The sequence below is a fragment of the Pongo pygmaeus genome, chromosome 7, assembly GCF_028885625.2.
Source record: "Pongo pygmaeus isolate AG05252 chromosome 7, NHGRI_mPonPyg2-v2.0_pri, whole genome shotgun sequence".
Taxonomy (NCBI): domain Eukaryota; kingdom Metazoa; phylum Chordata; class Mammalia; order Primates; family Hominidae; genus Pongo; species Pongo pygmaeus.
In genome coordinates, this window is record NC_072380.2 from 38,412,874 (window position 1) to 38,482,011 (window position 69,138).

General features: G+C 42.8%; 2 protein-coding genes and 1 non-coding gene across 4 annotated transcripts; 1 reads left to right on the forward strand and 2 right to left on the reverse strand.

Moving 5' to 3' along the window:
* Window positions 1-3,900: 3,900 nt before the first annotated feature.
* Window positions 3,901-16,983, reverse strand: LSM1 (LSM1 homolog, mRNA degradation associated). The gene is made up of 4 exons (XM_054498603.2): window positions 16,771-16,983; window positions 12,470-12,538; window positions 10,288-10,403; window positions 3,901-4,408 (listed from the first exon to the last, which is right to left on the reverse strand). The coding sequence occupies exons 1-4, from the start codon at window positions 16,814-16,816 to the stop codon at window positions 4,238-4,240; spliced, it is 402 nt and encodes a 133-aa protein (XP_054354578.1). The 5' UTR covers window positions 16,817-16,983; the 3' UTR covers window positions 3,901-4,237.
* LOC129043238 (U6 spliceosomal RNA) lies at window positions 6,575-6,680 on the reverse strand. The gene has a single exon (XR_008504344.1). It is a non-coding gene; the product is annotated as a U6 spliceosomal RNA (small nuclear RNA).
* A 71-nt stretch (window positions 16,984-17,054) lies between the features above and the next one.
* BAG4 (BAG cochaperone 4) lies at window positions 17,055-56,114 on the forward strand. 2 transcript variants are annotated; one of them, XM_054498600.2, is made up of 5 exons: window positions 17,055-17,634; window positions 33,138-33,245; window positions 50,322-50,576; window positions 51,841-52,095; window positions 52,835-56,114. In XM_054498600.2, exons 1-5 carry the CDS (start codon window positions 17,110-17,112, stop codon window positions 53,318-53,320), a joined length of 1,629 nt encoding a protein of 542 aa, XP_054354575.1. In that variant the 5' UTR covers window positions 17,055-17,109; the 3' UTR covers window positions 53,321-56,114. The 2 variants fall into 2 exon arrangements, with proteins under 2 accessions (XP_054354575.1, XP_054354577.2); XM_054498602.2 differs by lacking the exon at window positions 33,138-33,245 and having other exon boundaries at window positions 17,110-17,634.
* Window positions 56,115-69,138: the final 13,024 nt, after the last annotated feature.

Sequence of the window (69,138 nt, forward strand, 5' to 3'; positions counted from 1 at the left end):
GCACAGGTGATTTTCAGGAGTTGAGAAGAAAGATAGGAAAATGAACGTGGACTTAAAAATTTTTTTTCTGTACCTCAATGGATGCAAATACTCTTTTCCTTCCTAGTTGAAATAAGCACATACAAATTTACTATAAGTTAAGGTAGTATTTTTCAAATGTTTCTGACAGCCAGCCACAGTAACAAATTTATTTTACATCTCCAATATCTGCATACATGCAGATAACAAATTTCACACATGGCCTAACTTTATTATATGTGATGCGCTTTGATTTCTTTCTTTCTTTTTTTTTTTTTTGACGGAGTTTCACTCTTGTTGCCCAGGCTGGAGTGCAATGGCGTGATCTTGGCTCACTGCAACCTCCACCTCCCAGATTCAAGCGATTCTCCTGCCTCAGCCTCCCGAGTAGCTGGGATTACAGGCATGTGCCACCATGCCCTGCTAACTTTGTATTTTTAGTAGAGATGCAATTTCTCCATGTTGGTCAGGCTGGTCTTGAACTCCTGACCTCAGGTGATCCACCCACCTCGGCCTCCCAAAGTGCTGGGATTACAGGTGTGAGCCACTGCGCCCGGCCTTTTTTTTTTTTTTTTTTTTGAGACGGAGTCTCACTGTCACCCAGTATGCTCCTGAGTGGGAGGGTCGTCCTAGGTGGGACGACAGGCGCATGCCACCACACCTGGCTAATTTTTTGTATTTTTGGTAGAGATGATATTTCGCCATGTTGCCAAGGCTGGTCTCGAACTCCTGAGCTCAAGTGATTCACCCACCTTGGCCTCCCCAACTGCTGGGATTACAGGCGTGAGCCACCTGCACTCTATTTTCTCTTCTAGTCCACTCAAAAAAGAAATTCTGGGCCACGTGCAGTCAGTCATCTTGGGCAGGTGTGCCTACTCTGCCTCCTGGCCTACCCCTTCTGCTGTCTGCACTGTGCTTGGCCTCCCTGTCCTGGCCCACTCACACTCCTGTGAGGAAAATGATACTTTCCAGCCTTCTTCACCTGTGATATCACTGGGATTCATCCTGACCCGGCTTCCCTGAGCATCCATAATGGACAGTATGAGGGTACTTGGCTCCACTAAGTATCCAGAGCCTGTTTGGATTTTACCAGAGCAGGGAGGGGAGCAGATACTGCGGTTTAAACTTAGCTAAGAGCATGCAGTCTAAGAAGGTCACGGGCTAAGGGTGAAAAAAGAAGAGATATGCTGCTGTACTCAATTATTTCAGAAAAAAGATGGCCAGAAAGGGGGCTTTGGTAGATCTTCCTTATTTATTTTTCTACCCTGAAAGCAGTCTCAAGGAAAGCCCCAATTGGAAGAACTTTATTTTTCTACCCTGAAAGCAGTCTCAAGGGAAGCCGGGTGTGGTGGGGCATGCCCGTAATCCCAGCTACGCGGGAGGCCGAGACAGGAGAATTGCTTGAACCCGGGAGGTGGAGGTTGCAGTGAGCTGAGATCGTGCCATTGCACTCCAGCCTGGGCAACAAGAGCAAAACTCCGTCTCAAAAAAAAAAAAAAAGATAAAACAGAAGTATGAAATGGGACTGATTCTGAAGCCTAATAATACAAGAGTCCAGCAATGGTCGGGGAAGAAAGCATTAGATTTCAGTATCTGCAAAGACTGGCTTGGGTAATGTGAGGGCAAACCATCACACTGGGCAGTCGAGGAACTAAGAATGCTGCAGATAGTCCGGAGAGTTTCATCCTTTAGGTCCAAGTCTTGGCTGTTGGCTGTATGATAAAGGTCTAAAGCAAGACGTTACACACAATGACTGAAACCTTGCTATGGCTTGGAAATTCTTGGAATTTAACATAAGAGTAAATCATAACTCTTGCCATTACAGTGGGAATTGATGGATGTTGAAAACACAAAATAACTGTAACGAATTCACATTTCTTGGAGGTGTCACATGTTTTGAAGCAGCGGGACTCTGAAAAACAAATGCTGTCATTCTGCTGAACTTCAGAGTATCTTACTGTAGTCAGACATGTTTTTCAAAAGTTGGTATTTCTTTCTTCTCTTTATGTGGGTAGTTAATAATACATTCTATTAAACAGTAAGATTATGGGCAAAACATTAGATAAGCCATTAAGTGCAATAGTTTCCTCATAAGTTACCTACCATAAAATCAGCCAAATGATGAACAGTTCAGAAGTCAAATGGTTTGTAGGCCTTTTGGGCAGTTTTAAAAACCCCTGAGCTCATAAAATGTTGTTAATACTATAAAATAATTCACACACATACAGGCCAAGTGTGGTGGCTCATGCCTGTAATCCCAGCACTTTGGGAGGCCGAGGCCAGAGGATCACTTGAGGTCAGGAGTTTGGGAACCCACCATGCCAACATGGTGAAACTCTGTCTCTACTAAAAGTACAAAAATTAAACAGGGGTGTGGTGGTGAGTGCCTATAATCTCAGCTGCTCGGGGGACCTGGGAGGTGCAGGTTGCAGCGAGCCAAGATCGCACCTCTGCACTTCAGCCTGGGCAACAGAGCAAGACTCTGTCTCAAAAAATAATAATAATAATAATAAATCACACACATACAAATTAGATATAAAATTTATGAAAATAACATCTTTGCTTAACAGAATATAAAAAGGAACTACCTGGAATAATCATAGTTAAAATTACTGAGAATCAGAGGATGACTTACTCAAGCCTAATCTGCCAATAATTGCCAATTTTACACGATGTCTCCTAACTCCTAGTTGAGCCCACTGTCTACTAAACCATGATTCCTTATTTATTTATTTAGAGACAGAGTCTCACTCTGTTGCCCAGGATGGACTACAGTGGTACAATCTCAGCTCACTGCAACCTCTGCCTCCCGGGTTCAAGCAATTCTCCTGCCTCAGCCTCCCGAGTAGCTGGGATTCCAGGCATGCGCCACTATGCTAATTTCTGTATTTTTAGTAGATGGGGTTTCACCATGTTGGCCAGACTGGCCTTGAACTCCTGACCTCAAGTGAACCACCTGGCTCTGCCTCCCAAAGTGCTGGGATTACAGGTGTGAGCCACCGCACCCGGCCCATGCTTCCTTCTTGAAGTACAAATCTGTTAAGCTTTTTATGCAATCCCTACTCTTCAACAATCACACAAAGTGCCATCACTATGGGCTTTCAGTCACTACAATACGATTTATGTTCCTTTTTGATGAGAATGTAAGATACTCAAGACTCAATTCAAAGGACTAGAACACCTAATTAAATTAGCAGAAAACCTGGAGAACAAGCCACCGTAAGAACATGCTGGGTCTCATGGGGACTTAGTTTGGAATAGCCATGGGTGAAGCAGGAGCAAGAGCAACCGTGATGTCATTTCTCAAACATGAGTCTTCTGCAGTAACCAGTTAACTGGGAAACAGCTGAAAGCTCCCTCCTCACGCCTGAACATTTGTATTTCTCTTTTTTTTTTGAGACGGAGTTTTGCTCGTTGCCCAGGCTGGACTGCAATGGCACAATCTTGGCTCACCGCAACCTCCGCCTTCTAGGTTCAAGCGATTCTCCTGCCTCAGCCTCCCAAGTAGCTGGGATTACAGGCATGCGCCACCACGCCCGGGGAATTTTGTATTTTTAGTAGAGACAGGATTTCTCCATGTTGGTCAGGATGGTCTTCAACTCCCGACCTCAGGTGATCCACCTGCCTCGGCCTCCCAAAGTGCTGGGATTACAGGCATGAGCCACTGCCCCTGCCGAACATTTGTAAACAGATACAAACATGGAAACAGGAGAGGACCCCTGAGATGATCGGAATAAAAATATTCCTTCCTAAGTAGCCAGCTACTTGAAACTGTGACTGAAGGGGGAAATCCCAGTATGTGGACTGCTTATACCTTTGAGAGCAGAAGCTTAATTTCATCTATTCATTACAGGCAACTCAAACTTGGAAATAACATGACACTTTTGAGATTCATATTTTATTTACAAGTAAATGAAGACTGTCCCTGTAAACTCTAATTTGGGATACGAAGAACAATATAAAGAAGTAGTTGCTGGTGCCACAGTGACGTGTGAAGGAGTCCATGCCACTGTTTCTTTAAACAGTGATTTTGTTATTTTTTTTAAAAAAAAACCCACCTACACGATTTCTTCATGTTGCATATGTAAAATAATTAAAAATAAAAGTGACTTTTCAAAACTCTACAGTCTCTGATCAAATGCGTGAGGTGGCCAGGATGTCACTTTCACTCAGCGACAGCCCCTACTCTTCAAGAGCCAACAGCCTCTGGGCAAAAGACTTAGTACTCATCAAGAGTATCTGCTCGAGGAATGGAAAGACCTCGGTCCTTCAGGGCCTGCACTTTCAACTTCTCTGCTTCCAGCTTGGTCTGCTGTTCCACCCTTTGCTCTTCTAGAATTTCTTCAATGGATACTTGCTGGAGGGGTGTGTCACTCTCCTTTTCCAAGTCCTACAAAAGAGACAGGTTTGAAAACTTCACCTGAAGACCAAGAATAGAAAGCACAGATCTCAAGGCAAATGGATTCCTCTATCAGGCTCACATTATTTTTCATAACTGTGACAGGACCTTCTCCTAGGGACCGGTGAGTTTTTCAAAGAAATGCCTGACAACACTACTATAGGATACATACTTACAATGAGGTTAATAGTTATCAGTATATATATATTTTTTTCAAGATGGAGTCTCTCTGTCACCCAGGCTGAAGTGCAGTGGCACAATCTGAGCTCACTGCAACCTCCACCTCCTGGGTTCAAGTGATTATATCCTGCCTCAGCCTCCTGAGTAGCTGTGATTACAGGCATGTGCCACCACACCTGGCTAATTTTTGTATTTTAAGTAGAGACAGGGTTTCACCACGTTGGTCAGGCTGGTCTCGAAACCTGACCTTGTGATCTGGCTGCCTTGGCCTCTCAAAATGCTGGGATTACAGGCAGTAGTAAGTATTTGGATAACAGAGCTTTATGTGATCCAAAATCCCATATTAGTCAGGATTAATTTTCTATTAGTCCAGGATTAATTTCCTTTAAAAAAAAATTAGGGCTGCTTATAGATAGCTATCTCCCCCACTGTAGAGAATCCAAGAGGGAGGTTATTGAGGCAATGTGGCCTTAAGACTTTTTTTTTTTTTTTTAATTATTTTAAGGATGGGTGGAGTGGCTCACAGTTGTAATCCCAGCACTTTGGGAGGCTGAGGTGGGAGGATCACTTGGGCCTAGGAGTTCGAGACCAGCCTGGGCAACACAGTGAGACCCTAACTCCACCAAAAAGAAAAGAAAAAAAAAAGGCTGGTGTGGTGGTGTTCACTTACAGTTCCAGCTACTCAGGATGCTGAGGTGGAAGGACTGTTTGAGCTTGGGAGGCTGAAGGTCAAGGCTGCAGTGAGCCATGAATGTGTCACTGCACTCCAGCCTCGGCAACAGAGCAAGACCGTCTCAAAAAAAGTAAAAAGACAAAAATAAAAGGGATCCTCTTGCCTTCACCTCCTAAGTAGCCAGGGCTACAGGTATGCGCCACCGTACCAGCTCTGTAGTCTCTAAACTATAACAAGACTCTTTTTCCCTTTATGGCAACAAGTCTTCTAGGGAGAACCTCGTCAGACCATTTAGGTTACTAAACCAATTTGGTCCCAATATTTTTCTCCACTATTTAAAAAACTGCTGCTTAGGTTGGGCATGGTGGCACATGCTTGTAATCCCAGCACATTGGGAGGCCGAAGCGGGCGGATCACTTGAGGCCAGTAGTTCGAGACCAGTCGGGCCAACATGGCAAAATCCCATCTCTACTAAAACTACAAAAAAAAATTAGCCGGGCATGGTGGCAGGCGCCTGTAATCCCAGCTACTTGGGAGGCTGAGGCAGGAGAAGCACTTGAACCTGGGAGGCGGAGGTTGCAGTGAGCGGAGATCACGCCATTGCACTCCAGCCTGGGTGACAAGAGTAAAACTCCATCTCAAAAAAAAAACAAAAACAAAAAATTGTTGCCTAATAAAAAATTCCTTATTTAAAAAATACATGCTCATTGTAGATAATATGGAAAATAGACAAACAAGGAAAATTTAAAAATTATCCATAATTCCAGTATGGAGGATTAACATTTTGATAATATCCCTACAATTTTTCTACATATATACTGACTTAAAAAAAAACCAACCCAGCTAGGCGTGGTGGCTCACACTTGTAATCCCAGCTACTCGGGAAGCTGAGGCACGAGAATCACTTGAATCCAGGAGGCAGAGGTTGCAGTGAGCCAAGATCACACCACTGCACTCTATCCTGGGTGACAGAGTGAGACTCTGTCTCAAAAGGAAAAAAAAATAAAAAGTAAAAAATAAAAAATTAGCTGGGCGTGGTGATGTGTACCTATAGTCCCAGCTACTCAGGAGGCTGAGCCGGGAGGATCACTTGAGCCCAGGAGTTTGAGGCTGCAGTGAGCTGTGATCACACCACTGCAGTCAGCCTAGATAACAAAGTGAGACGTTGCCTCAAAAACAAACCCCTCCCAAAAACCCACAATGCAAATATTGACTGTAATTCGTTTTTTCACTTAAATGTGGCATAGTATGCTTAATATTTTTATTTTTGAATGCTTTATAAACATTTTTCATTAATTACTTTTAAAGATATAGAAGACTTCATGAATTTGCGTGTCATCCTTATGCAGGGGACATGCTAATCTTCTCTGCGTTGTTCCAATTTAGTATACGTGCTGCCAATGTGAGCACATTTTTCATTTTTTTAGAGACAGGATTTTGCTCTGTTGCCCAGGGTGGAGTACAGTGGCACGATCACAGCTCACCATGATCTGAAACTCTTGGGCTGAAGTGATCCTCCTGCCTCAGCCTCCTAAGTAGCTGGAACTACAGGCATGTGCCACCACATCTGGCATTAAATCTTTTTTCTTTTTGTAGAGATGGGGTCTTGCTATGTTGCCCAGGCTGGTCTCAAACTTCTGGCCTCAAGCATCCTCTTGCCTTGGCCTCTCAAAGTGTGAGCCACTGTGCCTGGCCCTTATAAACATTTGCTAACCTATGTCATAATGCAGAAGAACCTTGCTAAAAAAGTATCTCACTATCCACAGATTCAGCTTATTATCCTTAAAATGAATGTACAGGTATTATTTGGTGTTTTTGTAAGATGGAAAGCCTATACAAAGTATTCCTGTTTCTTACCCTCCTCTATGACTTTCAATGATAAAGTTTGGGATGGTATTGACACACAACTTCTCCAGATGCTCTGGCCTGCATACTATCACCACATGCTGCCAAGGTCTCAGAACCCACAGGCAGTGGCATTATCAGACAGAGAGAGGACTCTCACCACAGAAGTTACAATGAAAGCCACACAAATTACATAAGCAAGCCCTGCTCTGGGTCCAAAGTTAACAGCACCCAGCAAAGTATATATTACCACCTGCCCTCCCAACCCATGAGTAGCAGCTAAAGAGAGCACAGTGTTCTCGGCCTAATGCATTGCCTCTTGGGCTTTTCAGTATGTGACTTGCTGAGCAATTCATGCTGCTGTTGCTGCTTCTTCCCAACAGTCTTATTACTTAATGCTGTGTCATCTTCATCATCCTTGAGGCAGAATTCAGGGATTTCTTAACCAATATAGTGTTTATAGAAACTGATTTCTATGTATGAATTCCTCTGGGGTTGGTACATAATTTCTCCTGACTGCTGATTCACATAACCATGCAGGCATTCCTGGAACCATGTTTCTCCAGTGGTACCCCTGTAAAACTTCTGCAGCATCCAAACCATAACATATTTTTTTAAAAAGGGAACTTTTCCTCACAAAAGGGATCCAAGGAAACAACCAAACTTCAAGAACAAACACGTTCACTTCTTTCACTACACCAACACACACATCTACTTAGATGTAACTTTGTGCCAATGTAACCAGTATAAAAAGCATGTCTGCTACGTTTACTACTATAAAACAGAAGCATATCTATGAATATTTTTTTGAGACAGTCTTGCTCTGTTACCCAGGTTGGAGTGCAGTGGTACAATCATGGCTCACTGTAGCCTCGACCTCCCTGAGCTCAGGTGAATCTCCCACCTCAGCCTCCCAAGTAGCTGGGACTGGTGATGTGCACCATCACCCCTGGCTAATTTTTGTATTTTTTTGTAAAGACAGGGTTTGGCCATGTTGCCCAGGCTGGTCTCTTGGGGCTTAAGCGATCTGCCTGCCTCAGCCTCCCAAAGTACTGGGATTACAGATGTGAGCCACTGCACCCACCCCAGTATTTTAACTTAAGTCTTTTCCTCTGATATGTTGCCTCTTCAAAATTAAATTCAGAAAAGTATTTTTAAAAATCATCTATAACCCCACCACGCAGAGATGGGTCAGCTCCCCTATATACTAGCAGTATCAAGCATAGTGGCATGTACCTATAGTCCCAGCTACTTGGGAGACTGAGACAGGAGGCTTGCCTAAGCCTAGGAGTTTGAATCTAGCCTGGGCAACATAGTGAGACCCCATCTCTGGAAGAAAAAAAGTACTGGCAGACTACTTTACAGTCATTTAGTATCTCCCCATGGGTACCATGGGTACTAGGTGCTTTCAGACTTTTTTTTTTTTTTGAGACGGAATCTTGCTCTGTCGCCCAGGCTGGAGTGCAGTGGCATGATCTCGACTCACTGTAAGCCCCGCCTCCCAGGTTCACACCATTCTCCTACCTCAGCCTCCCGAGTAGCTGGGATTACAGGCGCCCGCCACCACGGCCGGCTAACTTTTTTGTATTTTAGTAGGGATGGGGTTTCACTGTGTTAGCCAGGATGGTCTCGATCTCCTGACCTTGTGATCTGCCCGTCTCAGCCTCCCAAAGTGCTGGGATTACAGGCGTGAGCCACCGCGCCTGGCCTTGTTTTAGCCTTTATGCGACACAAGAAGATAACAATTTCTGCTGCTTGGCTGGGCGCGGTGGCTCATGCCTGTAATCCAAGCACACTGGGAGGCCGAGGCGGGTAGATTGCCTGAGGTCAGGAGTTCGAGACCAGCCTGGCCAACATAGTGAAACCCTGTCTCTACTAAAAATACAAAAATTAGCTGGGCGTGGTAGTGGGCACCTGTAATCCCAGCTACTCGGGAGGCTGAGGCAGGAGGATCGCTTGAACCTGGGAGGCAGAAGTTGCAGTGAGCTGAGATCATGCCATTGCACTCCAGCCTGGGCAACAGGAGCAAAACTCTGTCTCAAAAGAAAAAAAAAAAAAAACCCAAAAAACAAAAAACAATTTCTGCTGCTTAAACATGCAAGAAATGATACACTGAACTAAAATTACAAACTACAAAAATATTTTATAAGTAAGAAAAAGATATTTCATATATTTCACGGCAGCACTTGGGCAGTATTGATAGTCTGGATTAGTCATTTCTAGCTATTTCCAGTATGAGGTCTCTGAACCAACCCAACCCTGGCAGAATTATCTCCTTGCTTTCTCAAATGGCTGTTAAAAATGGCTACAAATGAAACCACTCTAAAGATTTCTGCAAATTTAAGACATGGCTAGGTATTTAGAAAACAGTATTAAAAACTTTAAAAATTAAGCAAACACCAAAGTTTTTGGTAAGAAAAAAGAAGACAGTGCTGGTTCAACCCTTAATTTCAACTACTCTTGAAGAGATTTTTATTTTCCTTGCAAACCCAATAATCAGAAATAGCAAGATGAAATCAAAGGTTTTAAATAAGATACTTAAAAAAATATCTGAGTACTTCTAGTAGGGGTGTGTGTGTGTATGTCTGCACACACGAAGACCTACAGCAACAACACCTCAGAAAATCGGATTTAACCTTTCACCTGCCAGCTGGTCTTTCTGGCACAGATGCCAAAATACCCTTTCCCTGGCTGTGAGCTAAGGATCCAAGACTGAACTCCATTCTTGGGATAGGTAATGGAAAAGCTTTTCCTATAGCCACTCTTGCCCTTTCCCCCTTTACTAATACGGATATCACATTGTACTGTACAGGCAATATGTGCTTCCCTCAAATACTGTGCATTAGCTTTATGCCATGAAAAACTACTTGTAACCAATTGTTTAAATGACTGCAAAATATTCCAACGTATGTAAGTCACACCTTCCCCAGCATATATAAATCAAGCTTTGTCAATTTTCTGCTATTAAACAAATATATTAATGAACACATTTGTTAAGGCACTGAAACAAAGTTAAGTATTCTCTGTAGCTTCCCTAAACTAATTTGGTAGTTGCCTATGAGAAGCCAGATAAAATGTGGAAAATATTTTTATTCTCTTTTGAAAAGACAAAAAAAGAAGTCTAACTAGCACGAATATGAAGATCTACAGCAGCTTAATAGTTTTCACTTACTATTTCTCCTAGTAGGACCACATTTTCTCCTCTGACCACAAAAATCCCTCGAGGAATATCACCGTATTTTTTGCCCACATGAATACGCTCCACAGTCTGATGTAGCACTAAGTTTGCTATAAGTGTATAGGGAAAAAAGAAAGCTATTTAGTTTAAACTATTGAGTAAAGGCCCATAACTCAATAATCAGTTATTTTGAACAGAAAAGATTTAGGTAAACATGATTTCCAAGCTAATTATTTTTATTTATTTATGTATTTTTTGAGACCGAGTCTCGCTCTGTCACCCAGGCTGGACTGCAGTGGCGCGACCTCAGCTCACTGCAACCTCCGCCTCCCAGTTCAAGCAATTCTCCTGCCTCAGACTCCGGAGTAGCTGGGACTACAGGGGCCTGCCACCACTCCCGGCTAATTCTGTATTTTTAGTAGAGACAGGGATCACCATATTGGCCAGGCTGGTCTTGAACTCCTGACCTTGTGATCCGCCCACCTCGGCCTTCCAAAGTGCTGGGATTACAGGCGTGAGCCACAGTGCCAGGCCCCCAAGCTTTCTAATTCTGGGGAAGGCTAAAATTTCAAATAATCTTCTCCTATTTCATTGAGTAAGACATACCAGTTAGGAGACGTCTGGGATTATGTTGGGCTAATACATGAATGACGGCAGAAATAAGAGAAATAAATTCCTTTATCAGTTAATTGCTAATACCAAAAAAGCCATAGGAAAATATAAATGAATAAGGAACTTGGAAAACTTGGGCCTAAACAACCACAGAGATCAAAACTTTGTTTTCTGGAAAGAAACAGCTTTTCTTTTTGTGTGGGTGTGTATGCGATGATCTGCTGAAGATTCAACTTTGTTTTAGTAATTAGGATTCATTTAACCCAATGCAGGTATCCATGGGTTATAATACAGCAAAAACCTATTTTTTCACCTTGACAGATAACTATATTTGTAATCTAAAAGTCAACTTAATATTCACTATCTTTCCCTCAAAGTACTCTGATGAATCTGACTTAAGAATCAGGACTCCAATTTGTTAACAATAATTATTTTTCCTCTTTCAATTAGTACTACTTGTCCTATTTGAAGTAAAGGAGAAATCTATGTTCATATCTTCCATAATCCTTTTAAGTGTTTTAATTACGTTTCTTCCTCATGCTCAAATCCAGTGATCTCACAGATATCAAATAAATGTTAGCATGAACATGAAGTTCCTTGAAACAGAAGGAAACATAATCTTTTAACTTAAGAAAAATGCAGGATGCAAAAAAAAGACAGAGGCCTCTTATTCCAATGCATCCCTATATGTAAAGTATTAAGCTTAATGTTGGGGTCCTTAAAATACAGGAAATGCCTTCTACCCAATTTTCATTGGCTAGGGAGGGATTACCTTCACTTCCGGAACTGCTCTGAAGTCATTATACCCTGCCAATTTAGAAATAAGCAGCCTTGGGCTGGGCACAATGGCTCACGCCTGTAATCCCAGCACTATGGGAACTAAGACCAGCCTTCCAGCTGTCCCCACCGATGCACCAGACATGTGAGTGAAGCTCCTTCAAACCAGCTGACTCACCTTCTAGACACCAAGGGACTGTCCAAAAGCCATGAGGAGCAGAACAACTGCCCAGCTCAGCCGGGTGGGTGGATCACCTAAGGTCAGGAGTTCAAAACCAGCCTGGCCAACATGGCGAAACCCCGTCTCTACTAAAAATACAAAAATTAGCTGGGTGTGGTGGCTGGAGCCTGTAATCCCAGCTACTTGGGAGGCTGAGGCACAAGAATCGCTTGAACCCAGGAGGCGGAGGTTGCAGTGAGCCAAGATTGTGCCACTGCACTCCAGCCTGGGCGACCGAGTGAGAGCGCATCTAAACACAACAAAACAAAACAAAACAAAACAAAACAAAACAAAACAAGCCTCTTCGGTGGACTGTTTATTTCTATCATTTGGCTCCCCCTACTGGGGATTCTATTGAAAGCCAGTTTTAGAAATGAGCTTGGAAATATATATAAGCTTTGAACCACCTAATCTGAATATATAGAAAACAATGATGTACTCACTAAAATCAGTCCTACTATGTCACACATGTGAAAAAGTTGTAGATTTCAATATTAACTAACAAAAAATGCAATGGGCAGCTGTTATTATCCAGAGTATAAGAGATGTCCATAAATTAATACATACCAAATTGATCAATGCTTCTTAAAAAGCCTATAAGCGTCCTTCCATCTCGAAGCAGAACCAAGTGCTTTTCTGGGGAGAGAGGAAAAAATCTTTTAAATGAAAACTGACAAGTTCAGCAAGTATTTAGGATAATAATTAAGTTTAAGCTGTACCACTTCCTCGGCCAATGCATTTAACGTGAAGTTCAAGTTCATTGGAAAACCGAAGAAAGCAGCACAACAGCCCGGATTTAGATAACATCAGTAGTGAAGAGAATCAGAGCAGTGTGGCAGAGTGGGAAAAGGACAGGGTGTGGCACCACGAAGCCTGACTAGCTGGCTCTAGACCCTTATGTTGGTTTTTTTTTTTTCTTTTTTGAAACAGAGTCTCACTCTGTCACCCAGGCTGCAGTGCAGTGGCACAATCTCGGCTTACTACAACCTCTGCCTCCCAGGTTCAAGCGATCCTCCTGCCTCAGCCTCCTTAGCAGCTGGGACTACAGGAGTTCGCCACCATGCCTGGCTAATTTTCGTATTTTTAGTAGAGATGGGGTATCACCATGTTGGCCAGGCTGGTCTCGAACTCCTGACTTCAGATGATCCATCCACCTTGGCCTCCCAAAATGCTGGGATTACAGTCGTGAGCCATGGCGCCTCGCCAAAGACCCTTATGTTTGACACTTAAACCATCTCAGTGTCATGTCAGTTTTTATATCTACAAATTTAGTCTAGATGACTCTTATTATCTTATTTGTAGAATTATTTTGTCCGCAAAAGACGAGCTTCTATCTCACATTTTGTTTGTAACCAGGGAATGCTTTAAATAAAAACACAATGCTTCAGGCATTTAAAATGAAGACTAACAATAAGCTAGAGCAGAAATTCAATGTTTACTGAGAGGGCATGTGCTGTTCTGGGGTCTAGACATACAGTAGAGAATGAGACTTAGAAAGTCACCAACCTTATGAATTTATATTCATGTTGGAGGAGGACAAATAAATAAGAAAATAACCTATTGTGATTAGGACAATAGAATAATAAACTAGCAAGGCAGTATGATGAAGGGAGAGAAGTGGTTACAGAAGGAAGGGTGGCAAGGGAAAGCCTCTCTGAAGAGGCGACTTTGAGCTGACACTGAAGAATGAAAATAAGCCAGTTACTAGCACACCCAGCAAAATTTCTTTCATTCCATGCCTAAAGTACTTTCTAGATGCAGAACAGAGGAAAAAGACAGTGACTCTGCCCTGAAGGAATTTATACTCTTCCTTGCGCTATAAATAAGTACCACAGAAAGCAAATCTTAATTATATGAGACTACAGAGAGAGAAGCTGTATTTCTGAAGGAGGTATCAGAGTTGGACCTTAAAAGGTAGATAATTTTAGGGCATGAGAAGAGTGATAGGAAGGGGGCGGGGGGGGGGAGAAGGAAATCTGTAAATTAAAGAGGAGGAAAAAAGGGCTATACATCCATGTTTAGCTAAAAGCTGAGGGTGTGAAGGGAAAAAACAGTAGATAAAGTCAGAAAAGTACTGGGGGCAGGCTGCATCTGGATTTGACTTCATAGGGAACAAGTAAACATTAAGTGATGTCGTCTGTTTATTGAGTTTGTATAAGTGGGTATGTGTGAGAGGATGGGGTGCTGAAGATGTGAGGTAAAGATGTAGGAGTTTTATGAGATATCACAAAACTATTTACCAAGAGTTGGGAATAAAATTAGCAAGCTCAGGGTGAAGGTTATTAGCTCTTTGTGATTCTAAAGTGCTATCAGGACACTTACATAGAAACATACGCAGATAGTTGGAAACAGTAAGACTGGAAAACCAAAGACATCAAGATTAGAGAAAGCAATTTTGGATAAATCTACAAAAAGATGATATAAAATTACTAAAGTACAGGAGATCTACTAAAGATTTAAAGTAGGCCACATGTAATCCAAGTGACCATCTATTTTGGAGAACAGTAAGGGCCAGAGAGGTAAGAAAATCACCAAGTACCAGTTGCTAGAGAAATCAAGAGAAGAGAAAGAACCTGGTGGGGAGAGTATCACAGTGCTGCAAAGGAGAGAGAACACAGAAGAAGACCTTAGACGAATAACTTTGAAGAATGCAGCTTGAGTAATGTGTTCAGGATTAAAAATTAGATTGCAGGAGTAATGTAAGTATTCTATTGAAGGTGGTCAAGAAACAGACAAAATGAAAATGACTCGAGATTTGGGGATAAAGATATGAAAAAAGGGATGGGAATATGATGAAGAGAACAGAGAAAATATTTGAGATGGATAGACAGTAACACATATGAGGGGAAGAACGCAGGGGTTGGGGAGACAGAGGATATAAAAGAAAAAGGATAACAACGAAAAAAAGGTTCCAGAAGCAGTGACAGGAGACAGTAACAACAGACAGACAAAAACGGAGGAATCCTTCCTACTCAAATTAAAGGATGGGTGAAAATACAGAAAGACAGGGAGGAAACTGTGTGTTAGGGTTGGGGAGCAAAGGGTGCATATCAAATGGCTTCAAAGTTTTCATAAAGTAGGGGGTCTAGAATCTACAAAGAGGTAGGGGTTAGAGGGCCAAAGAGCAAAACTGATTTTTAGTAAAATGGCAGGATGTGTTAGAGGATATATAAGGAGAGATGAGGGCAAAAGAGCATCCTCAAGCAACTAAAATAAAACATCCTTACACATAACAGGTTCATATAGATGTTAATATATATTTAGTCCAATTACACTACATTTCCCTTACACAGCACAATAAGTAATTTGTGTTTAAAAAAATGATCTGTCGGCCGGAGGCGGTGGCTCATGCCTGTAATCTCAGCACCCTGGGAAGCCGAGGTGGGTGGATCACCTGAGGTCAGGAGTTGGAGACCAGCCTGCCCAGCATGGCGAAACCTCATCTCTACCAAAAAATGCAAAAATTAGCTGGGCGTGCTGGCAGGCGCCTGTAATCCCAGTTACTTGGGAGGCTGAGGCACAAGAATCGTTTAAACCCGGGAGGTGGAGGTTCCAGTGAGTCGAGATCGCGCCACTGCACTACAGCCTGGGCGACAGAGCAAGACTCCGTCTCAAAAAAAAAAAAAAAAAAAAAGAAAAAGAAAAAGAAAAAAGATCTGTCAACCATAAAATGATTTTTTTTTTTTCTTTTTGAGACGGAGTCTTGCTCTGTCGCTCAGGCTGGAGTGCAATGGTGCGATCTCGGCTCACTGCAATCTTCTCCTCCCGGGTTCAAGCGATTCTCCCGCCTCAGCCTCCCGAGTAGCTGGGATTACAGGCACCGCCATAGTGCCCAGCTAATTGTAGGGACGGGGTTTCACCATGTTGGCTAGGCTGGTCTTGAAATCCCGACCTCAGGCGATCTGCCCGCCTCGGCCTCCCAAAGTGCTGGGATTACAGGCGTGAGCCACCGCGCCAGGCCCATAAAATGAAATTTTAACCACAGATTCTAAATTGCATATTCACAGAGTGACGGAGCCGATTGCAACTTGTTTAAAACTATGTGTAAATCATCTTGAAACAAGTTAATGAGAAAGATCACATGATTAAAACAATAAAAAATGTTGCTTGAGGAATAATGCACAGACGGAATTCAGAAAAAAGGAAAGCCAGGACAACTGCAGGCGGTTCTTTTCGCTTTTGTATAGGACTGAGCTCCTCTTCCGGACAAAAACTAGGAATAAGGGAGGTCTTCTCAGTAAAAGCAAAAGTAAACTTCTTTAAAAAAAAAAAAAAAAAAGGTTGCAAGTGATTTGGTCTTTCCAGAAAAGTCAATACCATGTCTAACAGTGGTCTTTACTACAATAACCTGAAGGTGCTAATGACCCTCACAGTAAAATAAGCTAGCAAATGGCCACACCGTAGAGCGCCTACATTTACTGCCAATTAAGTCCAACTGCCGCTGTCTTAATATTTTCGCTTTTTAATGAATCCTCTCTCTAGGTATTCCGATCCATCCACCGGTAACACGCTGATACTTCGAAATACTGCAGGTAGGAGTGGACGGGGGAGAAGCCCCCCCCACGGGCTTCTTTCGTGTTCGGGCCTCTGCTGCCGCGACCCACGGAAGCAAGAATGAGTTCCATCGCTTGGGGCTCACCAGCTAGAGGGCTGGCGGAGGCTGCGAGGGGCAGAAGTAGCAGCAGGCTACTAGGTGGGCAAGCCGTGTGTACCGCAGCTGTGGAGGACATCGACGCGGAACGCCCGGATTGAGCTCAGAACACACCGGCCCCGCCCGGGACTCATTCTACAAGCTTCTTCGGAAGAAGCGCTCGCCCGAGAGGAAGGGTCTCACCCCAGGTTCCACCGGGAGGAGATGAACTACTCACTGTCAATGTCCTCGATGAGGCTGGCGGTGCCAGGCATATAGTTCATTTTGAACTGAAATAATGCTGCAATGCACAGCGGCGGGAAGCCAGCGCGTCCAAAACCTCCTCCCTCCTACCGCAGTCGCCGCCTCGGCGGGACCGAGCCCGGAATCCCGACCCAGACCAGCACTTCTGCCCCGGCTTTCAGCCGCCGGGGCCTGCCGGAAGCTCCTCCATATTACCCTCACCCACTTCCTGTAACACGTGCGGGCCCCCAGGAAGAGGCGGGGCAGCCGTACCGTTGGGGGACACGCTTTCCCTGTTCCTGTTAAGTAGGGAAGAGGAATCTCCATTGGATAAATGGCGAGGAAACGTATACTCCCTCTTAAAGAATACGGCGTCCTCCCTCGTCTCCGGGTTCCCGAGACCCCGGAGTCTGACCTCCGTCCCTCAGGTTTCGGGGCTCGGCAGCAGAAGGGGCGGGCCCGGGCCTGGGATTGGCTGGCGTCTTCCGACCCCCTTCGCTGCTCTCCATTCGCAATCGCCCGCGGGCGCCTGCGCGATGGGTCGGCCGTGGGGTTGGGGGGCGGGAAGTGCTTCAGGGCAGCGGATCCCATGTCGGCCCTGAGGCGCTCGGGCTACGGCCCCAGTGACGGTCCGTCCTACGGCCGCTACTACGGGCCTGGGGGTGGAGATGTGCCGGTGCACCCACCTCCACCCTTATATCCTCTTCGCCCTGAACCTCCCCAGCCTCCCATTTCCTGGCGGGTGCGCGGGGGCGGCCCGGCGGAGACCACCTGGCTGGGAGAAGGCGGAGGAGGCGATGGCTACTATCCCTCTGGAGGCGCCTGGCCAGAACCTGGTCGAGCCGGAGGAAGCCACCAGGTAAGCTTTGCACCCTCTGTCCTTGCGGGGAGGTGAGGGCCCTTGGGGCTGGGGTTCGTAAAGGATCGGGTTTCATACTTGTTTTCCTTATGTGGAGGAGGGTGTGTGTGGAGGAGTGTTGGAGAGATCGAGATTGGGATCAGAGGTTGGGGGGATATGCTTGTGTTCCCTTTGCCCCTCATTTTCTGCTTCGACCCCCAAAAATATGTTTATTACCATTTAAAAGAGAACGATTCTGCGCGGACTTACTAAGCTTAGCAGCAGGCTGCAGATCTCTCTCCTGGGAGCCGTGCTGGGTAGGGGTGGCACGGATCTGCTGCTCCAGCTCTAGCAATTTATCCTGCGTGGCTGGCAGACCGGCTCTCCCGGGGAAGGGAAGTGGCTGCAGCCCCCAATGTCGCTCAGGGACCCTCCCGAGGGGAAGGAACCTTTGCGAGGAGGAGGGATCTGGGCATTTAGCTGTTTGCCCCTAATGCCTTGCCTGAGATCGAATCATGAATAATCAGTGTTGTAAAGTACCTTTACGCGGATTGACTGATTTGATTTTCACGGTGACTGCAAGGTAAAATGGCATTACAGCGGCCCTTTTTTTTTTCGAATAAGGAACCGGGGCTCTGCGAGGTTAACTCACTTGCCTAATACACTTGGACCTGTAACATTTTATTCTCTGTTTTCCTGCCGGACATATACTTCTGCTTTGTTAATGCAGTCTTCTGGGTAGTGGGTTGTCGTTCTACGGTGGCAGCATACCTCTCTATTCGTTCAAGAATTATCCTCATTTGTTGAAAATGTAATAGTGAAATTCTCGTACACTGCTGGTGGGGATGTAAAATGGTGGAAAATAGTTTGGTAGTTCCTCAAAACATTAAGCATTAGAATTAGTATATGACCCAGCAAGCCCACTCCTGGCTATATACCCAAGAAAACTGAAAACGTATGTTCACATAAAGCTTGTCCGCCCATGTTCATAGCATCATTATTCATAATCGCCAAAAAGTAGAAATGTAGAAATGTCAATTTTTTTTTTTTTTTTTTTGAGATGGAGTCTCGCTCTGTTGCCCAGGCTGGAGTGCAGTGGTGCCATCTCGGCTCACTGCAACCTCTGCCTCCCGTGTTTAAGCGATTCTCCTGCCTCAGCCTCCCGAGTAGCTAGGATTACAGGCGCCGGCCACCACACCCGGCTAATTTTTGTATTTTTAGTAGAGATGGAGTTTCACCATGTTGGCCAGGATGGTCTTGAACTCCTGACCTCAAGTGATCCCCCTTTCCCCTGCCCCTCGGCCTCCCGAAGTGTTGGGATTACAGGCGTGAGCCACTGCACTCGGCCCCAAATGTCCTTTTATTATTTGAGTTATAAAGTGAGTGAACCTCTCAGAGCCCTGGTTCTTTATTCGAATACAGGAATGTTGTAAGGACATAACGACTGATGCTCAATAAACAAAATATGGTGTTAATATATTCATACAATGGAGTATTATTTGGCCTTAGAAAGGAATGAACTACTGATGCGTGCTACAATATGAATGAACCTTGAAAACATCACACTACGTGAGCTAAGTCAGTCAGAAAGACTGCATATTGTGTGATTCTATTTATATGAAATGGCCAGAGTAGGTAAATCTAGAGACAGAAAGCTTAATGATTGCCAGAGGTTGGGGGACTGGCGGTGTAGGTGAGAATATTCTTTTTGGGATGATGAAATGTTCTAAAATCAGGGCCTGGTGAGGTGGCTCACACCTGTAATCCCAGCACTTTGAGTTGCCGAGGCTGGAGGATTGCTTGAGTCCAGGAGTTTGAGACCAGCCTGGGCAACATAGTAAGACCTTGTCTCTAAAAAAAAAAAATAAAATAAAAAACAAAAAATAAGAAATGTTCTAAAATCAGTGGTGATGGTTGCACAACTCTGAATATACTAAAAACTACTGAATTGTACATTTTAAAAGGGTAGAGTTTATAGTATGTTGATTATATCACAGTGTAAACAATTGTATGAGAAAAACATGTAGCAGTGATAAATTATTTTTTATTTTTATTTTTTATTTTTGGGACGCAGTCTTGCTCTGTCGCCCAGGCTGGAGTGCAGTGGCGCAATCTCAGCTCACTGCAACCTCCGCCTCCCGGGGTCAAAGTCTCCTGCTTCAGCCTTCCTAGTAGCTGGGATTACAGGCGCCCGCCACCATGCCCAGCTAAATTTTGTATTTTAAGTAGAGACGGGGTTTTGCCGTGTGGGCCAGGTTGGTCTTGAACTCCTGATCTCAGGGTATCCTCCTGCCTCGGCCTCCAAAAGTGCTGGGATTACAGGTGTGAGCCACAGTGCCCGGCCAAGATTAATTATAAATTAAAGAAAGATCCAGCTGGGCGTGGTGACATGCCTGTAATCCCAGCACTTTGGGAGACCAAGGAAGGCGGATCACCTGAGGTCAGGAGTTCGAGACCAGCCTGGCCCACATGGCAAAACCTCGTCTCTACTAAAAATATAAAAATTAGCCGGGCATGGTGGCGGGCGCCTGTAATCCCAGCTATTCGAGAGGCTGAGGCAGGAGAATCGCTTGAACCCACGAGGCGGAGGTTGCAGTGAGCCGAGATCACACCATTCCACTCTAGCCTGGGAGACAAGAGTGAAACTCCATCTCAAAAAAAAAGAAAGAAAGATCCATATTTTCCCAGCCTAAATCTGGAATACGTAGGACGTAGGTCATGGGACTACAGAATGGTGAAATGCTTGGCCAAATTAGACCAAAAATCAGTTGAAGTGGGGAAAGAGGAGAGGACCTCTAAACTGATGACTGACTTTTACTGGGCCTGCTGTATTGTCAAAACCAAAGTCTGTTTTCTGGGATAGACTTAGGGAGGGTTGGATAGACTAAAGAAGTTAAGATTTTAGCATTGTGTAAGGAGTTGTCAGGTGTGGTTTGAGTACATTTGTGCCCATAGGGTGGGTGATGGTGCTGAAGTAGTTGGAGATAAAGGTAGAAATGTGTAATGGGCATTTGTAAACCATTTTAAGAGTTTGTACTATCTTTCAGATTGATGATTCTGAAACTTTAAAAGTATAGGATGGTAATTTTTCTGTAGCAATAGAAAACTCATACCAAAGATGTGTATGTTGGCCGGGCGTGGTGGCTCACACCTGTAAACCCAGCACTTTGGGAGGCTGAGGCAGGTGGATCACCTGAGGTCAGGAGTTCGAGACCAGCCTGGTCAACATGGCGAAACCCCACCTCCACTAAAAACACAAAAATTAGCCAGGTGTGGTGGTGCATGCCTGTAATCCCAGCTACTAGGGGCACTGAGGCAGGAGGATCATTTGAACCTGGGAGGCAGAAGTTGCAGTGAGCCGAGATCATGCCACTGCACCCCAGCCTGGGCAGCAAAGCGAGACTCCATCTCAAAAAAAAAAAAAAGAAAAAAAAAAGATATGCATGTTGTCACAGATGTTGCAATGTTTTTTCCAGATTTGTTCTTTTGACTTTTTTTTTTATCTTTTGCATTTTTATAGTATACATCTGTCAAATTAAAAAAGCAAACAGTATAGGAACCTTTTATAACCTTGCTACTCAAAAAGTGTGGTCCATGGACTAGAAGCCTCGGTGTCACTTGTGAGGTTGATAGAAATGCAAAATCTCTCCTCTTCCAGACTTGCTGCTGCGATTTATTAAGATCCCCAGGTGATTCATATGCACATTAATATTTGAGAAGCATTGCTCTATAGAACTGATTATATTTAGATGATGTACTGAACTACAACACAGACTTGACTATATTAACACATTTAAGTATGGCAGGGAAAAAATTAGAAATCTATCACTCCCTTTTTTTTTTTGAGACGGAGTCTCACTCTGTTGCCCAGGCTGAAGTGCAGTGGCCTGATCTCAGCTCACTGCAAGCTCCACCTCCTGGGTTCACGCCATTCTCCTGCCTCAGCCTCCCGAGTAGCTGGGATTTCAGGCGCCCGCCACCACGCCCGGCCAATTTTTTTGTATTTTTAGTAGAGACGGGGTTTCACCGTGTCAGCCAGGATGGTATCGATCTCCTGACCTCGTGATCCGTCCGCCTCAGCCTTCCAAAGTGCTGGGATTACAGGCGTGAGCCACCGCGCCTAGCCTTTTTTTTTTTTTAATTTCTTTTTTTTGAGACGGAGTTTTGCTCTTTTTGCCCAGGCTGGAGTGCAATGGTGCCATCTTGGCTCACTGCAACTTCCACCTCCTAGGTTCAAGCGATTCTCTTGCCTCAGCCTCCCAAGTAGCTGGGATTACAGGCACCCGCCACCATGCCCGGCTACTTTTGTATTTTTGGTACCCGGCCACTCCCTATGTTTTTTTAGAGTAAAACTTTAGGCTGGGTGTGGTGTCTCACGCCTGTAATCCCAGCACTTTGGGAGGCTGAGGCGGGTAGATCACCTGAGGTCAGGAGTTTGAGACCAGCCTGGCCAACGTGGTGAAACCCCGTCTCTACTAAAAATACAAAAATTAGCCGGGTGTGGTGGCTCACACCTGTAATCCCAGCTACTTGGGAGGCTGAGGCAGGAGAACCACTTGAACCTGGGAGATGGAGGTTGTAGTGAGCCGAGATCACACCACTGCACTCCAGCCTGGGCAACAGAGCAAGACCTTGTCCCAGAAAAAGAAAAACAAAAATTAGCCGGGCGTGGTGGCGGATGCCTGTAATTGCAGCTAGTTTGGGAATTGCTCAAACCAGGGAGGCAGCGGTCGCAGTGAGCCGAGATCATGCCACCGCACTCCAGCCTGGGCTGCCTAGCGAGACTCTCAAAAAAATAAAATAAAATAAAATAAAATAAAAATAAGGAAGTAAGGGAAAAGAGTTAGAGTTGAGAAACCTCTTTTGCGCTACAGGGAGAAAAGTAACAAGTTTGGAGTTGGAGCAGAGGGGCATTGACAGCTATTGGTCTCCTTTCGTGGTGGAGTAGGAAGCTAGGTCATCTTACAGTAAGGGAAGTAGAATGGGATGCTCTGCGAAATTTATGTGGTAAATGCTTGAACCAGATGCTGGGGCAAGAGGGACAACACAGAGAAGCATTTGGAAGAGATCCAAATGAGTTTGAAAAGTTAAAAAATTATGATGGTCAGTATAGGAGCATAAGGTGATTTATTAGTGATTATGAACCATATAGCTATACAAATAATTTATCATGTACTTTACTAATAATTTTTGTCCAATTCTTATGAAAAATATAAGCAAATCTGTAAATGGAATTTATGTAGTACTAGTGCTACTGATTCCTCTGCTGTTAGATTTGCTTGGGCTGGGGTTTCAGTTTGGGGGAATGTTGGTAAGTCATTTTGGAAAATGTAATCACATATCTACTTTAAAGGAATTGACTCCAGTCTTCAGCTGGGATTATTTATTTCTCAGAAGAAAGGAAATAAATTAGTTATCTTGCATAATTTTAATCAAATTTTCTTTGACATAGAACTTTAATTCACATTATTGTGGCTTGTGAAAACATTTTATTACCTTTGTTTTAGTTTGTATTTCATTCAACAAAAGGTTTGGAAAGAGTTAGGCACATGATAAAATTGGTAACTTAGTTTATAGAATAGAGTTCAACTTCAGCCAGTTTCCTGTGAAACCAAATGCTATTTCATAGAATTAGTGTCATGTTGGGAGGGCCATGAGCTACAGACTTTCACTGTTACTAGGGATATTTTTAGATTTGTGCCATTTTGTCCAAAAGGAGGAAAAAAAAGACAGACATTATTTTTTTCCTTAAGACAATAAAATTATACTTTTAGTGCTTCATTGAGGACATTCTTTTTTTCATTAAAAAAATTATGGCATAATTTACATAAAGTAAATTTCACTGTCTTTAGGGTATAGTTCTGTGAGTTTTGATAATTGCATACAATTATGTAACCACCACCACCACCACCACAACTGAGCTATACATACTGACCCATTTTTCTTTTTTTTTTTTTGAGACAGAGTCTTGCTCTGTCGCCCAGGCTGGAGTGCAGTGGCGCAATGTCGCCTCACTGCAAGCTCCGCCTCCCGGGTTCATGCCATTCTCCCGCTTCAGCCTCCCGAGTAGCTGGGACCACAGGCGCCCGCCAGCACGCCTGGCTAATTTTTTTTTGTATTTTTAGTAGAGATGGGGTTTCACCATGTTAGCCAGGATGGTCTCGATCTCCTGACCTTGTGATCCGCCTGCCTCAGCCTCCCACAGTTCTGGGATTACAGGCATAAGCCACTGTGCCTGGCCACCTTTAAGCTTTTGCAAGTGTAATCAACCAGGTAAGGGTGGTAAGGGCTATTTCCCAAAACTTCTCCTGCTGACTCAAAAGTTAGGTTTTTCGGAGTAAAACAGGCTCTTCACTGTTTTCAAGGTTATTCCAGTTTCCCTGTATTCTTCTATTTAATCTCAGCTGCCACAATCAGACAGACAGAAAGCATAAGGACACTTTTTTCCTTGCATCTGTACTGGAAACCTTAGCAACAGATAGCAGTCATTCTTTTTGATGCTTAAATGATACCATATTATGTCAGTGGGAGTCCCTTTTTCTTGGCTTCTGATTCCTTTGGACATAACCCATTGATTTTTTTTTTCTTTTTCTTTTTCTTTTTGTGGAGAACAGGGTCTTGCTATATTCCCCAGGGAGGTCTCAAACTCCTGGGCTCAAGCTGTCCTCCCGCCTCTGCCTCCCTAAGTGCTGGGATTACAGGCGTGAGCTACCGTGCCTGGCATGACCCATTGATTTTTGATAGCTTCCTTGATTTCTGGTACAACAAGATGTCTCAGGCTTTGTATATATTTTGTCCCAAGACACATAATCAGCCATTCCTTAAGAACTTGATTGTATTTTTCTCCCAAGTGGAGAATTACATTTAGAAACCGTTAAGTCAGGATCTGAGCAGGAAAACAGAAACCACACTAGTTAGAATTTGATTTAGGAAATTAGCTAAACAGGTTATTGGAGTTCTGAAAAGGGAAAAAGAGAACACAGAAGTAACAGAAAATAGTAAGTGGAGGAAGCAGCTACAATTCCTGGGGTTGGGGAATAAAGGGAAGAGGTTGGAGTGATTAGAGCCAGGAAACTTGGAAGAATGGCCGGGCGCAGTGGCTCACGCTTGTAATCCTAGCACTTTGGGAGGCTGAGGCAGGTGGATTGCTTGAGCCCAGGAGTTCAAGACCAGCTTGGGCAACATGGCAAAATCCTGTCTCTACAAAAAATACAAAAATTAGCCAGGCATGGTGGTGGGCCCCTGTATTCCTAGCCACTGAGGAGGCTGAGGTGGGAGGATCACCTGAGTCCAGGAGGCCGAGGGTGTGGTGAGCTGTGATTGTGCCACTGCACTCCAGCCTGGGTGATGGAGTGAGACCCTGTCTCAAATAAATTAAAATAAAATAAAATAAAAATATAAAAAGAACCTGAAAACTTGGAAGAGTGGCCAGGAGGTGGCGCCTCCTACCTGGTGCAGGTACCTCTGAGGACGTTCGGGTTGGAAAGTGTTGTTGACTGACTGCTGCATACAGGTTGAATGGCATTGTGGGGTTGACACTGATGGAAACAGCAGACAGGAAGAAGCAAGTCCACTGTCTCCTCCTCTAGCCTAGCATAGTGTGTTGGCAGAACCAGAAAGCAAGCAAGCTGGGGAGGGAGAAATGTTTGTAGACTTCCAGCCTTGCATCACAGAGCCAAGTATAGAATGCTGTGCTTGCGGCCGGGCGCAGTGGCTCACGCCTGTAATCCCAGCGCTTTGGGAGGCTGAGGCGGGCAGATCACGAGGTCAGGAGATCGAGACCATCCTGGCCAACATGGTGAAACCCTGTCTCAACTAAAAATACAAAAATTAGCTGGGCGTTGTGTCGCATGCCTGTAATCCCAGCTACTCGGAAGGCTGAGGCAGGAGAATGGTTTGAACCTGAGAGACGGAGATTGCGTTGAGCCGAGATCGCACCACTGCATTCTAGCCTTGGCAACAAGAGCAAGACTCTGTCTCAAAAAAAAAAAAAAAAAAAAAAAAAAAGAATGCTGTGTTTGGACCTGAGGGGCAAGGGGCAATACCTTAATACTTGGTACAGAAATAACAGTTGGGTGCCTGGCATATATACTAATTGTTATTGTGTTGTCATTGCGTCTAGACCTTTCCAAAGGGCAGAATTATAAAATAAGTATTTTAAAATAGAAAAATAAATGAGTTCATACTTATATTAATTCAAATTTAACATTATAGGAATTTTAACTTCTTTGTATATTTTATATGAAAAAATCTTGATTCCTAACTTAATTACAAATATTTGCACAATCTAACAATCATGTATAAAATAAGTTCAAAATAATGTCAGGTTCCAGTTCTGGCATGACAGCATGAAGAATTCTGTGGACCTAGTTCCCAGTGAAACTGGTGAACATTAATTTTAAAAAACAACAAATTACAGTTTCTGGAAATGGTCCTAGGGAATATAGCAAATGAAGAAACACTTTTTTTTTTTTTTTTTTTTAGACAGAGTCTCGCTCTGTCTCCCAGGCTGGAGTACAATGGCGCCATCTCGGCGATCTCGGCTTACTGCAACCTCCACCTCCCGGGTTCAAGCGATTCTCTTGCGTCAGCCTCCTGAGTGGCTGGGGTTACAGGTGTGTGTCACCACACCCAGCTAATTTTTGTATTTTTAGTAGAGACAGGGTTTCACCATGTTGGTCAGGTTGGTCTTGAACTCCTGACCTCGTGATCCACCTGCCTTGGCCTCCCAGAGTTCTGGGATTATAGGCTTGAGCCACCGCACCTGGCCATGAAGAAACATTTGTTCAAGAAAATCTACAAAACTCAGTAAGAACATTGGGTCTGTGATATTTGAACTAAAAGCTCCTCCATCCCTCCTTTTTTGCAGCTAGTGAGATAGAGACTTCACTCTAGAGGGTGTAGCCAAGAACACAGGGCTCCAGCTCCATGTATTCCACCCCATTGCCTCAGTCAGAAGGTTTTCATCCTAGGAGGAGGAGTAGCGTACCAACATTTCTCATTTTGCCCCAGATGCCTGTCACTGAGGCAAAATTCTAGGTAATTGTGGCTGAGTGGTGGTGGTTCCTTTCTTTCACCCAGTCCCTACTCCTAGGATGGAGACTTGACCTTGGACAAGGCACTGCTGAAAATACTGGGGCTCCGATCACCTTTACCCTTGCTTTTCAAGCCGAGAAGACCTAAATCTACAGCCTCCCTTCCCATGGGTACTGCACTTCGTAAAGCAGGGATGCCATTCAGATAAACACACCATTGTCCCCACTCTAGCTGTAGAGAGTGGCTCAGATGTTTTATCTGGAAGCAGAAGTAGGCTGTAAAAGACGTAGCTCCTAATCTTTTCCTAAAGGAATAAAGTATGGAGAAGCTTAGGAGTGTGGAGAAACTCAAAAAAACTGCAGAGGTTGTTGTGCAAAGCAATAGGGAAGAGACTGGTTAAATTCACTGGAGATGTAGGATAAACTGTAGGCCAGCTAGTTTGGTGGAGAGAACCAGGAAAAGAAGAAGCTAGGAGGAGCCCTTTGGTATCAGAACAACTCTCAAACACTGACCTTGGGAACTAACTGTCCCTTTAGAGGGACCCAAATTTGATCTACTCAGTCTGTGGAGCAATTTATGCCCCAGGGTGTTATTAAAACCAGTAGAGCAATCAGCTGGAAATTAGTGAAGCTTTAACAACTAGATGTGGTCAAGGAAAGATACACTCAAAGAAAGTCTTACAAAAATCTTTGTCATCCAGGATGACTGTGGGCATACCCAAGGCTGTGCCTTCTAATGAGCAATATCACATACTTCATACTTGAAGTTTGAGGGCAAACAGACTTTACAAAAATAATCCAGCTAGTTACTAAACAAACGAGCAAATGACAATAACAAGCCTAAGGTGGAAAAGGTAGGACCGGTAGTACTCAGAGTTGCTAAAATGTCTAGTTTCCAACAAAAAATTATGAGCTATACAGGAAAGTATGACCCATACACTGGAAAAAAAGCAGGTAACAGAAACTGATTGTGAAAGTGACCAGATGTCACATTTAATAGACAAAGACTTCAAAGTAGCCATTATATATGTTCAAATAACTAAAAAACTATGATTAAAGATGCAAAGAAAGATGTGTGATAATGTCACATCAAATAGGGAATATCAATAAACAGATGGCAATTATATATTAAAAAAGAACCAAATAGAAATTCTGGAGTTGAAAAGTACAATAACTAAAATGAAAAATTTACTAGAGGAGTTCAATAGGCTAGAACTGACAGAAGAAAGAATTCATGAATTTGAAGATAGATCAATATAGATTATGCAATATGAAGGAGAGAAAAAAGACTGACGTGTTGGAGAAATGTCAGACACCATTGAACACACCAGCGTATCAGAAATGATTAATAACAAGGTTAATATAACAAAAGATACAAATAGGCTCTTTTCTTCTCTCAGATTATTTAAAAGATATTATATAAAGTAATAAGTATAACAATATAATGTTGAGTTTGTAACATTTGTAGACATAATGTGGATAACAATAAAATCACAAAAAAGGGGAAAAGGAACAGACTTATATAGGAATAACATTCCTGTATCTCACTGGAATTAAGTTGGTATAAATCAGAAGCTGATTCTGATGAGAAACATATTGTTAGCCCGGGTGGGTGCTGTGGCTCACGCCTGTAATCCCAGCACTTTGGGAGGCCAAGGTGGGTGGATCACAAGGTCAGGAGATCGAGACCATTCTGGCTAACATGGTGAAACCTCGTCTGGACTAAAAATACAACAAAAAAAAAAAAAAAAAAAAAAAATTAGCCGGGCGTGGTGGCGGGCGCCTGTAGTCCCAGCTACTCAGGAGGCTGAGGCAGGAGAATGGCATGAACCCAGGAGGCGGAGCTTGCAGTGAGCCGAGATCGTGCCACTGCACTCCAGCCTGGGTGACAGAGTGAGACTCCACCTCAAAAAAAAAAAAAAAAAAAAAAAAAAAGAAGTATATTGTTAGCCCAAGAGTAACGTCTAAAGAAAAAAAAAAAAATGTATAATCATTAAGTTATAATGCTACATTTGAAAATATTCACTTAATGCAAAAGAAAGCAGTAAAGGTGGAATAAAGGACAAAAACACATGAGACATATAAAAAACAAAAAGTAAAAGTAGATGACAAAAAGTAAAAATAAAACATGTAAATCCAGCTGTATCAATAACATTAAATGTGCATGGATTAAACAATCTAGTCAGAAGACAGACTGGATTTAAAAAAAAAAAGATCCAATTATATGGTGTCTAAAGGTGGCACACTTAAGGTTTAAAGATACAAATAGTTTGAAAGTAAATGGATAGAAAAAGAAATATAATGCAATAAAGAAAAGATAAATGTTTGAGGTGTCAGATATGCCAGTTACCCTGTTTTGATCATTACACTTTATATACATGCATCAAAATATCACATGTATCCCAAAAATATGTACTGCTTTTATTAATTAAAAATTACATATATGCACATATAAATATATATATACATGTATACATATATATATATAAAAGAAATATGCAAACGGCAGCTATGAGAAAGCTGGAGTGGCTACATTAATATCAGACAAATTAGACTTTATTTACTTTTTATTTATTTATTTATTTATTTTTGAGATGGAGCCTTGCTCTGTCACCCAGGCTGGAGTGCAGTGGCATGATCTTGGCTCACTGCAACCTCCGCCTCCCAGGTTCAAGCAATTTTCCTGCCTCAGTCTCCCAAGTAGCTAGGACTACGAGTGTGTGCCACCATGCCCGGCTAATTTTTTTTTTTTTGAGATGGAGTCTCGCCCTGTTGCCCAGGCTGGAGTGCAGTGGCACAATCTCAGTTCACTACACCTCTGCCTCCCGGGTTCAAGCAATTCTCGTGCCTCAGCCTCCCGAGTAGCTGGGATTACAGGTGCCCGCCACCACACCCAGCTCATTTTTGTATTTTATTAGAGATGAGGTTTCACCATGTGGGCCAGGCCGGTCTTGAAGTCCTGACCTCAAGTGACCCACCCACCTCGGCCTCCCAAAGTGTTGGGATTATAGGCATGAGCCACCATGCCAGGCCTGAATTGTATACTTTAAATAGGTGAATTGGATGGTAGTGAGTAAAACTTGAAAATAAGAATACCAGTTTTATGAGTAACAACTAATGGATGCAGTTTCGGTTTCTTTGCAGTTCAGCTTGTCCTTAGAGAATAAATTCCACTGAGGACGTACAGTCAAAATAATGTGAGCTAAGTCATTTGAAGTAATTCTTTTTTCTCTATGGTTATGTTACCAACTTGATTGTTAGTTATTGCATTAATTGACTTTTCCTATACTGAAACAACAATTCCAGAATTTTAGTAGCTTATAATGATAAACATTTATTTCTTGCTCAGGTTCTGTGAGTCCACTCTAGTGGTTCTTCTCTAGGCCCCAGGTTCAATTCAGGTCTACCTGTGTGTCTTCTCATCCTGGGACTTCAGTTGAAAACACAGCTCCCATATAAGATAATGTAGGTCTTGTGGAGTGCATGGGAACACAAGAGCGTTGCTAGAATTTGCAGTGACTCCTAAATCCTTTGTGTGGACTGGCACACTGTCACTTTTATCCATATTTGTTTGTTTTGCATAAAAGGTTAAATTACATTTTGTTGTTGTTGTTGTTGTTTTGAGACGGAGTCTCCCTCTGTTGCCCAGGCTGGAGTGCAGTGACGCGATCTAGGCTCGCTGCAAGCTCTGCCTCCCAGGTTCACGCCATTCTCCTGCCTCAGCCTCCCAAGTAGCTGGGACTACAGGAGCCCGCCACCACACCTGGCTAATTTTTTGTATTTTTAATAGAGACGGGGTTTCACCATGTTAGCTAGGATGATCTCTATCTCTTGACCTCGTGATCCACCTGCCTTGGCCTCCCAAAGTGCTGGGATTACAGGTGTGAGCTGCCACACCCAGCCAAATTATGTTTTTTACTTATGTGAGTTTGTATTGACACCACCACATTCACTATCCCCCAGGTCTTCCTCATTTTGCCCCATTCCATATTTTATCTTTCCTTGTCCTCGTGACAATATTGGTTCCCAATAACACTACTGTATGTATTTACTCTATTCTACAATACACACAAAATAGTTTAAAAATTAAGATAGTAATATCACTACTAATAACATTATATGAAGAGTTTAAGATATTTTTAAATTTCTTTTGCTTTTAGAAAGGTACCACTAAGGATGTCCATTCAGAAAACTGTTCAAGAATTATTTGAATTATATTCTGTGTGTGGTTATCAAGTCGGTAGATTTTTTCTTTTTAAAGATGGGATCTTACTCTGTTGCCCAGGCTGGAGTGCAGTAGCACAATCATAGATCATAGCTCACCATAACCTTGAATTCCTGGACTTTGCCTCTGCCTCTCACCTCTCAGCCTCCTGAGTAGCTGGGACTGTAGGCACCCATCATCACGCCCACCTGACATTTTTTTTTTTGAGTAAAGACTGAGTCTCATTATTTTGCAGACTGGTCTTGAACTCCTGGTCTCTGGCCCCAAGCAATCCTCTTGCCTCAGCTACCCAAAGTGCTGGGATTACAGATTGAGCCACTGCGCCCAGCCCAAGTTGGTGGGTTTTTTTTTTTTTTGAGACGGAGTCTCTGCTCTGTGGCCCAGGCTGGAGTGCAGCGGCGTGATCTCGGCTCACTGCAACTTCCGCCTCCTGGGTTCAAGCTATTCTCGTGCCTCAGCTTCCTGAGTAGCTGAGATTACAGGCACCCACCACCACACGCAGCTAATTTTTGTATTTTTAGTAGAGACGGAGTTTCACCATGTTGGCCAGGCTGGTCTCAAACTCCTGACCTCAGGTGATCCACCCGCGTCAGGCCTCCCAAAGTGGTGGGATTACAGGCGTGAGCCACTGCGCCTGGCCAAGTTGGTGGTTTTTTTAAGAAGATAAAATACAGTTTGAATTCATACTGATATTTACAGTTCAAATTAAGGATTATAAGGTTTTAAGTTTCATTATTCTTATATCTGTGTCTCCTGTCTCCCATTGTGAAAATACTGATTCCCAACAATACCAATGTAAGTATTCATTTGCAACTATAATACCTGCATAACAGTACCAAGATAACAGGACCAACAGTGTTGATAATTATGATTACTGAAAAAAATTCAAAATATTACTGAAAACAAAGTATCATGAAATGGATAAGTAGTGCAGTTAAGCTAATAGTGATAATCTCTCAGTTATTTCAGCTGCCAATGAATTTCTTTGTGAAATCATATTCAAAGTTTTAGAAAAAATGTCGAAGGTCCTGTTCAAGGTTAAAACTATACTTGGGCAGGCACAGTGGCTCATGCCTGTAATTCCAACACTTTGGGAGGCCAAGCCAGGTGGATCTCCTGAGGTCAGGAGTTCAAGACCAGCCTGGCCAACATAGTGAAACCCCATCTCTACTAAAAGTACAAAAAATTAGCTGGGCATGGTGGCAGGTGCCTGTAATCCCAGCTACTCGGGAGGCTGAGGCAGGAGAATTGCTTGAACCTGGGAGGCAGAGGTTGCAGTGAGCCGAGATCGTGCCATTGCACTTCAGCCTGGACAAGAGCGAAACTGTGTCTCAAAAAAAAAAAAAAACAAAAAAACCCTAAATCTATACAGTTGAAAGCAAAATAACTCATAGGATAATAAATGTATGTAATAAACCAGATAATAGGTGCTCTGAGAAGTTTTGAGTCTATTTAGTCTTTTATCAAAGTTCATTGGCTTATTGCAAATCATTGCATTAACTTTCTGAGTTGGAGAGAAAGGCTGATGAAATTATTGTCGTAGCTAGATTTTCTCTTTGGATTGGTAAATGTTCTGCATCAATGCCTGACACTGAGGCTGCCAGCGGAAAGCTTAGCCATAGCACAGAGTAGAATATGAAAAACTAGGGTGTGTCAAGGCAAAGAAGTTGGAGATGAAAGATGTATGTGCTTGAGCTAAACTCTAGTAGTAATGTCTTTGTGTTCCAAAGTTATTGGTAAATATAACAGTAGCAAAGAACCATTTTGTTGCACTAATTAAATTAGTAGTCATGAGGATTAGTTATTGGAGAAGGATAGAGGTGATCTAATGTCTCTGATTTTGCTAATCATCTTGATGTAGTAGAATTCCTTTATATAGCATTTGGTGTGGTGGCATTGTCGAAACGGATAAGAACAGCTTTTTACTAGCTAATAATTGTTTTGTCATAGAGCATTTGATTTACCATGTACTGAATAATTAGCAGTTTTATAGTGGGTTCCTATTGCCTTTTTTCTTTTATTTTTTGTTTTTAAGAGACGGGGTCTCTCTTGACCATACTAGACTCAATCACCTGAGCTCAAGCGATCCACCCACCTCAGCCTCCGCAGTAGCGGGACAAGAAGCGTGTGCCACTGTGCCCAGCTTATTGCTTTTTGTCTATTGCTTTTTTTTTTTTTAATCCTTATAACCTGCCTCTATCAATCTATCTTAAAATGATGTATAAATGTTATTAAGAGTGAATTTATTTTTCTTTTTTTCTTAGGAGCAGCCACCATATCCTAGCTACAATTCTAACTATTGGAATTCTACTGCGAGATCTAGGGCTCCTTACCCAAGTACATATCCTGTAAGACCAGAATTGCAAGGCCAGGTATGGTTTAAAAACAGAGACTTTCTGAACTTTTTCTTAATGAATAGATTTATTTTCAAAACCTGTGCAGATTTCAGAGCAGTGATGAGTGTGTGTTTTTTTTCTTTGCTTTAATGGGCTCCATCAATCTCATCTTAATGTTTTTAGCTCAGAGATAAGGAAATATCTAGGCAAATATACCTATAGCTTGAGGCATAATAAATTATTTTTCAGGACCCAGAAGGAACAAACATAAAATATATTTATTTTTGAAAATTTGCCTTATTACAGACATTTAATTTAAAATATTTTAAACTTACAAAAAGTACAGAAAATATATACATTTTAAATCTAGTATGCAGGGCTGGGTGCAGTGGCTCACAGCTGTAATCCCAGCACTTTGGGAGACCAAGGCGGGCAGATCACCTGAGGTCAGGAGTTCAAGACCAGCCTGGCCAACATGGTGAAACTCCATCTCTACTAAAAATACAAAAATTAGCTGGGTGTGGTGGTGGGCGCCTGTACTCCCAGCTACTAGGGAGGCTGAGGCAGGAGAATCGCCTGAACCCGGGAGGCAGAGGTTGCAGTGAGCTGAAATCACACCATTACACTTCAGCCTGGGCGACGAGTGAGACTCCGTCTCAAAACAAAAAACAAACAAAAAAACCCCACAAAAATCTAGCATGCATATTTGTTAATTTCTGTTTGCCACATTTGTTTCAGATTTTTAAGAAAGAAGTAAACCAAATACAATTGAAGCCCAATGACACTTCTTTTCATTTACTGAAATTTAATTTATTTATTTATTTGAAACAGGGTCATTTTGTGTCACCCAGGCTGGAGTGCAGTGGTGTGATCTCAGCTCACTGCACCCTCCTCCTCACAGGTTCAAGTGATTCTCCTGCCTCAGCCTCCTGGGTAGCTGGGACTACAGGCACGCACCACCATACCCAGCTAATTTTTTGAATTTTTTTTTTTTTTTTTGAGATGGAGTCTTGTTCTGTTGCCAGGCTGGAGTGCAGTGGCGTGATCTTGGCTCATTGCAACCTCCGCCTCCTGGGTTCAAGTGATTCTCCTGCCTCAGCCTCCCGAGTAGCTGGGACTACAGGCACGTGCCACCACACCTAGCTAATTTTCGTATTTTTAGTAGAGATGGAGTTTCACCATGTTGGCCAGTATGGTCTCGATCTCTTGACCTGGTGATCTGCCTGCCTTGGCCTTTCAAAGTGCTGGGATTATAGGCGTGAGCCACCACGCCCAGCCAGTTTTTGGATTTTTAGTAGAGATAGGGTTTCACCATGTTGGCCAGGCTGGTCTCAAACTCCTGACCTCAGGTGATCCGCCCACCTTGGCCTCCCAAAGTGTTGGGTTTACAAGCATGAGCCATCGTGCTCGGCCTGAAGTTATATTTATTATCCCATTTGTGTTTTTATGCCTTTACCACTTGCCTGTGTATCCATAAACTTTATATACTTTTATTTTACATGTTTTTAAACTTGAGATGTGTGATTTCATACTGACAAACACACTCCTGCAGCTTGCTTCTTTTGCTCATCGTTGGTTTTCATCTTTCTGTTATATAAATATGAGATAAGAATTTCCTTAGGGTATGGAATTTTTGGGTTTAGGTGTGTACTTTTTTTTTTTTTTTGAGATAGTCTCACCCTGTCACCCAGGCTGGAGTGCAATAGCGGGATCTCAGCTCATTGCAACCTCCGCTTCTCAGGTTCAAATGATTCTCCTGCCTCAGCCTCCCGAGTAGCTGGGATTACAGGTGCCTGCCACCACGCCCGGCTAATTTTTGTATTTTTAGTAGAGACGGGGTTTCACCGTGTTGGCCAGGTTGGTCTCGAACTCCTGACCTCGTGGTCTGCCCGCCTTGGCCTCCCAAAGTGCTGGGATTACAGGCATGAGCCACCATGCCCGGCCAGGTGTGTACATTTTTGTTAGATACAGCCAAATTACTTTTCAAAATGGTTGTACTAACAAAGGAGTAATTGTCATATTTGCATATTTCCATTGTATTTTTTTATCTAGCCATATTTCTGGGTTGTTTTTTTTTTTTTGGCCGAGTCTCGCTCTCGCCCAGGCTGGAGTGCGGTGGCGTGACCTCAGCTCACTGCAAGCTCTGCCTCCCGGGTTCACGCCATTCTCCTGCCTCAGCCTCCCAAGTAGCTGGGACTACAGGCACCTGCCACCACGCCAAGCTAATTTTTTGTATTTTTAGTAGAGGTAGGGTTTCACTGTGTTAGCCAGGATGGTCTCGATCTCCTGACCTTGTGATCCACCCGTCTTGGCCTCCCAAAGTCCTGGGATTACAGGCGTGAGCCACTGCACCTGGCTTTTGTTTGTTTTTTTGAGACAGGGTCTTGCTCTGTAGCCCAGGCTGGAGTATGGTGGCATGATGACAGCTCACTGCATCCTCGACCTCCTGGCCTCAAGTGATCTTCCCACTTCAGCCTCCTGAGTAGCTGGAACTACAGGTGCACATTACTATGCCCAGCTAATTTTTAAAATTTATTCTGTAGAGTTAGGGTTTCGCCGTGTTACCCAGGCTGGTCTCCCAATCCTGGGCTCAAGAGATCCTCCCACTTCAGCCTCCTGAGTAGCTAGGACTACAGGTGCACGTCACCATGCCTTGCTAATTCGTTTGTTTTTTTGTAGAGACAGGGTCTTGCTGTGTTGCCTAGGCTGGTTTCAAACCCCTAGCCTTAAGCTATCCTCCCAAATTGGCCTCTCAAAGCACTGGGATTACAGGTGTGAGCCCCTGTGCCTAGCCTATAATAATCATGTATATATGAACTTCAGGATGAGGTTGATCAGAGATAATGGAATGTAAAATAAAGATCATGTTAGTACTTACCACAAACTTTCATTTTACTTGTGTCAGCCTCATCCCCATGACTGAAATTGAGAAGTGGACATTGTTATTGCTAAATGTTACATAGTTGTGGTTTGGCCACATACTATAAAATCCACCCTTCAAAGTGTACAATTCAGTTGGTTTTTAGTATATTCACAAAGTTTACCCATTATCACTGTCTAATTCTGGAACACTGTCATCACCCCGAATAGAAACCCTGAACTTAAAATGTCATTACTCCCTCCCCTTAGCTCTCAGCAACCTGTAATCTACTATTTTATCTCTCAGGATTTTTCTAACCAGACATTTTGTATGGAATCATACAGTATGTGGCCTTTTGTTTCTGGCTTCTGTCACTGTGTAATGTTTTCAGCCTTCTCCATGTTCTCAGGATATACCAAATTTCATCAATTGATAGATATTTGGGTTATCTTTCATTTTTGTCTATTATAAATAATGCTGCTACAACCTTCATGTACAAGTTTTTATGTGGAAATATGTTTTTAGTTATCTTGGGTCTATACCTAGAAATGGAATGCTTGGTCATAGAGTAACCCTATATGTATCAATTTGAGGAACTAGCAAACGGTTTTCCAAAGGGGATTGCACCATTTTATAGTCCCATCAGCAATGTATGAGGGCTCTGATTTCTCCACATCCTTACCAATACTTATTTTCCTTTAAAAAAATTATTATAGGCTGGGCGCGGTGGCTCACGCCTGTAATCCCAGCACTTTGGGAGGCCAAGGCAGGCAGATCATGAGGTCAGGAGATTGAGACCATCCTGGCTAACATGGTGAAATCCCATCTCTACTAAAAATGCAAAAAATTAGCCGGGCGTGGTGGCGGGCGCCTGTAGTCCCAGCTACTCGGGAGGCTGAGGCAGGAGAATGGCATGAACCCAGGAGGCAGCTTGCAGTGAGCTGAGATTGTGCCACTGCACTGCAGCCTGGGCGACAGAGCGAGACTCCATCTCAAAAAAAAAAAATATTATAGCCATCTTAGTGGGTGCAAAGTGGTTTTGATTTGCAATTCTCTGATGACTAATGATTTGAGCATCTTTTAGTGTGCTTATTAGCCATTTGTATATCTTGTTTGGAGAAATGTCTATTTAGATTCTTTGGGCCTGGTGCGGTGGCTCACACCTGTAATCCCAGCACTTTGGGAGGCCAAGGTGGGCAGATCACTTGAGGTATGGAGTTCGAGACCAGCCTGACTAACATGGTGAAACCCCTTCACCACTAAAAATACAAAATTAGCTGGGCATGGTGGCAGGCGCTTGTAATCCCAGCTACTTGGGAGGCTGAGGCAGGAGAATTGCTTGAACCCAGGAGGCAGAGGTTACAGTGAGCCGAGATGAGATCACACCATTACACTCCAGTCTGCGTGACAGAGCGAGACTCTGTCTCAAAAAAGAAAAGATTCCTTGACCATTTTAAAATTGGGTTGTCTTTTTATTGTTGAGTTTTAAGCATTCTTTATACATTCTAGATACAAGTTTCTTATCAAATGTAGTCATTCATTGCTTAATAATGGGGATATTTTCTGAGAAATGCATCAAGAGGCAATTTTGTCATTGTGCAAACATCATAGAGTGTACTTTCACAAGTCTAGATGGTACAGCTTACTGTATACCTAGGCTATATGGTATAGCCTATGGCTTCTAGGCTACAAACATGTACAGCATGTTACTGTACTGAATACTATAAGCAATTGTAACACCATGGTTAGTATTGGTGTATCTAAACACATCTAAATATAGAAAAGATACAGTAAAAATACAGACAAAAGATAACAAAATATTATATCATACCTGTACAGGGCACTTGCCATGAATGGAACTTGCAGGACTGGAAGTTGCTCTGGGTGAGTCAGTGAGTGAGTGGTGAGTGAATGGGCAGGTCTAGGATATTACTGTGCACTATTATAGGCTTTATACACATTGTACACTTAGTTTACCATAAATTTGTATAACAATTCTTTCTTCAATAAATACTGCAACTTTTTTACTTTATAAACTTTATTTTATTATTTTATTTTAAGTTATTTTTTTGAGACAGGGTCTCACTCTGTCCTCCAGACTGGAGTGCAGTGGCGTGATCTCGGCTCACTGCAACCTCCACCTCCTGGGTTCAAGCGATCCTGCCACCTCAGCCTCCCTAGTAGCTGGGACTACAGGCGTGTGCCACCACACCTGGCTAATTTTTGTATTTTTATTAGAGGCAGGGTTTCATCATGTTGGCCAGGCTGGTCTCAAACTCCTGACCTCAGGTGATCTGTCCACCTCAGCCTCCCAAAGTGCCGGGATTATAGGCCTGAGTGAGCCACTGCACCTGGCCTTATAAACTTTTAAATTTTAAAAAGCTTTGACTCTTTTATAGTAATACTTAGCTTAAAATACAAACATACTGTACAGCTGTACAAAAATGTTTCCTTGGGGCTGGGCACAGTGGCTCACTCCTGTAATCCTAGCAATTTGGGAGGCCGAGGCGGGCAGATCACGAGGTCAGGAGATTGAGACCATGCTGGCTAATACGGTGAAACCCCGTCTCTGCTAAAAATACAAAAAATTAGCCGGGCGAGGTGGCAGACGCCTGTAGTTCCAGCTACTCGGGAGGCTGAGGCAGGAAAATGGTGTGAATCTGGGAGGCAGAGCTTGCAATGAGCTGAGATCACGCCACTGCACTCCAGCCTGGGCGACAGAGTGAGACTCCATCTCAAAAAAAAAAAAAAAAAAAGTTTTGTTTCTTTTTTTTTTTTAATTTCTTTATATCCTTATTCTATTAAGCTTTTTCCTGTTTTTAAGTTTTTTTGTTTTTGTTTTTGTTTTTTGTTTTTGAGATGGAGTCTCACTCTGTCGCCCAGGCTGCAGTGCAGTGGTGCGATCTCGGCTTACTGCGACCTCTGCCTCCCAGGTTCAAGCAATCCTCCTGCCTCAGCCTCCTGAGTAGCTGGGACTACAGGCGCTTGCCACCACGCCCGGCTAATATTTTGTATTTTTAGTGGAGATGGGGTTTCACCATGTTAGCCAGGATGGTCTCGATCTCCCAACCTCGTGATCTGCCCTCCTTGGCCTCCCAAAGTGCTGGGATTAAAGGCATGAACCACCACGTGTGGCTGTTTTTGTATTTTTAAAACTGTTTGTGTTAAAAAGGAAGACGCAAACATACATTAGCATAGGCCATCCTAGGGTCAGGATCATCAGTATCACTGTCTTTCACCTCCTCATCTTGGGGCAATAAGACGCATGGGAACTGTCATCTCCTATGATAATGCCTGGTTCTGGAATACCTCCCAAAGGACCTCCTTGTGGCTGTTTTCCGGTTAACCTTTAAAAAATGTACAAGTAGAAGAAGTGCATGCTAAGATAATGATAAGAAGTGTAGTATGTAGTAAATACATAAACCAGTAACATAGTCAATTATCATCATCAAGTATTATGTATTACATATAATTGTATGTGTTATATACAACTGGCACACAGCAAGTTTGTTTACACCAGCATCACCATAAACAGGTGAGTAATGATGACAGCTACACTGTTGCAAGGCATTACAATTATTTGGCTCCATTATAATCCTATGGGACCACTGTTATGTATGCAGTCCACTGCTGACTGAAACATAGTTATGCAGTGCATGACTGTATATGATTTGCAAATAGTTTCTTCCATTCTGTGGGTTGGCTTTTCACACTCTTGATGGTGTCCTTTGAAACACAAAAGCTTTTAATTTTGATGAAGTGCAATTTTCTTGTTTTTTATTTTGTTGCTCCTGCTTTTGATGTCTTATCCAAGAAGACTTTGACTAACCAAAGATCATAAAGATTCACTCCTGTGATTTCTTTTTTTTTTTGAGGCAGTCTCGCTCTGTCGCCCAGGCTGGAGTGCAGTGGCGCAATCTTGGCTCACTACAAGCTCCACCTCCCGGGTTAAAGTGATTCTCCTGCCTCAGCCTCCTGAGTAGCTGGGACTAAAGGCACCCACCACCACGCCTGGCTAATTTTTTGTGTATTTAGTAGAGACAGAGTTTCACCATGTTAGTTAGGATGGTCTTGACCTCCTGACCTCGTGGTCCACCTGCCTCAGCTTCCCAAAGTGCTGGGATTACAGACGTGAGCCACTGCGCCCAACCCGATTTCTTCTTAGAATTTTTTTTATAGTTTTAGCTCTCATATTTAGGTCTATGATTCATTTTGAGTTAATTTTTGCAATATGGTGCAAAGTAAGGCCCAAGTTCACTGCTTTACATGTGGATAGTTATGCCTCAGTATCATCAGTTGAAAGACTATGCTTTCTCCACTGAATTAGCTTGGTTTTTTTTTTTTTTTGAGATGGAGTCTTGCTCTGTTGCCCAGGATGGAGTGTAGTGGTGCAATCTCTGCTCACTGAAACCTCTGCCTCCCAGGTTCAAGTGATTCTTGCCTCAGCCTCCGGAATAGCTAGGATTACAGGCGCCTGCCACCATGTCGGGCTAATTTTTTTTGTATTGTTAGTAGAGACGGGGTTTTACCATGTTGCACAGGCTGATCTGGATCGCCTGACCTCTAGTGATCCACCTGCCTCAGCCTCCCAAAGTGTTGGAATTACAGGCATGAGCCACCGTGCCCAGCCTTGGTACCCTTCTTAAAAATCATAAATGTAAGGGTTTATTTCCAGACTCTCAATTCTGTCCCATTAATCTATATGTCTTCCTTAAGCCAATACCAAACTGTTTTGATTACTGTGGCTCTGAAGTAAAATTTGAAATCAGGAAGTATGAGTCTGTCCAAAGAGATGGACTCTCTCTTTTTTCTTTTTCTTCTTCCATATGGTTTCGGCTATTCTGGGTTGCTTACATTTTCATATGAATTTTAGGATCAGCTTTTCAACTTATGTAAAAAAGGCAGCTGAGATTTTATTTTATTTTATTTTGAGCCAGAGTTTTGCTCTTGTTGCCTAGGCTGGAGTGCAATGGCAATGGCACGATCTCGGCTCACAGCAACCTCCGCCTCCCGAGTTCAAGCCTTTCTCCTGCCTCAGCCTCCGGAGTAGCTGGGATTACAGGCATGCGCCACCACGCCCGGCTAATTTTGTATTTTTAGTATAAAATTAGATGGGGTTTCTCCATGTTGGTCAGGCTGGTCTCAAACTCCGGACCTCAGGTGATCCGCCCGCCTTGGCCTCCCAAAGTGCTGGGATTACAGGCGTGAGCCACCACACCTGGCCAGGCAGCTGAGATTTTTGTTGAGATTGCATCATAGATCAGTTTGGAGAGTAGCATGTGTACTTTTATAGTTAATGTAAGAGGGAGACAAAACTCAAAGTCATGAATTATAAGTTAATGTTAATTTTTCTGATTTCACTGATCTTACTGATAAAGATTGCTTTTTCTCATAACATTTTCCCTCTTAGGTAAAAGTATTTATTACATTCATATGTAGGTTCAAAAAATATTAACTTATAATTTAATAGTAACTTTTTAAAAGCAACAGTAATAATGTGCAAATGTTTTTAGATACAACATACAAGTTGTTGGATTTAAAATAACCCAAAGGTGTCTAGACATACACCTTTTTGAGGTGAGCACATGTGTATTTTCTGGCAAAACATCACATGGGGATTATACATTTATCATCATCTTTTTTTTGTTTGTTTCTTGAGATAGATAGTCTTGCTCTACCACCCAGTTCATTGTAGTGGCATAATCATAGCTCACTGTAACCTTGAACTCCTGGACTTAAGTGATCCTCCTGTCTCAGTGTCCTAGGTACAGGTGCGTGCAACCACACCTGGTTAATTTTTAAATATTTTGTAGAGATGGGGTCTCACTATGTTGCCTAGGCTGGTCTTGAACTCCTGGGCTCAGGTGATCCTTCTACCTCCGCATCCCAAAGTGTTGGGATTACAGGCGTGAGCCATTGCACTTGGTCTAGCTTCTATCCAAAATAGACTCCTATAGTGGTATATAGATATGACTGGTTTCCTTTTTAAAAAATTAAGCAGCATCATGTCTTTACCTCCTGGCTACCTCCTTGGGTTAGCCTTGCCACATTGTCATTCTTCTGTTTGGTTGGTTTTATAAATCTTAAAAATTCTCATTCAAAAGTAGCTATAATAAGCCAAGAATATGTAATTTCATGCATTTATTCTGAGTGTGGAATTTATATCTTTTTTTTTTTAAGAAGCTGTTAATGTTGCTAAGGTGTCTGACCAATCTACCAAGTTGATTAGCCTGCCACATGGCAGGTGCAGTTTATGTGCTATGCAAGTATTAGGGTAGCGTTTGAACTAAAGCTTTCCTCATTTTTCAGAACTTCATTCTTCAACTAATAGTGTGGACTCTTGAGAGGAGCATGGAGGGCGATTCATGGAGTAGGGTGTGAACAGCACGGAAGTTCACAATCTCAGGCTATATCTCTGGAAGCAGAAGATATTGTCTCACCCAACTGTTAATAAAATTCGCAAGGTTTTCTCAGTATTATTCAAACTCAGTTGAGTTGCTTCTACTTTGTTCTTAAGTCCTTCTTTTTCCTTTTCTTTTCTTTCTGTTTTTGAGACCGGGTCTCCCTCTGTCACCCAGGCTGGAGTACAGTGGTATGATACCGGCTCACTGCAACCTCCACCTCCTGGGCTCAAGCGATCCTCCCACTGCAGCCTCCTGAGTAGCTGGGACTACAGGCACATGCCACCATTCCCAGCTAATTTTTGTATTTTTTGTAGAGAGGGGGTTTGCCCCCACTTATCTTAAACTCTTTGAGTTTAAGCAGTCCACCTGCCTTGGCCTCCCAAAGTGCTGGGATTACAGGCATGAGCCACTGTGCTTGGCCCCCAGCTTTTTTTTTTTTTTTTTTTTTTTCTATTTCTCAGGCTGGAGTGCAATGGCATGATCACAGCTCACTGCAGCCTCAATCTCCTCTGGCTCAGGTGATCCTCCCACCTTAACTGCTCGAGTGGCTGGGACCATAGGCATACGCCGCTACACCTGGCTAATTTTTGTATTTTTTGTGGAGATGGGGTCTCACTTTGTTGCCCAGGCTGGTCTGGAACTCCTGACCTCAAGCGATCCGCCCGCCTTGGTCTCCCAAAGTGCTAGAATTACAAGAATGAGCTACCACTCCTGGCCAAGTCCTTCATTTTTATCACATACTTTAATAGGTAACAGAAATCTGTTCTGAAGCCCTAGAAGCATTTTCTTCCTTTTTGGATTCTGTATTATGACTCTAAATGGTGCAAGGAACTCCTGTATTTTCTTTGCTGTGCTCCAAGTGTCAACCTATAAAATAACAGAGAGAAGGACTCTTCAAAGAAATGAATCTGTTTGGAAATAAACAGGGAATTACAATTTCAGATGCGCATACCATAGATAATCATCCCCTACATATCTGGAGAAGTTGTAGTAAGGGGAAACTTTTAAAGGGAAAGAGTAGAAGTTCATATAAGCTGTTTTGAGACAAACATCATTGGTCACAGGGGCCTGTCGTAGGAGCTGATGTTACTGGAAACTCATTGCTAAGCGAGTGTTCTTATGAAGATGGCTTATGTGAAACTGCAGTCTTGAGGAATTTTTTTTTTTTTGAGACAGTTTCACTCTGTCGCCCAGGCTGGAGTGCCATGGCACGATCTTGGCTCACTGCAAGCTCCGCCTCCCGAGTTCACGCCATTCTCCTGCCTCAGCCTCCTGAGTAGCTGGGACTACAGCCGCCTGCCACCATGACCGGCTAATTTTTTTGTATTTTTAGTAGAGACAGGGTTTCACCGTGTTAGCCAGGATGGTCTCGATCTCCTGACCTCGTGATCCGCCCGCCTTGGCCTCCCAAAGTGCTCAGATTACAGGTGTGAGCCACCGCACCCGGTTGAGGAATTTTTTGTGATAAGTCCTGTTACAGACATATGTAGGACAAGCAAGATGAGTAGAGCCTACAGGGATTTCTTGTGAGTTTTTAGAAAGCCCTGTGATAGGCTGGGTGCAGTGGCTCATATCTGTAGTCCAAGCTACTTGGGAGGCTGAGGCAGGAGGATAACTTGAGCCTGGGTGATCTAGGCTGCAGTGAGCTATGATGGTGCCACTGTACTCTAGCCTGGGTGACAGAGTGAGACCCTGTCTCAAAAAAAAAAAAAAAAAAAAGTCCTTGTGATAATACTTATCGCAGACATATGTGCATGAGATCCCCTCCTTCGTGACCTCCCCCCTCCATTTTGGGTCTGATGTAAGTGACTCCATCTTGGCATTGGCAACTTTCACACAAGCTGCTTTTCAGACAAAGACTTAAAAACTTTGCCACGTTTCTGAAATAGGATCTTTAGCTCATCCTTAACAAACATCTTTAGCAACTGCGAGGCTGTTATGTAATCTGATTCTGTGTTCTTTTGTAAACATGCATGTGACAGCTTTGTGATCTGTCAGGACAGTGGTTATTTGGGAAAAGAAGCAATGAACTCATGAAAACATCTCAAAACCAGGAAGTAATTCCAGGAATCAAGGAAATTTTCAAGCATCAAAAGTAATGGCTGGCCAGGTGTGGTGGCTCACACTTGTAATCCCAGCACTTTGGGAAGCTGAGGCGAGTGGATTGCTTGAGCCCAGGAGTTCGAGATCAGCCTGGGCAACATGCCCAAACCCTGTCTCTACAAAAAATACAAAAATTAGCCAGGCATGGTGGTGCATGCCTGTGGTCCCAGTTACTTAGGATGTTAAGGATTGCTTGAGCCCAGGAGTTTGAGGCTGCAGTGAGCCGTGATTGTGCCACTGCATTCTACCCTGGATGTCTTGGGGAGAAAAAAAAGTAATGGCAAGGCATGGTATAATCCCAGCACTTTGGGAGGCTGAGGTGCCAAGATCACTTCAGCCCAAAATTTGAGACTAGCCTGGCAACATAGCGTGACCTCATTTCTATTTAAAGAAAAACAACAACAACAAAAAACAAAAACAACACCTGTGAGAAGGGAAAAAGAAAAAAAACAACAACAAAAGCCACATAAAAGCAATGAGAATAGCACACTAAAGTAACATGAACCCATCTATTGGTTTCAGTGGGTATCAGTACATGGCCATCTTGTATTTATTCTTGGAGTATTTCCTTGGAGTATTTTGAGGCAATTTCAGATATCATTTTATCACTTATAAATACCTAAGTATGTTTCTTTTTTTTTTTTTTATTTAAATTTTTTATTGCCACAGGTTTTTGGAGAATAGGCGGTTTTTGGTTACATGAGCAGGTTCCTTAGTGGTGATTTGTGAGATTTTGGTGCACCTGTCACCCTAGCAGTACACACTAAACCCAATTTGCAGTCTTTTATCCCTCGCTTCCTTCCCACCCTTTCCCCCAGAGTCCCCAAAGTCCATTGTGTCATTCTTATGCCTTTGCATCCTCATAGCTCAGCTCCCACTTATGAGTAAGAATATATGATGTTTGGTTTTCCATTCCTGAGTTACTTCACTTAGATTAATAGTCTCTAATCCCACCCAGGTTGCTATGAATGCCATTAATTCATTCCTTTTATGGATGAGTAGTATTCTATCGTATATATATATATATATACCACAGTTTCTTTATCCACTCATTGATTGATGGGCATTTGGGTTGGCTTCACATTTTTGCAATTGCGAATTTTGCTGCTATAAACATGCATATGCAAGTATCTTTTTCATATAATGACTTCTTTTCCCCTCGGTAGATACCCAGTAGTGGGATTCCTGGGTCAAATGGCAGTTCTACTTTTAGTTCTTTTTTTTTTTTTTTATGAAGTATTTATTGATCATTCTTGGGTGTTTCTCGGAGATGGGGATATGGCAGGGTCATAGGATAATAGTGGAGAGAAGGTCAGCAGATAAACACATGAACAAAGGTCTCTGGTTTTCCTAGGCAGAGGACCCTGCGGCCTTCTGCAGTGTTTGTGCCCTTGGGTACTTGAGATTAGGGAGTGGTGATGACTCTTAAAGAGCATGCTGCCTTCAAGCATCTGTTTAACAAAGCACATCTTGCACCGCCCTTAATCCATTTAACCCTGAGTTGACACAGCACATGTTTCAGAGAGCAGGGGGCTGGGGGAAAGGCCATAGATCAACAGCATCCCAAGGCAGAAGAATTTCTCCTAGTCAGAACAAAATGGAGTCTCCTATGCCCACCTCTTTCTACACAGACACAGCAACAATCTGATCTCTCCTTCCTTTCCCCACACTTCCCCCCTTCTTTTCAACAAAACCGCCATCGTCCTCATGGTCCGCTCCCGATGGTCGCTGTCTCTTCGGAGCTGTTGGGTACACCTCCCAGACAGGGCGGCCGGGCAGAGGCGCTCCTCACCTCCCAGATGGGGCAGCCGGGCAGAGGTGCTCCTCACTTCCTCCCAGACGGCGTGGCGGACGGGCAGAAGCGCTCCTCACCTCCCAGACGGGGCGGCCGGGCAGAGGCGCTCCTCACCTCCCAGACGGGGCGGCCAGGCAGAGGCGCTCCTCACTTCCCAGAGGGGGCGGCCGGGCAGAGACGCTCCTCACCTCCCAGACGGGGCGGCCGGGCAGAGGCGCTCCTCACTTCCCACACTGGGCGGCCGGGCAGAGGCGCTCCTCACCTCCCAGAAGGGGCGGCCGGGCAGAGGCGCTCCTCACTTCCCAGACGGGGCCGCCGGGCAGAGGCGCTCCTCACTTCCCAGACGGGGCCGCCGGGCAGAGGCGCTCCTCACTTCCCATATGGGGTGGCGGCCGGGCAGAGGCGCTCCTCACTTCCCAGACGGGGCCGCCGGGCAGAGGCGCTCCTCACTTCCCATATGGGGTGGCGGCTGGGCAGAGGCGCTCCTCACTTCCCAGATGGGGCAGCCGGGCAGAGGCGCTCCTCACTTCCTCCCAGACGGGGTGGCGGCCAGGCAGAGGCACTCCTCACCTCCCAGACGGGGCGGCCGAGCAGAGGCGCTCCTCACTTCCCAGACGTTGGGCGACTGGGCAGAGGCGCTCCTCACATCCCAGACGATGGGCGGCCGGGCAGAGGCGCTCCTCACTTCCCAGATGGGGCGGCCGGGCAGAGGGGCTCCTCACATCCCAGACGATGGGCGGCCAGGCAGATGCTCCTCACTTCCTAGACGGGGTGGCGGCGGGGCAGAGGCTGTAATCTTAGCACTTTAAGAGGCCAAGGCAGGAGGCTGGTAGGTGGAGGTTGTGGCGAGCCGAGATCACGCCACTGCACTCCAGCCTGAGCACCATTGAGCATTGAGTGAGCCAGACTCCGTCTGCAATCCCAGCACCTCGGGAGGCTGAGGCGGGCAGATCACTTGAGGCCAGGAGCTGGAGACCAGCCCGGTCAACAGGGCGAAACCCCGTCTCCACCAAAAACACAAAAATCATTCAGGCGTGGCGGCGCGCGCCTGCAATCCCAGGCACCCGGCCGAGGCAGGAGAGTCACAGGAGCCCGAGGCAGGGAGGTTGCAGCGAACCAAGATCAGGGCAGCACAGTCCAGCTTCGGCAACAGAGGGAGACCGAAAAAAGAAGGAGAGGGAGACCGAAGAAAGGGGAGAGGGAGAGGGAGAGGGAGAGGGAGAGGGGAGGGAGAGGAGGGAGAGGAGGGAGAGGAGGGAGAGGAGGGAGAGGGAGAGGGAGAGGAGAGGGAGAGGAGAGGGAGAGGAGGGAGAGGAGAGGGAGAGGAGGGAGGGGCCTAAGTATGTTTCTTTAAAATATAAGGAAGTTTTAAAAACATAACCACAATGTTTTTACACATTTTTAATTAAAAATTAAAACTTAAAAGGAAAAAAAAACCTTAAAAATAATTATTTAATATCATTAAATATCTGGTCAGTTCTAACAGTAAAATATTTATTTAGTTAGTTAGCTAGTTGAAGACAGGGTCTTACTGTCACCCAGGCTAGAGAACAGTGGCTTGATTATAGCTCACTGTAACATTGAACTCCTAGGCTCAAACAATCCTCCTGCCTCAGCCTCCTGTGTAGCTAAGGACTATAGCTGTGCCATACCACGCCCAGATAATTAATTTTTTTTTTTTTTTTGGAGAGATGAGGTCTTGCTGTTTGCCCAGGCTGGTCTCAGACTCCTGGGCTCAAGCAGTCCTCCCACCTTGGCTTCCCAAAACGCTGGGATTTTTACAGGCATGAGTCCTTGCGCCTGGCCATAACAGTAAAATTTGAAGACTGAATACAATTTTTTCAATGAATAGTCCTTAATCTACTTAAAGATTCCATTATTATAGGACATTTGGTAGTTTACAATTTTGTGTGATTGTAAATAATGCTGCGATGAGAACTTCATGTCTATAACTTTTTCTCTAGTTGAATCATTTCCTTAGGATTTTGTACTGTTGAATAACAGTACAAAAAGTCACATAATGTCACATAATGTTTTATTAAGTCTCCAATTGTGTGTGTGATGTATTACAGAGTTCTTTGTTTATGCCCGAAGACCTTAACAGCCTCTTAGTAGTTTTAACAAAGTGGTGGTTCATGGTCTTCTGCTCAGGGACTGCATTGCTGACTGTTTATTACACCTCATCCTGCATGGAATTCTTTGGTCATGGGTATCCTTGTACCTAAAGTGGGAAAGATTATATAGTCTTAGAGATAGAGATGAGTATAGGAAAACTTGATTCTGTGTTTTCACTGTTTTTAAAGGGTAAAGTAGAAATTAATAGAACACATTGAGGTGATCATTTAAATTTAGCATTAAGCTTGAATCTTTTTTAAAAAATTACTTTTTTTTTTTTTTTAATAGATGGGGTTTGACTATATTCCCGAGGCTGGTCTGTAACTCCTGAGCTCAAGTGATCCTCCCTCCTAGGCTGGGCACGGTGGCTCGTGCCTGTAATCCTAGCACTTTGGGAGGCTGAGGCGGGTGGATATGAGGTCAGGAGTTCAAGACCAGCCTGGCCAAGATGGTGAAACCCCATCTCTACTGAAAGTACAAAAATTACAGTGTGCCTGTAATCCCAGCTACTCAGGAGGCTGAGGCAGGAGAATCGCTTGAATCTTGGGGGTGGAGGTTGCAGTGAGCCGAGATCTCGCTACTGCACTCCAGCCTGGGTGACAGAGCGAGACTCTGTCTCAAAAAAAAAAAAAAAGTGATCCTCCCTTCTCAGCCTTCCAAAGTGCTGGGATTACAGGCATGAGCCCGTGCGCCTGCCTAGCTTGAATCTTGTTTGGATTATTAAACTGAGGATTCTGGGTGTGGATAAGAGTCTGAATAGGTTATTTAAAACTACAATGAGCAATATATGAGGAGTTTGATCATTTGGGATGCAGAGTGATGGTATAATACAAAGAACTGGACTTCAGAGTCAGATCTGGGTTCATGTCATGACCCAGCCATGATAATACTAACAACAGTGATAATACAAATAATTATCATTTATTGAGCATACTATATGCCAGACACTATGCTAAACCTTTTATATATGTCATCTTATTTAATTTTGACAGTAATCCTCAAAGATACATTTATGATCTTCATTTTCCTGACGGAGAAACTGAAGTTAGGGAAGGTTAAATACAAAGCCTATGGCAGAGCTAGGTCTGTCTCTATAGTCTTTTTAAATAATTTTTTTGTTTTCATACACTTTTTGAGAAAGTCTCACTCTGTTGCCCAGGCTGGAGTGCAGTGGTACAACCATGACTCACTGCAGCCTTGACCTCCTGGGCTCAAGCAATCCTCTCACCTCAGCCTCCCGAGTAGCTGGGACTACAGATGTGTGCCATAATGCCTAGCTAATTTTTTTTTTTTTTTGAGACGAAGTCTTACTCTTGTCCCCCAGGCTGGAGTGCGATGGCGCAATCTCGGCTCACTGCAACCTCCGCCTCCCGAGTTCAAGCAATTCTCCTGCCTCAGCCCCCCGAGTAGCTGGGATTACAGGTGCCTGCCACCATGCCCGGCTAATTTTTATATTTTTAGTAGAGATGGGGTTTCACCATTTTGGCCAGGCTGGTCTAGAACTCCTGACCTCAGGTGATCCACCCGCCTCGGCCTCCCAAAGTGCTAGGATTACAGGCTTGAGCCACTGTGCCCGGCAATGCCTGGCTAATTATTTTATTTTATTTTTGTAGAAACAGGATCTCACTATGTTGTCCAGGCTGGTCTCAAACTCCTGACCTCAAATGATTCTCCCACCTTGGGCTCCCAAAGTGCTGGGATTACAGGCATGAGCCACTGTGCCTGGCCTGCATTAGTGATTAACATCTCAAAGTTTTCAAGTTTAGGCATTAAGTCAGGGCATTTCAGCTCTTCTACTAATTCATCTTTTTTTCACTCAACTCGCTTTTTTTCAGAGTTTGAATTCTTATACAAATGGAGCGTATGGTCCAACATACCCCCCAGGCCCTGGGGCAAATACTGCCTCATACTCAGGGGCTTATTATGCACCTGGTTATACTCAGACCAGTTACTCCACAGAAGTTCCAAGTACTTACCGTTCATCTGGCAACAGCCCAACTCCAGTCTCTCGTTGGATCTATCCCCAGCAGGACTGTCAGACTGAAGCACCCCCTCTTAGGGGGCAGGTTCCAGGATATCCGCCTTCACAGGTGAGTTGTTTTCTGTTGGGAAAAAAATGAATTCAAAGTCTCTGCCTCTTGTCAACAGTGGAAGAGCATCTGTTCATACTAGGGCTGATTTAATAAGACACTTCTAGATTGGGAAGGCTTTTATATTGATGCCTTTCTTATTTGTAGCAGCTATTGCAGTAAATGGACTTTGGCTGAAGGTACCTTAGATGTCATAATCATAAATTTTTATACTGAAAGTAATCTTTAGAGAGTTGCTGCTTGAAAGTTTCCCTATCTTAGCCTTTTTTTTTTTTTTTTTTTTTTTTGGTGGCGTGATCTCGGCTCACTGCAACCTCTACCTCCTGGGTTCAAGCGATTCTCCTGCCTCAGCCTCCCGAGTAGCTGGGATTACAAGCACGCACCACCACGCCCAGCTCATTTTTTGTATTTTTAGTAGAGATGGGGTTTCACCATGTTGGCCAGGATGGTCTTGATCTCGTGACCTCGTGATCTGCCCACCCAAAGTGCTGGGATTACAGGCATGAGCCACTGCGCCAGGCAAATCTTAGCCTTTTTTAGTGCCCTGTTAGGTTCATTTTTTTTTTTTTTTTTTTTTGAGACGGAGTCTCGCTCTGTCGCCCATGCTAGCGTGCAGTGGCACAGTCTAGGCTCACTGCAAGCTCCACCTCCTGGGTTCATGCCATTCTCCAGCCTCAGCCTCCCAAGTAGCTGGGACTACAGGCACCCGCCACCGCACCCAGCTAATTTTTTTTTTGTATTTTTAGTAGAGACGGGGTTTCACCTTGTTAGCCAGGATGGTCTCGATCTCCTGACCTCGTGATCCGCCCACCTCAAGCCTCCCAAAGTGGTGGGATTACAGGCGTGAGCCACCGCGCCTGACCAGGTTCATGTTTTTTAATATTCTGTGAATAACTATGTTTATTTCTCTGTTCACTTCAAGAGGAGTTCTAACACGTCTTTATTTGTGCTTCCTTACAGCATATGGGTCCGTTTGTTTATAGTATCTATGGGACAGACTTGGGCTTCATCCATTGAATTTTTAGGCCTTATTCCTTCTGAGTTTTATTGTCATTAAATCTACCCCTGGTATCTTTGGAACCAACTTTTTGAGGCTTGGAGAAATTACTGCAGCTGATTAATTAGATTTACTACAGTTTAGTCCAGTAGCAGCTAATGTATACTCTGTTAAGAAGAGAGGAAGCATCTCAGAATCTGCCTGTAGCAGAATATTTTTATTATAAGTTTTTCACAATGACTGGTATATTTCTTCCTCTCAATCTAGAACCCTGGAATGACCCTGCCCCATTATCCTTATGGAGATGGTAATCGTAGTGTTCCACAATCAGGACCAACTGTACGACCACAAGAAGATGCGTGGGCTTCTCCTGGTGCTTATGGAATGGGCGGCCGTTATCCCTGGCCTTCTTCAGCACCCTCAGCACCACCCGGCAATCTCTACATGACCGAAAGTACTTCACCATGGCCTAGCAGTGGCTCTCCCCAGTCACCCCCTTCACCCTCACTCCAGCAGCCCAAGGTAGGAGACCTAAATGTTGTTCCTTTAATGTGTGTGTAATTAAGAGAACATAACATGGTTTATATAGTTTCTGTACTGGTTTGTGTTAAATGGGGACTAATTGCAAAAAGTTGGTGACTACTTATCTATAGCTTTACCTCAGCTCGGTTTCCTTTTTTTTTTTTTAATAGACTTTATATTTAGAGAAGATTTAGATTCGCATCGTTTTTGTTAAAAGACAGAAAGATACACATTTTCTGTTTGTTGTAATTCTTCTAAACGTTAAATGCAAAGACGCATTTTACTACTTCAAATAATCTATGAACAGAAGATAAAACCAATGTGAAATATCTGCAGCATGAGCTTGTATTTAAATCACAGACTTGAACATTATCACTTGTGGCTGTGTTCCTTTTCAAGACCTTGCTTGAGGTTTTTAACCTTTTAGGGGAAAAACTAATTCTTATTAATTAGGTCACAGGATGGATTATGAGGTGCTCATGGTGATGCACCTGCCACAGGGCAGGTTCCAGCCATTATAACTCAAAAATTCTGTGCCTTTTGTCTGACAGGACACTCCCTTTTATCTTCTTAGGACTGTGTTTTTTTGCAAATGATTAAGGAGAGCGGTCTAATTTTATTGTTAAGGAATCTTTTCATGTACCTTTCTGGTCAAGTGAAAGATGTGGGCTAACAAATTTGATATTGATGGATTCCCATTAAAACAGCTCTTTTCCTCTTTTTGCTCTCCCACTCCAAGGATTCTTCATACCCCTATAGCCAATCAGATCACAGCATGAACCGGCACAACTTTCCTTGCAGTGTCCATCAGTACGAATCCTCGGGGACAGTGAACAATGATGATTCAGATCTTTTGGATTCCCAAGTCCAGTATAGTGCTGAGCCTCAGCTGTATGGTAATGCCACCAGTGACCATCCCAACAATCAAGATCAAAGTAGCAGTCTTCCTGAAGAATGTGTACCTTCAGATGAAAGTACTCCTCCGAGTATTAAAAAAATCATACATGTGCTGGAGAAGGTCCAGTATCTTGAACAAGAAGTAGAAGAATTTGTAGGAAAAAAGACAGACAAAGCATACTGGCTTCTGGAAGAAATGCTAACCAAGGAACTTTTGGAACTGGATTCAGTTGAAACTGGGGGCCAGGACTCTGTACGGCAGGCCAGAAAAGAGGCTGTTTGTAAGATTCAGGCCATACTGGAAAAATTAGAAAAAAAAGGATTATGAAAGGATTTAGAACAAAGTGGAAGCCTGTTACTAACTTGACCAAAGAACACTTGATTTGGTTAATTACCCTCTTTTTGAAATGCCTGTTGATGACAAGAAGCAATACATTCCAACTTTCCTTTGATTTTATACTTGAAAAACTGGCAAAGGAATGGAAGAATATTTTAGTCATGAGTTGTTTTCAGTTTTCAGACGAATGAATGTAATAGGAAACTATGGTGTTACCAATATTGCCAAGTAGACTCACTCCTTCTTAAAAAATTTATGGATATCTACAAGCTGCTTCTTACCAGCAGGAGGGAAACACACTTCACATAACAGGCTTATCAGAAACCTACCAGATGAAACTGGATATAATCTGAGACAAACAGGATGTGTTTTTTTTAAACATCTGGATATCTTGTCACATTTTTGTACATTATGACTGCTTTCAACATATACTTCATGTGTAATTATAGCTTAGACTTTAGCCTTCTTGGACTTCTGTTTTGTTTTGTTATTTGCAGTTTACAAATATAGTATTATTCTCTACTTCTTGGTACATTTTGTAGTAATATGTTTAATATAATTATTCAAGAGACTATATTGACAGCCAGATAGTATGGCAGTTCTGAAAAAATTTATATCTTTTCACCACTTGAATATACTGCAATGTGTAGTGAGTAAATTGTCTCCCTTTTTGTATAGATCATTAGGTTAGAGGTTTTTTTTTTCTTTTTTTTTTTTTTTTTACCACTTCTGTTCATAGTAGTAGTGGAAGGTGAATTTGGAAATGGCATTGACATAAAATGAAAATGTTTACGGACACTTTTCTTTTTTGCTTTTTTATTGTATTTGGATAAAGATCCACTTAAAAGTTACCTGTTTTTTCCTGTTTTTTTTTTTTTTTCCCCAAAGTGTAATTATGTTTTCACTATTGCTGCTTCTATAGAGGGCATTGTGATAGAGAGATACAGATGAAACATTAAATGCCACAGTGAGTAGAAATAATGACTACAAAATAATAAATATGATTACTTGGTAATATTCTCCATCTAAAATACTAGTTTCACCTGTGAGCAGATTTCCGCTCAGTTTATAGTTAAAAACAATGAGGGTAAAAGGGGATTCATGCTCAGGGAATGAATCAGCCATAGTTAGAGTGGGAAATTATTATTTTCTTCATTTAAAGGTAGATTTTATGTTTATTTCCCTAAATTGCATAAGATAAAATTCTCTGTTTAATAAAAAGACATTTATTACCATTATTAACAGTCATTTTAGAGCCAAATTTAAGAAAAGGATATTGAAAGAGTCTTTGCTGGCCTTGTTTGGGTAGCTCTATGCTGTTAGATAGAAGAGACTTAGGTAAATAACTTTTTATGTCTGAGGTGAGTACACAATATTGGTTCTTGGAAAAACAGCTGTTTCTTCATAAGATACCCAAGTGATAATTTTTTTCCCCTAGACTGTCAGGCCTATGAGTAAATACTAAATCTATTAGCTGTCTCCACTCATAAACCAAACCAAACCAATACAAACATATTAGATGAGGAGAGGAAATGTAGTAAAAATACTGGCTGGTTGGGATGAGTGATTTTATAAGATAATATGGTGATAATTTTATTCTAGGATTTTATTTTTGGCCTAATATAGGAATGTTTAAAAAAGGCTTTTCTATGAAAATTAGAAATTTATACTTGAAATTAAAAGTCTAGAAGGGGGAGGACCTTAAAGCTAAGCTACCAGTAAGACAATGAATAATTCAGAAGAGAACACTACTCTTACTGACTGAGTGCCCAAGATGCCAATTTCCATGAAGTCTTGATTTATATATATGTACACATGTTATGCACATATATGTGTTTGTTTTCTAACAGTTATTTTTTAAGCTTTTGAGATAATTTTAGACTTACAGAAGAGTTGTAAAAATAGTAGAGTTCTTGTATACTCTGTACCCACCTTGCCCTTATGTTAACATCTTACATAACAATAGAACATTTGTCAAAATTAAGAAATTAACCTTGATATAATACTAACTGAAGTAGAAAGTTTAAAAAGTAGAGATTTTAGTCTTTTCACTAATGTCCTGTTACTGTTCCAAGACCCAGCCTTGCATTTAGCTATCATGTCTACGTCCTGTCTTCCAGTCTGTGACAGTGTATCATAATGGGATACCTGATGTTGTAATGTATTTCTGGTGTTGTTAACCTTGATCACTACGCTAAGGTGGTGTCTGCTAGGATTCGCTACTGTAAACTTACCGTGTTTTCCTTGTAATTATTGAATATTTGCTGGAGATACCCAGAGACTATGCAAATGTCCCGTTTCTGCTTAAACTTTTGCTCATTTTACTATCCATTGGCAGATCTTGCTTGTGGCAGTTACTACTGTGGTGTTCTAATGGTGATTTTCTATTTCTCTCAATCCTTCTACATTTATTATTGGAATTCTTCCGTAAGGAAGAGTTGTCACTTCTGGATTTATATTTTTAACTATAATAAGATATTCAGGATAAGTATAGATTTAGAACTTAAAGATGTTAAATCATGTTAAAATTATTCCAAATACCAATATCAAAGAAAACTAAGTTGGTAATCTATCTCAGAAAATATATGAACTTAAGAAGGAAAATAGTATTTATGATTTGTAGAACTGGTTCAACTTTTGACTTAATACTGACTTTGGACTGAATTCAAAGTTTTCTTGAAATTTCACATCTGGACTTTTTAAAGTGTCTACATTTATATTACTTTGGGGATCATTTTGTCAAAGTCTTGAATAAAGTTACCCAGTCCTGGCATGATAAACACAACTATGTTTTTTTTTTTATAATAACCCTCTGTTGTTCCAAGTATGAATGCCAATGTAACTGTTTAAACAAATAAGCCCTAATGAAGTATACAGGGGTTGGATTATATGTGTCTCCACATGTTGGTGCAGAATTCTTTTAAATGCTTTTAAAAATGGGGTTCTGAAAACAGTTTTTCAGTTGGTTAATGTAAATAATACCATTAAAGCTAGACAGGGTAAAAAAATTTTGAAGAATGTAGATTAAATAGGCATAAAAAAAGTTTTTGAGGGATGGATAGTTGATGGAGCTTTTCTTTTACAACTTTACTTTTTTTTACTTCTTTTTTTAAAAAAGTAAGGAGTTTACCTCAATTTGTAGAAGTTACGAGTTTAAAAAGTCAGTTCTATGAAAGGCAGCATTCTCCTGATCCCACCCCCATTTTTCCTTCTCTAAAGGCAACCACTTTCAACTGAGTTTTTCTTTTGTTAATCAAAAAATTTTCTTTTTAGAGACAAGTCTTGCTATGCTGGTCTTAAATTCCTGGGCCCAACTGATCCTCCTGCCTCAGCCTCCTGGGTAGCTGGGACTACAGGCATGGACCACCTCAACGAGCTTCAATTGAGTTTTTATGGTTTTTTTGAGACAGAGTCTTGCTCTGTCGCCCAGGTGGGAGTGCAATGGTGTGATATCGGCTCGCTGCAACCTCCACCTCCCAGGTTCAAGCCATTCTCCTGCCTCAGCCTCCTGAGTAGCTGGGATTGCAGACGCGTACCACCACGTCCAGCTTATTTTTGTATTTTTAGTAGAGGCGGGGTTTCACCATATTGGCCAGGCTGGTGTCGAACTCCTGACCTCAGGTGATCTGCCCACCTTGGCCTCCCAAAGTGCTGGAATTACAGGTGTGAGCCACCGGGCCTGGCCAGGTTTCTCTCTCTCTCTCTCTCTATATATATATATATGTTTTCTTTTCTTTTTTTTTTTTTGAGACAGAGTCTTACTCTGTCACCCAGGATGGAGTGCAGTGGCACGATCTCAGCTCACTACTGCCTGAAATTCCTGGGCCCAAGGGATCCTCCCGCCTCAGCCTCCCCAGTAGCTGGGAGGCATGCATTACAGCACCTGGCTAATTTTGTAATTTTTTGTAGAGATGGAGTCTTGCCATGTTACCCACGCTGGTCTCAAATGCCTGGCTGGGCTCAAGTGATCCTCCTTCCTTGGCTTCCCAAGTGCTGGGATTACAGATGTGAGCTACCACACCTGTCCTCAATATACTTATTTGGTAGTTTCATTGTACGTTATCCTGACTATGTAAATGCTAAGGAGAGTTTAGCTATATAGTAACCTGATTACTTTTCCTTTCCTAACAACTTGTTTTCCCTGGAATTAATCATCACCTAGAATTAATCATATTTGTTTTGTTTGCTTATCTATCTGAGACTGATTTGACCTTCTCCCAGTTGTCTAAGTCTCTCAAGATGCTCAGACAAGGCTGGGCATGGTGGCTTATGCCTGTATGCCCAGCACTTTGGAAGGCCAAGGCGGGAGGATCGCTTGAGCCCAGGAGTTCAAGACCAGCCTGGGCAACATAGTGAGACCTCGTCTCTATTTAAAAAAAAAAATTAAAAATTAAGATAAATACAAAATGATTAAAAATTATTAATATTGGCCAGGCGCGGTGGCTCACGCCTGTCATCCTAGCACTTTGAGAGGCTGAGGTGGGTAGACGACTTGAGGTCAGGAGATCACTCTGGCCAATATGGCGAAACCCCATCTCTACTAAAAATACAAAAATTAGCTGGGTGTGGTGGCGCATGCCTGTAATTCCAGCCACTTGGGAGACTGAGGCAGGAGAATCGCTTGAACTCAGGAGGTGGAGGTTGCAGTGAGCTGAGATCGTGCCACTGCACTCCAGCCTGGGCAACAGCAAGATTCCGTCTCAAAAAAAAAAAAATATATATATATAACTTATATAAATATATATTAGAAATATATATAATTAAATATATATTAGAAATATATATAAATATAAGAAATATATAATAAAATATATTTTAAATATATAATATATATTTAATATATTTTAAATATTAAATATTAAATATATATTAAATATGTAATATGTATAATATATAATATATATTTAAAATATGTAATATATATTTTATATATATATATAAATATTTTATCAATTTCAAACTTCTGAAGAGTCTATCCTGAACCCTTCTGACTGGAAAAGTAGTATGTTCCTGGCATAGTACATAGGGTCATGCTGTGGATTCTTTTTGTCTCTTCTTTTGGTTTTCTGTTTTTTGTATCCTATGTCTTTCTCTTTTTGTTTATTCCATCATTTGGTGGAGCATATTCTCCAGGTGCTTCCTGGAAAAGGGTGCATGGGAAATAATTTATTTTGATCTTGCATATTTGAAAATGTCTGTTCCACCTAGCCAATGGATTGATAGTTTGGCTGGGTATAGAATTCTGGGAAATGATTATCTTAAGGATTTTGAAGGCATTGTTATATTGTCTTGTAGATTCCAGAATTGCTGTTGAGAAGCATATGCCATTCTGATTCAAGATCCTTTGTATAAAACCTGATATTTTTCTCTAGAAGCTTATAGAATTTTTTGGGGGGCCCCATTTGTTCTGAAATTTCCTAAGAATAGCTTTGGTGTAGGTCCATTTTTATCCATTTTGCTGGGGCCATTTCATTCTGGCAACTCATACAATTAAGTCCTGTGAAATTTTTTGATTTTTTGTTTGTTAATTTCCCTCTTTCCTCCATCCCAGTCTTCTCTGTTAATACTTTCTAGAATTACTACTGTTTTGACTGTAGGCCTCATAGACTGGTTCTTTAATTTTCTTATGTTTTCTGTTTTTTTTTTAATGTTTTGCCTTTTTATGGTACTTTGTGGGAGATTTATACAACTTTATCTCTTTTTATTTTTATTTTCTGTGTGACAGGGTCTCAGTCTGTCATCCAGGCTGGAGTTCAGGGGCACAGTCTCTGCTCACTGCAACCTTCCTGGTTCAATTGATCATCCTGCCTCAGCTTCCTCAGTAGCTGGGATACAGGTGCACACCATCACAACTGGCTAATTTTTTTTGTATTTTTTTGTAGAGACAGGGTTTTGCTAAGTTGCCCAGGCTGGTTTTGAACTCCTGAGCTCAAGCGATACACCCACCTTGGCTTCCCAAAGTGCTAAGATTACAGGCATGAGCTACCATGCCTGGCGAACTTTTTCTTCTGACTTCTAAAACATTGTGTCTTACATTTCTTCCATCTTTTTTTTTTTTTTCAGAAAGACTGTCACTCGGTTACCTAGGCTGGAGTGCAGTGGTGTGATCTCAGCTCACTGCAACCTCCGCCTCCCAGGTTCAAGCAATTCTCCTGCCTTGGACTCCCGAGTAGCTGGGACTATGGGGACCCACCACTACGCCGGCTAATTTTTTGTATTTTTAGTAGAGATATGGTTTCACCCTGTTCGCTAGGCCGATCTTGAACTCCTGACCTCAAGTGATCCACCCACCTCCACCTCCCAAAGTGCTGGGATTATAGGCATAAGCCACCATGCCCAGCCCCTTCTATCATTAAAAAAAAAAAAAAACTTGGCTGGGTGCGATGGCTCACGCCTGTAATCCCAGCACTTTGGGAGGCCGAGGCGGGCGGATCACGAGGTCAGGAGATCGAGACCATCCTGGCTAACACGGTAAAACCTCATCTCTACTAAAAATACAAAAAATTAGCCAGGTGTGATGGCAGACACCTGTAGTCCCAGCTACTTGGGAGGCTGAGGCAGGAGACTGATGTGAACCCGGGAGGCGGGCTTGCAGTTGAGCTGAAATCGCACCACTGCACTCCAGCCTGGGTGACAGAGCGAGACTCCGTCTCAAAACAAACAAACAACCAAAAAAACAAAGTTTTGGCCGGTTGCAGTGGCTCACGCCTGTAATCCCAGCACTTTGGGAGGCCGAGGCGGGTGGATTATGAGGTCAGGGGTTCGAGACCAGCCTGGCCAACATGGCGAAACCCCATCTCTACTAAAAATATAAAAATTAGCTGGGTGTGGTGGCACATGCCTGTAATCCCAGCTACTCAGGCTAAGGCATGAGAATCGCTTGAACCCAGGAGGCGGAGGTTGCAGTGAGCTGAGATCGTGCCACTGCACTCCAGCCTGGCGACACAGCGAGAGTCCGTCTCAAAACACACACACACACACACACACCATTTTTTTAGAGACAGGATCTGACTATGTTGCCCAGGCTGGTCCTGGTCCTGAATTCCTGGGCTCAAGTGATCCTCCTGCCTCAGTCTCCAAAAGTGTTAGGATTACAGACATGAACCACTGCGCCTGGCCCTATCATATTTTTAACTTCTAAGGATATTTTTGTTTGCTGGGTTCCTTTATGAGATTCTGCTTTTGTTTATACAGTTGGAGCATCTTGTATCTCTGAGGATATTAATGATGATTTCTTGGTGTTTTCTTCTTTCGGATAATGGATTTCCTCAAAATTGCTTTTTTCTTTTAGTCTTCGTCATTATCATGTTAGAGGTATTTCTCAGATATCCGTTCTTTTTTTTTTTTTTTTTTTGAGATGGAGTTTCATTCTTGTTGCCCAGGCTGGAGTGCAATGGCATGATCTCTGCTCACTGCAACCTCCGCCTTCCGGGTTCAAGAGATTCTCCTGTCTCAGCCTCCTCAGTAGCTGGGATTACAGGCATGTGCCACCACACCCGGCTAATTTTGTATTTTTAGTAGAGACAGGGTTTCTCCATGTTGGTCAGCTGGTCTTAAACTCCTGACCTCAGGTGATACCCCCGCCTTGGCCTCCCAAAGTGCTGGGATTACAGGCATGAGCCACCACGCCTGTTCTTGCTTGTGTGTTCGTGTGTGTGTGTGTGTGTATTTATTTTATTTTATTTTGGAGACGGGTTTTGTGTGTGTGTGTGTGTGTATTTATTTTATTTTATTTTGGAGACAAGGTTTTATACCATAGCCCAGGCTGGAGTGCAATGGTGTGATCCTAGCTTGCTGCAGCCTCAACCTCCCAGGCTCAATTGATTGCACCCTAGCCTGCCAAGTACCTGGGACTACAGCCATGCGTCACCACACTCGGCTAATTTTTGTATTTTTTATAGAGATGAGGTTTTGCCATGTGGCCCAGGCTGGTCTTGAACTCCTGGGCTTAAGCGATCTACTCATCTCAGCCTCCCAAAATGCTGGGATTCCAGGCATAAGCCACCATGCCGGGCCTTGTATTCTTTGAAGTATGGTTTTATTACTCTGGAGACCCAAAATTATTTTTATTATTTTTTTTTGAGAAGCAGTCCTGCTGTGTCACCCAGGCTGGAATGTAGTAGTGAAATTTTGGCTCACTGCAACCTCTGCCTCCTGGGTTCAAGCGATTCTTGTGCCTCGGCCTCCCTTGTAGCTGGGATTACAGGTGTGTGACATTGCACCCAGGTAATTTTTGTATTTTTAGTAGAGATGGGGTTTTGCCATATTGGTCGGGCTGGTCTCGAACTCCTGGCTTCAAATGATTCTCCCACCTCAGCCTCCCAAAGTTGTGGGATTACAGGTGCCAAAATTACCTTTAGAAAATGCTTCTTGACTATTCTGCTTAATTACTTTTTTATAATCTTTCTTGGAGCGGATAGCTATTTTAAGTCTGAAATTGGGAAGAGGAGGCTAGCTGCATGATTTTCACTCTTATATGAAAACAGGAAGGTTTTACATTCTGGCTTTTCTCATGGGGAGTAGTGACCACATTGTCATGATAAGTGGAAGGCAGAGTAAGGACCAGCTGTGAGTGAGGATTTAGGTGCTTCTGGGATCATGGCACATTTTCTCTCAGCGAACCCCTAAATGTCCTTTTACTTTGCAATATATATTTCCAAAATTGGCTAAGACCAAGAGTAGAATTGACAGATGAAATACAGAATTCCCAGTTAAATTTGAATTTCAGACAAACAATAAATCATTTTTAATATCAATATGATCCATGCAATGTTTGGGAAATACTTATACTAAAAGATGATTTGTTATCTGAAATTCAAATTTAACTAGGAGTACTGTTTTTGGTTTGTTTGGTTGATTGGTTGTTTGAGATAGAATCTCACTCTATTACCCAGGCTGTAGTACAGTGGCATGATCTCAGCTCACTGCAAGCTCTGCCTCTCAGACTCAAGCAATCCTCCCACCTCAGCCTCTCAAATGGCTGGGACTACAAGTGCATGCCACCACGTCTGGCTAATTTTTGTATTTTTTTTAGAGATGGGGGTTTTGCCATGTTGCCCAGGCTGGGCTCAAATTCCTGAGCTCAAGCAATTCGCTCACCTCAGCCTCCCAAAGTGCTGGGATTACAGGTGTGAGCCACTGCACTTTGCTGTATTTTTTGAATTATAGTTTTTATTTTGAGGTACTTGTAGATTTACATGCAGTTTAAGAAATAATACAGAGGCCAGGCACAGTGGCTTACATTTGTGAGCAGCATAGTGAGACCCCGTCTGCACAAAAAAAATTTAAAAATTAGCCAGGCATATATGGCATGTGCCTGTAGTCCGAGCTACTCAGGAGACCGAGGCAGGAGGATCACTGAAGCCCAGGAGTGCAAGGTTACAGTGAATCATGATGGTGCCACTGCCCTCCAGCCTGGGCAACTGTCTCTAAAAAAAAAGTACTGCAGAGATTTCATGTACCCTTTACCCAGTTTCCCTTGGTGGGTAAAATGTAAAACTTTACGCAGTTACAACCAGATACTGAAATTGATATAAAGATACAAAACAGTTGCATCACTGCTGTTTATCTCTCCTGTTGACCTTTTTATAACTACATGATTCCCCTGTCCCCCTACACTAAAACCCTGGCAACTACTAGTCTGTTCTTCATTTCTAAATTTTGTCATTTCAGGAATGTTATGTAAGTAAAATCATACAGAATGTAAGCCTTTAGAGACTGACTTTTTTTTTTTCGATCAGCATAATTATCTTGAGATTCATCTCAATTGTTTTCTGTATAAATCATTATTTATTTTATTTATTTTTTTTTTTGAGACAGAGTCTTGCTCTGTCATCCTGGCTGGAGTGCCATGGTGTGATTTCAGCTCACCACAGACTTAACCGCCTGGGGTCAAGCGGTCCTCCCACCCCAGCCTCCTGAGTAGGTAGGACTACAGGCGTGCACCACCACTCCTGGCTAATTTTTAACATTTTTTTGTGGATTTGAGATCGCACCATGTTGCCCAGGGTGGTCTTAAACTCCTGGGGTCAAGTGATTCTCCCACCTCAGCCTCCTGAGTAGTTGGGACTACAGGTGTGCACTACTACTCCTGGCTAATTTTTTTTTTTTTTTTTTTTTTTTTTGAGACGGAGTTTCGCTCTTGTTGCCCAGGCTGGAGTGCAATGGCATGATCTCGGCTCACCACAACCTCCGCCTCCCGAGTTCAAGCGACTCTTCTGCCTCAGCCTCCTAAGTAGCTGGAATTACAGGCATGCACCACCATGCCCGGCTAATTTTTTGTATTTTTAGTAGAGACGGGATTTCTTCATGTCGGTCAAGCTGATCTCAAACTCCCGACCTCAGGTGATCTGCCCACCTCAGCCTCCCAAAGTACTGGGATTACAGGCGTGAGCCACCACACCCAGCCAACTCCTGGCTAATTTTTTATAGATTTGGGGTCTCACTATGTTGCCCAGGCTGTTCTCGAACTCCTGGACTCAAGGGATCCTCCCATCCTGGCCTCCCAATATACCGGGATTACAGACATGAGCCACTGTGCCCAGCCAATTGTTCTTTTTTTATTCCTATGTAGTTATCTGTAGAATGGAAATGCTATAGTTTGTTTAAGCATCCACCTATTGAAGGACATTTGGGTTGTTTCCAGGTTTTGGCTGTTGAATGAAGCTTCTGTGTACATTCTTGTACAGGTTTTTGTGTGGGCATAAGTTTTTATTTATTGGAAGGGCGCGGTGGCTCACGCCGGTAATCCCAGCACTTTGGGAGGCTGAGGCGGGCAGATCACGAGGTCAGGAGATCAAGACCATCCTGGCCAACATGGTGAAACCCCGTCTCTACTAAAAATACAAAAATTAGCTGGGTGTGGTGGTGCGTGTCTGTAATTCCAGCTACTTGGGAGAATCGCTTGAACCAGGGAGTCAGAGGTTGGAGTGAGCTGAGATTGCACCACTGCACTCCAGCCTGACGACACAGCGTCAGGCTAAAAAACAAAGAGTTTTTATTTCTTATGAAATGAAATAATGCCTAGGAGTGCAATTCTGGGTCATACTTTAGTTGCACATATAATCTTTAAAGAAACTGCCATATTTTTCTGGAGTGGCTATACCATTTTACATTCTCACAGGCAATGTATGAGTTTCTCTGTATCCTTGCCAGTATTTGGTATTATCACTATTTTTTATTTTGGCCATAATGATGGGTGTGTTTTGATATGTCATTGTTGTTTAACTTGCATTTCTCTAATGGTTAATGATATTGAATATCTTTTCATGTGCTAATTTGCCATCTGTATATTCTCTTCTGTGAAATATATTGCAAGTATTTTGCCTATTTTCTAATTAGGTTTATTTTAATAAACTTTTAATTTTAGGATAGTTTAGCCTTATAGAAAAACTGTGATGATACTTGATGATACTTGATACTACAGAGAATTCCCATACGCCCCTCACCCAGTTTCCCCTATTAACACCTTAACTCAGTGTTGCGTGTCGGTCATAATGGATCAATACTGATTCTTACTAACAAAAGGCCATACTTTATTTAGTTTTCTTAGTTTTTAACCTAATATCCCTTTTCTCTTCTGAGATTCCATCCAGGATACCACCTTACGTTTGGTCATCATGTCTCATTAGGGGCCTCTTGGCTTTGACACTTTCTTAGGCTTTCCTTGTTTTTGATGACCTTGACAGTTTTGCCGAGTACTGGCAAAGTAATTTTTTAGGACATCCCTCTATTGGGATTTGTCTGTTTGTCTCATAATTAGATGGGGGCTATGGGTTTTGGGGAGGAAGACCACAGAGGCGACTTACCCTTCTCATCAGTCATATCACGGGCATATGCTATCAACATGACTTGTACTGTTAACATTAACCTTAGTCACCTGGCTGAGGTAGTGTTGGTCAGACTTCTTCACTATACAGTTAGTCTTTTTTGTCCATTTTTCATACTATACGCTGGAAGAAAGTCACTATACACAGCTGTACACTTAAGGAGTGTGGTACTTATTCTTCATCTCCTTGGAAGTGGAATATCTATATAAATTATTTGGAATTTCCCTACAAGAAGATTGACCTAATCTTTTGTTTACTGAGTATGGACTCATGGATATTTATTTTACACTTTGGGTTGTGCTCTAATGCTACCTTATTCATTTTGTTGCTCAAATTGTTCCACTTTGGCCACTGAAAGCTCTTTCCATTGATTCCATTATCCTTCTGACATACACCCATCGTTTTGTGGGTTTTTTTTTAAGCCCTTCTAAACTTTCTGCTACTGTGAGATGCTCCAGGCTCATCCTGTATTTTTCCTATTCCAGTCCAAGAATCAGTTATTTCTCCAAGGAGTCCTGTGTCCTCTAATTGAAGAATGGTAGTAGAAACCAAGATTTAGCTCTAATTTTTTTTTGTCTCTTCATTTAGTGAGTTTTGAGAGTTCTTTGTTTTCTAGATACTAGACCTTTGTCAGATACGTAGTTTGCAAATATTTTAACCCAGTCTGTAGCTTGTCTTTTCATCCTCTTAAGAGGGTCTTTCACAGAGTAAAGTTTTTAATTCTGATGATGTCCAGTTTATCATTTTTTCCTTTAAAGGATGGAGATTTTGGTGTAAAGTCTCTAAGAACTCATTGTTTACCCCTAGTTCCTGGAGATTTTCTCCTGTTTTTTTCTAAACATTTTACATTTTATATTTCCATTTACTACATTTACATTTGCTCAGTCTGGCAACCCTAGCTGAGGAGAAACCTTGGCTTGTTGGAAACCTCCCAGGATTAGAGGAGAGCCACCTTGCTGCACAGCTTAAACTGAAGCTATTACTTGCTCTCAAAACAAATTTGGCCCTCATTTAAGTAAGACAGAGAAATCATAAATATAAATCACCTTCCTCAAAGCGAAATATCTAAGAGAAATTATTCACGTTGAGGGCAGGAACTTTTCAGTTGTGGCTGTAAAGTAATAAAATGCATTTTCATGATTGGTTTATGAGCTTATAAAAACCACTGAGTTTGGGCTGGAAGATAACATCACTCTGGTGTCTCTAATGTTTCTTCTAATTCTAACATTCTTACTTTATCAGTAAGTGGTACAGCTGAAAGCTCAAGTCTTCTTGTTTCCTGATTCAAAGCATCTTGCCTCACAGCTATAGCCTGCATATTCTTGATTAAAGTATAGATTCATTTTCTTAGAGTTCTCCAGAGAGACAGGACTAATAATATAGACAGATAGATGACAGGGGATTTATTAGGGAATTAGCTCATGTGATTATGGAGGCTGAGAAGTCCCAGGACATGCCATCTGCAAGCTGGAGACCCTGGGATGCCCGTAGCGTGGCTCTGTCCAAGTGTGAAAGCCTCAGAACCAGGGAAGCCAATGGTGTAATTCTATCTGAGGCCAAAGGCCTGAGAACATGTGAGGCTGCTGGTGCAAGTCCTGGAGTTCTAATGTCCAAGGTCAGAAGAGTGTCTCAAGCTCCAGGAGAGAGAGAGAGAGAGAAAAGAAATTGCCTTTTCTCTTTCTTTTCTTTCTTTTTTTTTGATGGAGTGTCGCTCTGGAGACTCAGAGCTGGAGTGCAGTGACTGATCTCGGCTCCCTGCAACCTCTGCCTCCTGGGTTCAAATGATTCTCCTGCCTCAGCCTCCTGAGTAGCTAGGATTACAGGCACGCGCCATCATGCCCGGCTAATTTTTGTATTTTTAGTAGAGATGGGGTTTCATCATGTTGGTCAGGCTGGTCTCGAACTCCTGACCTCGTGATCCGTCCACCTCACCTCCCAAAGTACTGGGATTACAGGAATGAGTCACCGTGCCCGGCCCTCTTCTCTGTCTTCTTTGTTCTGAGACCGCAGCTGATTGTATGGTGCTTTCCTACATTGATCTCCCCCACTCAATCCACAGACTCACATTCCAATCCCCTCCAGAAACACCCTCATGGGCAAACCCAGAAGTGATGCTTCACCAGTTCTATAGGTATTCCTTAATCCAGTCAAATTGACACCTAAAATTAAGCATCACAAGTCCACCTCTTATCAACTTGGTACCCATATGCATCTCCGTAAACCATATTTAATCTCAAAATAAAGATAATAGCAAGGTATTATTTCTGCCTACCGTGACACAACTATCCTATGTACAATGAGAAATGCATTAATCCCATCCCGAGAAGAGAAGGTGAAGTTCTTGGGTGGTGTTTACTCTTTTCCTGATATCCCATAACTTAAATACTATGATGTAAAATTAACAGTACTTAAATATTGATGTAAAGTCAATATGTCTTATGTTGTATTATAAAGAAATAAGGAATAAAAACAGATATTTGCTCAATATATGCGTATGGCTGGGTACTGTGGCTCATGCCTGTACTCCCAGCACTTTGGGAGTCTGAGGTGGGAGGATCACTTGAGCCTGGGAGGTCGAGGCTGCAGTGAGCTGTGATCATGCAGCTCTACACGGCAGCCTGGGTGACAGGGAGATCCTGTCTCAGAAAAAAGTATATGTGTGTGTGTGTATATATATGTGTGTGTGTATAAATAAATGTACACATGTGACTTTTTTTTCAGACAGAGTGATATGGTTTGGCTGTGTACTCACCCAAATCTCATCTTCAATTGTAGTTCCCATAATCTTCATGTGTCATGAGAGGGACCCGGTGGGAGGTAATTGAATCATGGGGGCAGTTACCCCCATGCTGCTGTTCTCGTGATAGTGAGTTCTCATGAGATCTGATGGTTTTGTAAGGGGCTTTTACTCCTTTTGCTTGGCACTTCTTGCTGCTGCCATGTGAAGAAGGACATATTTGCTTCCCCTTCTGCCACGATGGGAAGTTTTCTGAGGCCTCTGCCACTATGCTGAACTGTGAGTCAATTAAACTGCTTTCCTTTATAAATTACCCAGTCTCGGGTATGTCTTTATTAGCACTGTGAAAACAGGGTAATACACAGGGTCTCATTCTATCGCCCAGGCTGGAGTGCAGTGGCATGATCTTAGCTGACTGCAACCTCCACCTGCCAGGTTCCAGCGATTCTCTTGCCTCAGCCTCCCAAGTAGCTGGGATTACAGGTGTGTGCCACCACACCTGGCTAATTTTTGTTCTTATTTTATTATTATTATTTTTTCGTAGAGACAGGGTTTCACCATGTTGGCCGGGCTGGTCTCAAACTCCTGGCCTCAAGTGATCTGCTCAGCTTGGCTTCCCAAAGTGTTGGGATTACAGGCATGAGCCACCACACCCAGCCTGTATGTGACTGTTTCTTAATGAAACAGTCTTTGTTTCTGTAACATGGTTTTAGCTGGTATTTATAACTACTACTGCCCATTTGTAGAATAAGTTAGTTATAAATACCAGCTAAAACCCTTATTGTGTATTCCCTTTGCCTTCAGCAAGCACCTTAGCTGGTTGTTGTGGTTCTTTACCTGGCAGAGTGACCCAAACCTTCATTCCTGAAGAGTCTGGGCCATTTGTAGTCCTGCCTAGATTGGGTTGTTGTAGTTTCCCACAGACCTTAATCTCGGAGCATGGTAATACTGAGAGACACCCTAAGGCACCGCCCGTATTCCACACTTACTCTTCCTTACCTTCACTAGGGAGTAGTAGGCCAATTTCCCCTTGATAGTCTGGATCAGTCACCCCAGCAACATAGTAATTCCCTTCTTGGCCTTTTGACTCAGATGCATGAGGAGCCCAAAGTGGCTGGGTGTCAGTCTGAATTTCCGGTTCAGTGGAATCGTTGTGGTTCCTGGTGGCAGCATTCCTCCCTGCGGAACTAAGACCTTTAGGCCAGCAGAGCATAAAGTCTTGGGAATAGGCAGCAAAAATTTTT

Excerpts from the sequence above, each read along its gene's own strand:
- LSM1 (XM_054498603.2), bottom strand. The coding sequence starts at position 16,816 with ATGAACTATATGCCTGGCACCGCCAGCCTCATCGAGGACATTGACA. Across the intron at positions 12,539-16,770 it reads CCTCATCGAGGACATTGACA|AAAAGCACTTGGTTCTGCTT; the intron begins GTGAGTAGTTCA and ends CTCTCTCCCCAG. Across the intron at positions 4,409-10,287 it reads TGGTCCTACTAGGAGAAATA|GACTTGGAAAAGGAGAGTGA; the intron begins GTAAGTGAAAAC and ends TCTCTTTTGTAG.
- BAG4 (XM_054498600.2), top strand. The coding sequence starts at position 17,110 with ATGGCGAGGAAACGTATACTCCCTCTTAAAGAATACGGCGTCCTCCCT. Across the intron at positions 33,246-50,321 it reads GACCAGAATTGCAAGGCCAG|AGTTTGAATTCTTATACAAA; the intron begins GTATGGTTTAAA and ends GCTTTTTTTCAG. Across the intron at positions 52,096-52,834 it reads CCTCACTCCAGCAGCCCAAG|GATTCTTCATACCCCTATAG; the intron begins GTAGGAGACCTA and ends TCCCACTCCAAG.